The 63,221-nt window shown below is 39.1% G+C and overlaps 1 protein-coding gene across 1 annotated transcript; it reads right to left on the bottom strand.

Annotated features, from left to right (window-relative positions):
* Window positions 1-10,615: 10,615 nt before the first annotated feature.
* Window positions 10,616-20,628, bottom strand: LOC103781065 (estrogen receptor beta; the record flags this gene model as incomplete). The annotated part of the gene is made up of 3 exons (XM_008948767.1): window positions 20,195-20,628; window positions 13,518-13,693; window positions 10,616-10,732 (listed from the first exon to the last, which is right to left on the bottom strand). Coding segments are annotated over exons 1-3 (727 nt in total), but the record flags the coding sequence as incomplete, so codon positions are not given.
* Between the last annotated feature and the right edge of the window lie 42,593 nt (window positions 20,629-63,221).

The following is a 63,221-nucleotide window of genomic DNA, read 5'->3' as shown; positions in this document are numbered from 1 at the left end:
CAGGAGCCGGTAGCCGCAGCGTTCTCTCCGGGAGCCTGGCACGAGAGGCACACGCAAGGATTGTTCTCGGTGTTGCGTTATGCAAATCCAAATTTTTAGGGGTAAGGAGGAAAATCCCTTAATATTGGATGTGCTAATACAGAACATCAAGTTTCAGAATTTCTAGAGCGTCCAACATTGACCTAACTTTGTTTCCACTGACTTCATCTGAGGCTTTTGTTTATTTTACTAAACAAAAAAAAAAAGGGTTTTTTTTGTTGTGTTTTTTTTTTTGTTTTTTAAAAAAAAGTTTCTTTTTGAACTTTGATTAACTCGCTTTAAAACTCCATGGGAAAATTCCCATTGACACTAAAAAAATAAATCAGGTCTTTAAATGCAAGTAAAGATAGCTGTTTGTAAGTTCTGGGTTTAAATTCTGTTTTAGATGTAAACTGGAGGAAGAAAAGACTTCTGTAAGTCTGGGTCGTGACACAGAATGAATACCTCATCCAGAAACAGAACTGGGCCTCACTGCTATCTGGATGTTCACCTAGGGACTTACTGAGATCAACCTGTTTTCTCCCGTGGTCCCATTAAGCCAGCAGGAGTTTCCCCAAAGTGAATTCATATAGCTACGCCTGGGAGGAGCAAGCCCCCTGGGCTGGAGTTCTGCATGCAGAACACAGTTTCTGTTGCAAAGAGCAGCCCTCTACATTCCTGGCTTTAATTTATTGTTCATTCTAACAATACCAACCACTCTCCAGTTGTCTGTCAGTGTTATTAGTGGGTTCACTGTTACCTGTTCATACATAGCTGTCATGGAAAGAGTCTAACAGCATCTCCAAAAAACAGGGTATGGGGATTTGATGAGACATTCAGCCATGGCTTCTATATCCCTTCCCCCCTCCCCTCTTCAGGATATTCTATAACAAGGACTATGTATACTGATTCACAAATAAACCTTGGCAGTAAGTAACGTGCAAGATGGTACCACATTAAAAAAATCAGGATATTTTAAAATATTAAGTTACTGAAGAGATCCTTAGACTGGAGTCCTCCAGTACTTAGCATTTCTAATATCACAGCTAAATTGCCCTCTAAATCTTTTAAAGCTAAATTTTTTTTTTGTGCTAGTCATCAACAAACACTCTTATTAACATACGATACTCAAAGGTTGAATTTTCATAGATATGAAGCTGCTTGTGCTAATATAAATCTATACCAGACCAACATTTATTACTGCATACGTGGACATCTTGGAGTCTTAAAGCATAATAAGTTGCCTTATTTGGTTTCAGTCCCACAACATATTTGACAAAAGCACCCTTTCTGCTACTGCTGCTATCTTGACCTGACTACATTTGTGGAGTCTTTTTGGTATGATGCCTAAAGACTACTTGCCCTGGTCACAGACTGGTACTTCTTCATTAGGGTATCTAATTAAAGGCTTCTTGAAGTGCATGAAGACAAAGAAGGAAAGGAATGATGAAGATAGAAGAATCTCAGGAATCCCTCATCAGTGACAACAAGCACATTGACTAGGCTTCTCCCAGGGCTGTCACAGGAGAATGCTCTGCCTCTCATCTGGCCATGACACTCAGCATGTAAGCCATCAGGAAAGGCTTTTTGGTTCACCCGGAGGGACCAGGCACTCCAAGCTACCTACCAGAAAGCCCAGAGGATCTGGATGTCAGCTGCTTGTAGGGCAATAGGTTTGGACAAGCTACCACAGACCAGTTCATGTGTGTGCACACATATGCAAGAATGTTTGTGCACAAGGTACGTGCAAGAAGGGAGGATCCAGGGGCCAGCCACTGCATAACACTGACCTTCTAAAGCCAGTTACTGGAGGGATCCATAGCACAAGTGTTTCTGTGACCGTTGCGGGGGGAGAATGGCTGAGTGCCGGCAACGGGGGTGAGGCTGCAGACCCAGAGGCCACCAGCTGGGGAGGTATGAGGATCCACTGGCCAACTATTTTATAGACTGTCTAAGCCTAGCTACTGAAAGGATCCATATTGCATAAAAGTACATCTTGCACGGGCTGAGTTCGCACAAGTGCTGTATTCTCCCTCTGTGCTGATCTCTGTGGCTGGTAGTGGACACAGCTATTGTGTGTGTATGTGCTTAATAACAACACACACTCAGGCTGGCTATGTGACCTAGGGACATGGCAAGATGGTCGTTTCCCTTGTCAAGCTGCTGGATTCATCAGTTCCTACCATACTTCAGCCATAGTCATCAGAGTTATACTGGTTGGTCATGAGCTGTCTAAATTCCAACCTGGAAATGCAGTTCTGGCCCTGGGTTTTAGTTGGAAAATAGGTCCAAACATAAGCCAAACTAAAAATAAAGGCAGTGGGGGCACAAAAACTTAATTTTAGTTGTCGTTGACAAGGCTTTGTCTTGCAAAGTAAGGTGTTGGATGAATTCAGACTCTCAGTGGTGAAGGTTCCTCAGGTAAGGTGTCTTTTTAGGTCATAGTACTGTCTTGTCTTCAGCGGCTGTCAAGCACCATGTGAATCAACACGTGAGAAGGGTGAGATACAAAGGTCAGCCGGGTACAATCTGAAGGCACTGAAAAGACTGGATAAAGACTAAGAGAGTCTGTCAGGACTTTAAGGATGTGAAACTTTCTGCTGCACGTTGCTACCATCCTCACTTGCTGTATGTTCAGTAAACCACCTCAGAAGTAAAAACAAAAACCAACCAGGATGACCATCAAAAAAGTTCTCAATATTGGAAAACACCCTCTACCTGGAAAACCAAGAGATGTGAAGACAAGTAGGCAAAGTTGGTTCAACAGTCCTCTGGCATGGAGGAATACCACTGGGACAGGGCATTTGGTACTGGAAGCATTATCAGCTGGAAGTCCAGCTTAAAGCCTGCACCATTTGGGGCAAGGATGGTATTGCATCCTTAAAAGGAATATAGGTAGGATGAAATCAGTTGAGTACTAGCAGGACACTTACACAAATAATAGATTGAAGGGAAACAATCAGTGATTTGCAGAACCAAATGTTTAGTTTAATGACATCTAGCTAACAGTTGCCAGAGCAGCTGAATGCCATTTAGGAAAAGAGAATATACCAGCCAAGACAATCAGAGCTTGAGACACTATCTTAGAGTAAATTCATGAAATCAGACTTGATGATGATACACCAAAAAAAAGGTGACCTGCAGAATTACACAAGTCACAGAGCAGTTTTTCAACAATCTGAACAAATACTTTTCTTCCTCAGAAAGTGAAAGGACAGCAAGGCATAGACTAATTTCTACAAAGACACTTGGATGATGTAGTGAACTCTGTGCAATGCCTCATTTTGGACTAATGCACAAAGGTCAAGAGGAAAATCTTCAAGTGCTTTGTCAGCTGCAGAAAAACATTAGAATGGCACAGTGGGCTGCAGACTGTTCTGAAGCCATGTCGTGCACAAAAAGAATGTAAATATTTTCCATCTGAGAAGACAAAGAGGAAAGGTCGGCAGCGAGCTAAGCAACTGGAACAAAAGTACAACTGGAGATAGATGAGGAAATACCTAGGTGTCAGCTACTGTATCTACACAGGGAGCCATGGCTCTGATTTCCATATGAATGTGTCCTGGTAGAAATTGTAACCACCAGAAAAGATCTGAACTAAAGCAAGAAGCAACACCACCCATTGTTTCCACTCTTCAGAAAGCTGAAGCACATTTGATATGGGCAACTTGAAGGACAGAACAAGAAAAAGAGCACAGAGGGATTAAAAACCACAGAGAGATACAGGGTAGAGGAGAAATTTTCCTGGGCTATCAGAAAATATCAACTACTTCATGACGTGCATAGAGTTTGTTCTCTGGTACCTGGTGGACACGTGAAGCCTACAAAAAGAAGACAGATGAACAGCAATCTCAGTTAAACACATGGAAAACCTGTGCAGTTAGGGAGCATAAGTAAAGTGATAGTCAGAAAAACTACTGGTTTAAGAGGGAGCTGAGGAGAGGAGGAGATGGCTGATGACACAATGAGGAATAAATTCCAGCAGTTTGGACACCCCTGCCAGAAGCAATATGCAATCATGTGGGCACTTGCAACCAGCACATTGACCCTCATTCAGTTCCTGGCACTGAGGTGAAGCAAGTGCACTCTTGTAGGACTCCACATCCTCTGATCAGCTGTGCTCAGCTCTGTTATACTGTCACCCAGACTCCTCTGTAGCACGGCAAATATCAAGCCTTTGGTGCCCAGACCCAAGTTATACTTTCCAATGCACTGCTGTAAAGATTTTGAAATAACATTTTATTACAACATTTTGTAGCCTATCCAAAACATAAGCACACATGTAAGTGTGTTATTAATGGTGATCTAATGAAGATCAAAGAAATCAGCAAATTTTTTAAAAAAATTAAATTAAATTAAAAATAGTAGTCCAGAATCCTGTTCTAATTGATACAATTTTGTACAATTTTCATCTGTGCAGTTGCACTCCATGCTCCATCTTAAAAAAAACATCAGTCAGATTGTGACTTAGCTGCTTTAGGTTAACTAAAGCAAGTTACATATGTAAATAGTAATTATTTAAAAAAAAAAATATGCTTCACTAAAACCGTTAAAAGTTTCTATAATCACATCTCCTGTGCAAAAAGCTGAAGTGGGAGTGTTATGACATTTCAGCATAAAAACCTTGTTACTGAAAAAAAAAATAGTTGGTGCCGAATGAAGGGGGGAAATGAAACCAGATTCTGAATTATTCTTTGCATTTTTTAATCACTATATATTGCCAAACCAGGCAAAGGCTGATTTACTGATGATCTATGTGCACAGAATACATCTCAACAGGAATTAAAAGAGATACCATGTATTTCCACATTAAAATTTATTCTGCTTGTATTAGGGGGATGGGGAAGAGTGCATTTTAAGATAACACAACTAAGAAAACAACATTTAAGTTTACTAGTCAGCTGACACATCAGAAAGGAGCAGCTTTTCCAATTAACATATTTCAACAATGTGATGGAACTTCTGTACTTTCTATTCAAATCCAAAGTTTAGGCAGGATGGTGACATTTTACCTGTATGACTATTAGCATCCAACAGATGTATACGTGCTTACAAAATTATATAGAATCATAGAATCATAGAATCCTTTAGGTTGGAAGGGACCTCCAAGATCATCAAGTCCAACCATTGAGCCATTAGGGCTCTAAAGTCCTCTGCTAAAACAGATCAGAATCTGTCAGGGTTGGAAGGGACCACAAGGATCACCCAGTTCCAACCCCTCTGCCATGAGCAGGGACACCTCCCACTAGATCAGGCTGCCCAGAGCCTCATCCAGCCTGGCCTTAAAGACACCCAGGGATGGGGCCTCAACCCCCTCCCTGGGCAACCCATTCCAGGGTCTCACCACTCTCATGGTGAAGAACTTCTTCCTCACATCCAGCCTGAATCTGCCCACTGCCAGCTTTGCCCCATTCCCTCTAGTTCTGTTGTTACTCGATAGCCTAAAAAGTCCCTCCCCAGCTTTCTTGTAGGCCCCCCTAAGGTACTGGAAGGCCACAATAAGGTCACCTCGGAGCCTTCTCTTCTCCAGACTGAATTATACATAATTATAGACCAGCTTAATATTTGGTGTAATTAGACAGAGATGTGGATGAAGTTGTGCAAAGGCACAGCAATACAATACTTGGAGCTTCCCAGATAAAAGACTCTTTCCGACTCTACCACAAACTCCCTAACTATACTTAACAGCTAATACTCATTCATATAAAGGTAATTCAGGCAGCTGGAGAAGTGCACAAGATGATCGAATCCCTCATTCTTCCTACAGAATTCTCTTCATTTAGACCTACTCTTTGTGCAAGAAAATAGCTGTATTCAGCTGAGAATTCTGGACGAAGGGCAAGACCTCGAGCTATATCACCATAGACCACACGGGTAAATGATCAGAAGAATATAAGAAATAAGACACATTGGAAAAAAAGTCATTAAAATGAGCCTTTTGTTCACTGACCCACGAACAAGCCACCACAGGTATTGCTGGCAGTGACTTTTTTTTTTTTTTTTTTACAAGAAACTCTTCCTCTACAAATTCTTTGAAAACTGCAGATTCCTTTGCTGTCTGATATAGTGATATGGTGTGTTGCTCTTAACACTCATTTTGGTCCCTGGCAACTGCTTATGTAACTAACCAGTTCAGTAGCAACTGCAGACTCTGCCACTGAATATATTCTAATCAGCTTTTGTAAGTGTTTGAGCTTAAAACTCGCTCAAGTATACATTAATAAATTGTTATCAGTCCAGTCCCCTTTGAAAGCAAATGCAAATGTTCTTTTGAGCACAGCTGTACTCCCAGAGACCTACTGACAAAGAAGCTGCTGCCTGCCATACAGGTGAAAGAACATGAGCTGAAATTACAGTAATTTCTATAATAGCTAAAATACAATTAATACATCCAATGTCCAGAGAAGGCCACGAAACGTTCCCCACTTACCTTCTGTGTGAAAAGTAAATTACAGTATTTCAAAGTGCTACCCAGAAACTGCACACAGCAGCCATGCACAGGAGGAGAGCAAGATCTGGAACCACGTCAGCCCACAGAGAAGTCTGGGTTTTTCTGCAATTTATGGAATGATGACAGTATTCAAGGGCAGCACCTATCCAATTTGTAGTATGCCCCCTCAGCCTCCTCATTTGGGGCAGGGTAGGGGACAGGAAGGTTCTATATCTTTGGAACATTTTCAACACATTGAAAACTGGCATATAGGGAAAAAAAGATACAGGAGCATGGCAGAGGCAGAGAGAATACAAGGAAAGTCTAGTCCAACAAGGAAGCTGAAGATTCCTCATGGAAAAAGGCCTATTTGAGCCTCAGGAAGTGAAAAAGAAAAGCATGAGCATAGCTGCTCCCATTGTGGCTATAGCTAAGTGATTAAGCAACTACCCTCTTCTTTACTGCCTTTGTCAAACAGTCCATTTCAGCTCCCCAGGTAAACACCAGAAAGGTCTGAGAGAAGATCAGCTGTATCCTGATATGTTTTATTCAAGTTTGCTAGGCAGAGTTTACTGCAGTATTTCTGTTTTTGTTCTTCCTAGTGACAGTGCTTTGCAATTATTTTTTCTACAACAACTAGCAGTAATTTAGCAGTAGCTTTCTTGATTGGAACCATAGGCAACACAGACTTCCTATGATAAATTTGCAGATGCAGTGACTAAGACCTTCATTGTACTTTTTTTTTATTTTGCAAAAAATTGATTATCATTGTAAGAAAAAGCCATTATTACAAGACCAATGGCTTGTTGGGTTGACTTCTCAGCAATTATGAATATGATAACATCCAAGAGAATTTCCATCTAGGAAGCTCCAAAGCAACGCTTTCCTACTGCTTCCTACTCCTTTAAAGATCATAGGATCATAGAATCATAGAATGGTTTGGGTTGTAAGGGACCTTAAAGATCATCTAGTTCTAAGCCCCATGCCATGGGCAGGGACACCTCCCCTTAGATCAGGTTGCACACAGCCCCATCCAACTTGGTCTTGAACACCTTCAGTGACAGAGCATCTACAACTTAAGATGGCACGCACTGACCAGTCACATTTACATACAGAAATGTATGTGACATATATACACAGGCAGATATGTGTATTTTTTCTCAAGGTGTCTATTGATAGTATGCAAAATGAGGATTTAAAGATTTGATGCCAACAGCTCAGAGTTTTTTGAAGAGCTTTCATAAACTATGAAGTGGTAATTGAGGTTCTTTTATCACTTCTACTGGGCCCCACCGAGCAAAAATGCATTTACAAACCACTCTAACCTAACCAGGGTTTTAGCAGATGTGAACCAATGCATTCACTAAGTGACCTGGCAAAGGAGCAGAGATGGGAAAAGCCTTCATTAAAAAGAAAACATACTCTTCTATGGCTTTCTGCAGTGAAAAAGCAGTATTAACAACATGGCTCTAACAAGAAAAAAACTGAAAGATAATCACTCTGGTCTGCAGGAAATGGCATTTACATTTCATACAAGAAATACAGTCTTAAAAATCTGTCTGATTTAAATGTCTGTCACCATGTGTCCATGCATCACCATTACTCACAGATGCCACTTAACTCATCAGGCAACTCAGACAAGTCTGAGTAACTTTTATATTCCTTTTGCTGAAATTAAATTGTTAAGACTCTCAAATTCTTAACAGTCTCAAATTTCAGTGCTACTATTAAAAAACCTAATTTTAAAGAAATACAATTCCTGTTATTTTCCTGTAATAGTTTCAAAGTGTCCTTTTTGTTCTGGCAGAGTCATTAACATCCTATAAACTTTCATTATTATAGAAAAATAGGTTTATGAATATGTGACAAGATTAAGAGGAACAAAGGCTAAGACATAAGTACATATGATTATTTATTACTTGTAATGCCATAGTGCCTATGAGGTCTAATCACAGACCAGGACCTCCTGGACAATTAGAATAAAATGATTAATTTAAGGAAAGTGTTGTGGAGGACCACCTTATATTATCACAGTGGAATCAATCTTTACAAAAACTCTCCAACTCCAGAACTGGGGCTTGGTAGAAACACCTGTTGGGAAAAATTTTTGGGTAAAATTCTCAGTCATAAAGATGAATGAAAGACAGTAACACCATTCAGAAAGTAAGGTTTCCAAAGGAATCTCATTTGCAAGAGTAAACCTTTCCTTTCTGGAGTCCAGACAGCACAGGTAGCTAAGACCAAATAATTGAAAAACACCAATAATGCTGAGATGCATCATCAGCGCAGAAGAAGATAGGAACATCATATAGAAAGAACTAGCTGACTTGAGCTACAGAAGCTATATGTACTTCAGGAGTACAAAAATAATACAAGGAGCAATTGAAATTGTAGTTCTAAGCTAGGAGTTATCAGCTAGAAATGAACAGGGAGGCTGCAATCATAACAGCTCATAGAATGATTATGAACTGCCAGCACAGTGCAACCATGAAAAAGACAAATAGGATCCTGGGTTGTATGCAGAGAAAAGCCCCTGCAGAAACAGACATGTATGAATGCTACCACAGTGAGGAATGTTCACAGGAATACCGTCTGTGACTCTGGCCATCCAAGTGAAAAACAGCTTATTTCTTCCTGGAGCTGACAGAGATAAGGTACCCTGACAACCTCCACATTCTGTCTACTTTCCCATTTTGCAAGAGGAGATGTCTTGGTTTACTTAACCTAGTAGATCAAAGGATGTAGTCCGTAAATAAATCAGACTGTTAAGAATAAAAAGAGGATCCTCTAAGCTATAATACACTGTTGTCACAAGAACAAACGGGCATTAATTGTCCAGCAATAAATGCAGGCAGAAATTCTAAAGAATGTTCCTAATGGAAGAAATAATATTCTGTAAACAGCCTTCAGATCAAAGCAGTAGGTGGATGAAAACATTGCCCAGCCTTGAAATAGAAACAGGTATTGACATTAAATGGGATGAAATAAGATGCATGCCTGCAAATCACAGAGGACCACGCACAGTGACCTTCTCCCTTCCACTCTGGTGGCCCTATGTGATGTTTTCCCAGCCTATATCTATCACGTACATTGAGATATCCATAAGAAACAACAATAAACCTGGAATGTGAAAGTACATTAGGTATTGAAATACCTTTCAAGTTATTTTTTTTTTCTTAAAAGTAACCTTTAAAGTATCATCTATAAATATACAACTATATTGAAGTCATATCACTATAAGTACAAGATAGGAATAAGAGAAAAGGCTGAATAATTCCAGGTGGTGCCATGACAAACAGTGGTTGTTCACTGCTTCTTTTGATGGAAGAGCCTCTAGACATCTTCTGAAAAACAGCCTGTTCAAAAAAAAGAACACCCCAGACACCACCTTCCCCTCACTGACACACCGAAGCTCCACAAAAATGCCTGGCAACCAGAGGACTGGTTCTTCACATGACAGGAGGTCAAGCTGCTATGAGATGTAGTAGATGCTAAAACTTTACAGGATTAAAAAGAGGAACAATAGAAAAGTTGCCATTCTATTAATATATTGACCTATTAAATGCAAGAAACCTCTTCTAGACCAGAGGTCCCCAGAAACTGCTAATTTCTGGAAGCTGAGAGCTGTCAGCAGTAGCTCATCTCATTCTTACCCTCCTCCCAAGGCATTCACTCTCACCACTGCTGGAGGCAGGACACTGGCTTAATTAACTACTGCTCACATGCAGCACTGCTGTTCTTGCATGACATTCAACCATCCGAGTACACTCCAGGCTCATTTACCCCATATTAGTGGAGATTTCAGACTGGTTTGAGGCTCACGCAGCAGCAGGTTTTGAGTTCCTGTTCTGAAGACCTGAGGTATTATGGTTCTTGCATGCTTACTGTATACCTTACTCACTCCCACAGGTTTTCTTCTGAAAATGAAAAGTTGTCTTCTGGTTTAAGAATCATTACATTCCTTCCCATAAAACCAGCTTAAACCTTGCTCTAATTGCCTGTTGTGCCTTTTTAGAATTCCAAAAAAAAAAAAAAGGAAAAAAACCCACACAACAAAAACACCACACCACCACCAACAACAAAAAAAAGCTATATAGAATTGACTGAAGAGTGAAAAAACAAAAGCCAGCAAAACCCAAGGAGACACCACAGCCATGCCAAACTCACCACATTTCATCATGCCCACTTCGTAACACTTCCGCAGCCGGCACGCCTGGCAGCTCTTGCGCCTGTTCTTATCTATTGTGCACTGATTGGTGGCGGGGCAGATGTACTCATTGTGTCCTGCAGCAGAGTAAGGAGAGGAAATGGAACATCTTTGACAGTCTTTCTTGGTCATTTCCCAAATCAGGACCTTCTTGATTTTAAGTATCTCAGCTTTTTCATGTGCATATTATCTAAGCTCCATTAATTTAACTGATGCAAAATTGCATATTTATCCTATACTGGAAACGTCAATTTGTGTCCTCAAAAAAAAACAGACAACATAGACCAGCTTTTACTGGTGACTTTCAGTTAGATAACTAAGCACCTTCTAATACCAACTCATTTTTTGAATGGTTCATATGCTCTTGTGGAAATTTGCTCCCAACCTCTAACTTCTTATTGTATATTTGGACTCTACAGACAGCAGATAGTAGATTTTTCTTTTTCCTTGGCAGATTTGGAAACAACCAGTGCACAGTTTCAGTCCTGCAAAAATTTAAGTAAACTACAGCTCTATTCACTGAACTTTCTAATGTGGTGAGTTCCAGGAATGAAGAAACCTTTGGAGGACTGACCCTGGACCAAAATTAATTAAAAAAAAAATAAAAATCAGCCTAAGAGAGAAAGAAGACTGACTAACTATAAAATAATGCATACTGCATAGAACAAAGAAAACCACAAGCAGAAGGTACAACATTTAGGTATTCTGGGCAAATATTTATCTTATTTTTATCAGTTTCCACTACAGCCTTTTCTGTTCTCTCCTCCTCCTCTCGCACCTCACCTCACCCCCACTCAAATCCCTTTACATAATCATAGTTCATTAATCAATAATCTGGTCCAAAGGTTTATTACTGTAAACTGGACTTGAGTATGCTCTTGGTGTAAATACAGTCAAATCATGTCCTGCCAAATCCTGAACATCTCTCTTGCAGTAGTTACAAAAGGATGCAAAAAATATTCACTCATTTACATTTCTTAGTGTCTTTTCTCTCAGGTTGTTTTTAAGTTTTTGTTTTTTTTTTTTTTTAGAACTTTAAGATTTGATCAGGCAAAAATACAGCTACTGCAGTTTTTTTTTACTTGATGTAGAGTCCAAGAGTTCATGTCCCCAGGATAATTATTTAACCAAACCATTGTGACTATTTCCTTGCAAAATTAAAATAATTTTAACCTTGAATTTTTGAACAGACAATTTTGAATATGAGAGATCAGGTTACAGTTTGTCCTGTTTCCTACTGGCAGATATGACTGAAAAACAAATTACTGTTTATCACTCTTCACACAACATGGGAGGAAAGGAGGAGGAAGCTCTCTATTGCACTATAACCCAAGCACACAGAAGTATAAAGTGGTTTAAAACTTGTGTGGCCTTGGGATAATTTGGCTTGCAGGCAGATGTTCAGAGATGTACAACAAACACACTACCCTACAAACTCGTACAAGCAGAGAAGACCACACACAGTTGCTCAGTCATAGCATCTAATTTTAATTAGATGTCAGCCCAATGCTTTGGTCTATGGTAGGCCCAGAAGCTTTTTATTTTTATAAGCAATATCCTTCATAACAACATTTGCAACTGTGTGCTTGACAGAGTTTGATGCCAAAACTTACTTTCATTTATTTGAATTACAAACCAACGCTACCTGACAGGGTCCATTAAGGTGTACAAAATGCCACAATGAGTAACTTGTTCACAGCCAAAGCACATGTGAGCAACACAGACCAGGTGAATAATTTTCCTGACAGAAAACACTTTGAGATCAAATTCAGTCCCCATTTGCAACAAACTGGAGACAAAGTTCTCTTCAGTTATTTTAGAAAAGTACTTGCATCCATTTACAGAAATTTATTCACCCAGGCAGAACTTTCACAGTAGATTGAAAAGGCAAACAAGTTTTGAATTAAATTTGATTCTACTGGTGACACCAACTTTGCCATATTGATCCAAAAGAAAATACTCATGATTGCTAAAGGCTTTGTGTGCAGAAGAGGAAGGAACACTATGGACCAAAAAAATGTCAGGACTTTCTGTGCTAGTATCCACATGCAGTGTCCAATGTCAAACCAATTAAGCTTCCATCAAGAGGCCCCAGGTGAGGCCAAAGAACATGGAAACTAAAACTGAAGTTAAACAGATTAAGTGGTCCAAAGCTGCAATATGGTGCATAAGTCCCTGCCTATAGGCTGTGATAACAAACATGGGGACTACACTTACTTCATACTGCAGCCACTCCGCACAGCTGAACTAAATACCAAACATTTAAGAACGTAAACACCGAACTGGAAACCTTAGTTAGAGAGATCCAGCAAAGTAAGAGATACTGCAGTGTAGGTTCTGAGGGATGGAGGGCTGGGAAATAACAATAATCTGGTTTGTACCTAATACTTGCTACACTTATTTTTATATCCTACATACTGTGTAGATATTACATGCTATGATTCAATAGCTCCAGGCAATATACTCTTGTCAAGAATAGCTCCCGGCAAGCAAAATTACTAGACAATTGCCTACTTTAACTGTGACTTTTATAAAAAATTCACAATTACAATGCCTACTTTGGGACACAAACTGCAATCAGACTCACAGATCTGCAGTGCCATCCCACCGAGGCCTTTGCTGCAGTGCCTTCCTGTTCTCTGTATCTCTAAAGAAATCAATTGCTCACCTTGTAATGTTTCCAGATCTTGATAACATAAGAGCCAAAAGTTAAAGCAGTCAAATCACGTGTTGCTCTATTTTCAGCATGCACCACCATACAGCAGGATGTTAGATCAACTCATTACTACATCAACCACTGCTGCCCCTGATCATATGAAAAAAACTTATCTGAGCAAAGTTATCACAAGCTGATTCTCGTACCTTGAATACTTCTTTTAAAGAATGCTTTGCAGCCTTCACATGACCAGACCCCATAGTGGTATCCTGAAGCATAGTCACTGCAGACTGCACAGAAGTGGGCATCCCTTTTTGAGCCAGGATTATTTGCAATTGGGCTTGTACAGTCACTGCCATTAGTTTTTCTTTTTAATGGTTCTCTGATAAAAAAGAAAAAACATCCATTACAAAAGAGGAAAAAAATAATCTACATTGCAGAGAGTTTAATCATTTTCCATTGTCTTCTCTTATTTTCTCTCTATAGACTGAATACGGGATAGTGTGAAACACTGTTAAGCTTTTTTCTGATGAGGTTATTTAAAGCATATAGTCTGATCTGAGAACTTTCAATGATGACAGACTATAAAGTTTTTAAAAACTTCCAGAGTTTAAAAACTTTTAAAACTTCCAGTTTTAAAAACTGGACTGCTGATGTGTCACCCACATGAACTTTGGGAAAATCATATGGGATGCTGACGTATCTTGAAGAATTCTTGGAAATTCTTGGTAGAAGTCCAGGAATGTGTGAACCAAGTGGACTTTGCCTTTGGGAAGCTTCACATAGAAAATGCAAACTCAGAGAGCTTGGACCGACGTCATAAACACTACCACAAACAAAGCTGCAATTACTTCATGCTGTTAGCAAGGCAAAATTCTAGATGGAGCAATACACATCTAGTCTCAAGCATTTTATCCTTTAAACAAAGCTTTATTCATTCAATAAGATGCTGGAGACAAATATCTGGAGCTGTGAATCAACTCACAATGTTAGAAAAAGTTTTCTGTTCAAGGTAACAACCATTGATCAACCTAATGCTAAATAAAAAGAAGCCTGAATCCAAGAAGAGTGGAGAATCCATTAATAAAAATGCTTGCATGCATTTTAAAAAGTATTGCCCCATTCAAATTAGTAAGATATATGCATTCCTGAAACACTGCAAATAGTTCCAACTAACAGAAACTATTCTTCGTGATGGGATTAAAATTAAACCAAGATAAAACCATGAAATAACAGCCAATTCTGACAACAAGTTCCTGTAAACAAAGAGTAAGAGGAAAAGAACTTAGATTATCAGTCAAGTGAGTTTTGGGTATAGGAAGCACATCCACTGTGTGCTTTTTCTCTGGTTCTCATTTTCTTGGTGGTTTTAGCATGTCTTACCTTCATGGTCAACACAATTTCTAGACAGAGAGAATATAGTGTCACGTGCAAAATCTCAGCAGCAGTTTGACAGAAGGAAGGCTGTAGAGTCAACTCCTAGGTATAAACTTCAGCATAGAGGCCGAAGTTAGAAACTGTAGAATTATCCTCCTCTCACCATCAAGAGGATTAGGAAGGAGAAGAAATATCAGCTGAGATAAGACAGTAGGTAGCACTATTTACAATTTCTAAAGAACAAGGATACATTGCCAGGGCAGAAGAAATGTGTACAACAAGAGCAAGTTCAAACAGAACAGTAAAAACATGCTAAAAGTGCTATCAAAAAGGCTTTAAATAACCTATTAAAAGTAGACTTTGTGCTTGTTCAATTACAAGAGGTAAGGACAAACACACCTACGTGACAACTAAAAATCATTGTTTATAAGTATTTGAGGAGACTGCGCTCCAACTCCCTAGCAGAAAATTTGAAAAGAAAAAAGGTGGTTCTTTGAGCAAATTCCAAAGCAGAAGAATTAATGTATTTGTTGGACAATTTCATCACCACAAGCTTTTTTAAATTGTTAATTCATTCAGATACTGCAAGGCATAAGGGTGTTTAGATGTTTTAACAAGCCTGGTCTTTGATTACACACAAGCCACTGCTAGTGGTTGCTGGATCACCACATTACTTCTCCTTCTGCCATGCTGGGAAGACCTGTGTGGGGAACTCTCCCTTAGAATAAAGGCACTGTATCACACACATCTAATATTCTGCTAACACAAGGACCAAAAACCATTGCTATCCCTTCCTGTTTCCCTGTATTTGGTAGGAAAAGTAATTTGGCGTTTCACATTAGTAGAAGAGGTGTATTTTTAAGCTCTACCTGGGAATTACAACCCAATTGTGAAAGTCAAAAGAGAATCAAAATCAGCTAGAGAGCATCTCAGTGACCGATGGATACACTGTAGAAAGCAATGTTTATTGCCCTCAGTAAAGCACCGGGATGCTATGGATGGGAAAAAAAAAACCAAAGAAAAAGCACACACCATAACATCTCATTGAGGAGTGTTGTTTTTTTACCTTCCAGTCATGACAAGTGTTTTTAAAAACACTTTTTTTTTCCCTGCTTAAAAATTTAACAACAGTGACCCTGAAGACACACGAGCTGCGTGACTTCCGCAGACTGTGGCAAACAGCTTGCACACAGAGCAACAATCTGGAGCAAATTCCTCCTGCAGGCATCAAATCTGCTCATCTCTGACAGCTGCAGCAGTGCAGCAGGAGATTCAAGCCCAATCATTTTATTACTGTTGTCTTTAAGGACAACAGAACTAGGAAACAGTGGAGAGCTGTAAGGTGAACACTCCTCACCCCGAGAGCCTTGAGATCAGACAACGTATCCACACAAAGAGCAAACGGGAGCAGGTAGCCCCACGTGGGGTTAGAGACCACCCCCCAGCACTCTTGCGACTCGTGCAGTCCAGCTTGCTCAGCAGCTGAATGAGCTGCCAGGTCCTCCAGAAGAACTGGCAGGAGCTGGCTGGATAACCACAAAGCTCCTCCACCAAAGGGTGAAAGACAATGGAGGATGTACCCTGGCTGCTACTGAGGAACCACATGGGCAAAGACTTACTGCTTTACACCCCCTAATACACCTCCATTTTATGATCAGGATTTCTATATATGTTTCCATACCAAGAGCTAAGAATTTTTTGGAAAGTAACAAGTCAGTGACTTCCTAGTCATCACCACTGACAAGAAATTCACGCTACATAAGGAATTAGCAAGACTACTTAGGTTACTCAATATCTGTCTTGCCTGCTAGTTAACTCTAGCTTTGCCAGAGTAAGTGTTTGATGCTTATGCCACATGTGGAAAACTTGAATCTAAATTTAACTCTTTATCATAAATTAAGAAGGGGAGCAAAGATTTGACCTAGAAAGTAGCAAGATTAGCTCATGGCATTTGTTATCTGTCAGGTTTTTTTAAAAAACCTAAACTACTATACATTATAAAAAGAGAAAATAAACAAACAAAACACCACCACCAAAAAAAAAAAAAAAACACACCAAACAACTGAGAAAAGTTTAAAAATCCATTGAGTCAAAAATTAATAGTCTGAATTTTGTAGTTTCTTATAACTCCTCCATGCTTCCCATAGGCCACTGGCTTATTCAGTGCCTGAGAAATAATTCATTTCCATATGAGCCTAGGCTATAGGATGAAGAAAGCTCTTCCATTTTCTCCCAGAATGTGTGCAAGATGATGGGCAAAAATCAGCTGAAGAATACTTTTCAGTTTCCATCTTCCTGATATTCTAGAGGCTCCCTCCAGTATAACTTCTGGAATAGTTAATACCGCACAACTATCAATATTTATATCTCCAAAGCACAAGTTCTGTTATGCTCCAAACATTGATTAATATGCTGAGAATCATGTCATAGATGCCTCAAAATTAAGACACATTTTTGCTTAATCTCTGTAATTATTCCAACATAAAATGGAGATACCAAGCCATCACCTCAAAGAGGCTTCAAGATAGGCTTAAGTGGACTGCAGAATGAGCACAATAAAAAAGGCATAGGAGAATAATGCAAATAATTATGGCTTTGGAACAGAGTTTAAGCAACATATAAAATATGATATTAGTGTACACTGAACAAGATCAAGTTACTCAATAATTTCTAATAAAGCAAGCACTGCTAGCTCGTGGACCCAAACCCCTTTACTTTAACCCTCTAGCTGCAATTAGACAGAAGCAAAAGGAAAATAATAGAAATGAACAAATTACATTCTGGAAACATCACTCTAGCAACTTCATTGAAGTTTCCTAATACTTTTAGCAAAGTAATATATCTGTCCATTTTGGAAATAAACCTTTTGGTTCTGTAATTAACATCCTTTTATTTAGGGGATGAAGACAGAAAAAAATTTCAGACTACTTTCAGATATAATTACACTGTCACATTCCTTTTCTCTTCATGTCATTATAATATAAATTGAGTGATCCTATTACCACAAAATTTATAAGAATGTTTCTGTTGTCTTCACTAGGTACAGGACCTATAACACAAATGCATCTAGTGGAGTCTATCACCAAATTACTGCCATTTTGTAAAAAAACAAAACAAAACAAAACAAAAAACTCTAAACATTCACATCTCTTTTTAGATGGAATGCAATTAATTTTTGCCGATCTGTTGGTGCAAAGTAACACAACACTGCATAACATTTGCATTTAATAAAGTTAAACAAATTTCTTCTGTATTCATGCAATGCACCTATTTGGGATGAAAGGGAACACTGAGAATTCTATTTCCTTATTTTAAGTTGATATACAAGCAGATACAAATTACACAGTGATCAGCTTTAGCAAAATGGGCCACACTAGATTAGCTACATTTAATGGAAATTTAAATCCAGGGATAAAAAACTCCTCTCAAGGTGAGACCCTCACTTTATTTCAAGAAGTAAAATAAGCTGTGTTAATGCTTTCTTAGTCATCTTTCAAACAAAATCCCTTTCCTCAAACTACAATGATGTTTAAAATTACTTACACTTTACAGCATTAAGTCTCTCCTTTCCCCTCTCCCCTTTATGTTTCAACCCCAAGAACTCTTCCTTCAAGGTATAATCTACAGATCTGTAGTGTCACAGTCATTGTTCCCATGGCAATAAATATAATGTTCATGGCAGTAATTTAAGACCTCACCAAAGGATAAAGCAAAAGGAAAAACAGGACCTTTTTTGTTTTCTTTATCCAGCCTTATCTCAGGACAGATATCCACAATAAAGAAATTAGAGCTCTTGCTTTTTGTGTTTCCATGTCAATTTTTTTTCACTTTTTTACAACTTCTATACACAAAGGTGTGTTGGGGGAGTTACAATGCATCATGCTGAGACAAATGAACCACTGAGAAGGTCCAGCTACCGAGCAACACAAGAGTTACTTGCTGCTGAACAATAAAGATCACCCATAAATTTAGACTCCAGATTTCATTGATTTCTCCTCTTCAAGTTAAGTCATCATCAGCTACAAAGGAATAGTCTGTATGAATCCATACAAATGGCAGAAGACTTATTTACTTAAACTACAGTGTGGTAGGTTTGGCATCTCTTCTCTCTGTGTAGAGGGCATGCTGTAGATGGTGTACTCTTGCACTTGGGTTATTCCAACTGCTGTCCCGTAATCTGGACAGCTTCACACACTAACCTATAGCAGATTTCCAGGGCTGTCAAAGTTTTGAAACAGTAACCAAAGAAGAAAGAGTTTGAGTGTTGGTCCTATTCACATTAGACCTGCTTGGGGAATTCTTCCATGTATAAATGCTGCCTAAACGGCCTCTCCCAGTCCCCACACCTACACTTAAAGTAGATTTGCACTCCAGAACTGCCTGCTACTCTCTCCAAATAGAGACCAGTCAGGTGGCTGGGCTGAAGATTTGTGCAGCCTACAAATCTGAAGTAGACGTAGATCTTATTCCTTAGCCCTGTACAGTCAACATAAGGCCCACCCATTGCAGAAGGAACGTGGGTAGTCTCAAAAATATTACAAATCCTTTATCAACAATTGAACTGAAACTGTTGCCAGGATAGACTATTTTTCATACTGACAAAGACTGCTGGAGTTAAATAAGAAGCCCTATGAATAAACATACAGCAGCTAAAAAAGGAACAGTACCTGCAACAGCCTGAGCTTTTTTCCATCCAGCAGCTGTTGTGCCCACGAGTGGAGTAATTTCATCAGCTGATGAGCTACACACTTCTTATCGTTTATATCATGAGTAAATGTGCAGAATAGGAACATGTTTTTTTTTTCATATAAGGTTTTTTTACTACTGAAAAAAATTAGCCTGTGAATCTGCTGTTCACAACGCCTTCATAAAGTCAGCTGAGAGTAGCAACAAGAAACGTCAGGCTTTTCAGTAGCAGCATCCTTTTGAACATGATGCATGCTGCTGTGTGACTGTTAGTATTAAAACCAAAAAAACAAATATAACCTTTTCCTTGAATTCTAAGTTAATAAAAAGCCTTCACAGCTATTAGATACAGTAACCAAAAAAAAAAAAAAAAACACCACCTTCAAAAATTCCAGATAAAATGGAATTCAAACAATGTTGTATGAAGAGGAAAAAAGAACGAATCTTTACTTCTTTGACTCAGAAGACTTAACTGCCACAGCAAAATTCATTTTTTTTTAGACAAAGCAGTACCTAGCAGTCTTGAACTTTTGTTTATACAGCAAACAGTTCTCACACTGAAGGCATTTGTAGTGCTTTGTGTTGGTGTATAGTTCTATAACAAGCTACTGAAAAGAAATCCTATTTCAGAAGTTACACTAAAAAAAACTAACCTAAAACCCCAGTACTGATTCAGTGTTTAGTGAAGGTTTTTTGGTTTGGTTTTGTTTTTCAGAGAGACCAACACATAGATGTCAAATGTAACAAGAAAAGACTAAAAAGAACTCCAGAAACTGTACATCATTTTCAGTGAAGTTTTAAAGAAGTGAGTGGTACTGACCTGGTGACAGGCAGCACTGGCTCCATCGGTCTTGCCTCGCACCACGGACTCTTTGGCTGCTCTGCATACAGAAGTGATGACTGACAGTGCAGTGTCAGAGGGGAGAGGTGGCCAGGAGCAGACCATAACGCACTGGGGCTTGACGTTTGCCTCACAGATACACTCTCCGAATCACCAAAATTGCTGGTAATGTTGTAATTCATCACAGCAGGACTGCAAAATGCCATTGCAGAATATTCATGTCTGTTCTCCATGTAGGAGGAGGGGATATAGACTGGACTGTGCTCTGCTGTCAGTGTGGACTGATTACAGCTGTAGGGGACTGGAGAGACGATACCAGCGGGTGAGTTTTTAATTTCTGTTTTATTGCATCCAATATCCTGAAGTGGCAGCAACTGAGAAAAGTCCTTGTGAGAAGATGCACACAGGGACATTTTGAATCAAGACTGAAGACTGTTGTTTAAATATTCATCCTAAGATGGTAAGGTATAAAAAAAAAAAAAAGAATTAAAAAGCAAGAAAGTTCTGTATTAAGTCTTCTGCAAAAAAGGAATGAGTAAAACAGAAAACATAAAAATACCCTGTTTAAACAGATCACATACCAAATGCACTTTAAACAGTCATATACAAATATGCTACCTTTAAGAATAAAAAAATCTGTCTAAAACTTCCTTAAAAATAAAGGCTAAGACACACATTGAGTTCAGACTCTCTTAAAAAATAATAACAACAGAAAAAAAAAACCACCTGAAGTCTGAAAGAAGCTTGGATTTTAACATAAGTAACTCCTTACAGCCAGGGTAAAATGGCTCTACATCAGAGACAAGTAAACCCTGTGGTCCACAACCACAGAGTGAGTGCCCTAAGAAATCAGTTGTCTTTACAAACTTGCCACCTTCTGCTCCCACTGTCGGTGTACTACTTCAGTTGATAAAGGGAACTTTATCAACACAAACATGCAACAGCAGATATTTTTGAACACCACACACACACACCCCTTCTTTACCTTTCAAAACCAGAACTCCACTGCCCATCCCTCCTCCACACAGGAGGCAGACATTTAATGGATGTGTGTAAGGAATGCAACTTCATCACTGAGAGGCCCCTGGATCCCTGAACAGAGTCATTATAATAGTAGAAGCCACAAAGTGCAGATATTTCTGCACTAAATCTGACAACACAGAACTTGAGCAATTTCATAAGGTCCAGAAGTTTTATAATTTCTTGCCATGCTCCATCTCCATCCCAACTACTCTCCATACTTCCTTCCTCCTGAATCAACTATCAAAACCGAGACCTTAATTCTCCCACAGTATTCTCTCTTTGGCAGATTTAAGTATATCCAAATTATTTAAGAGAAAGAATTTTGAAAAGAAAAAATATAAAGGCCACCAAAGCCATCCTCCTAAGCCATAACCCCTGTCCTGGAAGCATTACTTTTACAGTAGCATTTAAAAATATTTCTTTTTTATTCTTGTATATGGGTTTCATCTCCAATTCATTCCAGCTTTGAAGACAGATATGCAGAGATGGACTTGTATAGCTTGCAAGCCAAAACAATTCTGTTCCAAAATAGCAAGTTCAAGCTCCCAGAACTGATATTGTAGTGGACTTTTACAGATGGCAATAAGATCTTAACATGAAAACTCATATGATAATTAAAAAGGCACCCAAAGCTTTGCTTTTCCAGAAGTGGCCAAAAGTATTAATGCTATTCTTACCTTTTAACACTTCATGTGACCATAAAACAAGATGAGGAAGATTCAAACATAGCTTTGCTGAAGTACCTGCAACATCCCTGTCCCAAAAAATTCTCAGCCTGATGAGATTTCTAGTATGCTATCTTGGGGTATTGACACCTTTTTCTCCACTAGGGCCAGAATAGAGGGTTGAAGCATTAACAAAAAATGTAAGAAAAAGTATTTTTTAATAAAATGGATGGTTTAGGTTCCATCTTTCCTTCTCATTTTGCACTCTGTTGATGAAACTGAACATATCTGCAGAAATAACCAGGAACTCATTTAAATCATCTCGGGCACTTTAGTTCCAGCTGCTGTTTTTTCCTTTGTGGGAAACAGGAAAATGAGATATCTCAGCAGCTGTTTATATCCAGCAGTTGTTGCACTGGAACTTGGATGCAGCCAAAACACGAGAATCTGACCTCGCTCCTCACACAACCTACATGCTTCACTTTCCCCAGCCAGATGGTTCACAGTCTCCTCTAAGAGAAACCAAAACATCATTCAATTTTCACAGCAAAAGCCATTGAAAAACTCAAAGGCATTTTCACTCCCAGATTACAAGGTGAGTAGACCAAATAATTTTTAAGCAGCAAATGATGGAACTAAGAAGTCTGCGTACTGGAACTAAGCTTCTGCATAGGTAAAGCTGTGTTCTACTTGTGATCTCAGAGGCTGCATGTGTTCAAGGTGTGTGTGAAAACTCTGCAGGAGCAGTTTGAATGTCCAGCAAGAGCTTGATTGTGCTAACTGCTTCACTTTGCTTCCCTTCAAAGGGCACATGGTGCAAGGGTATCCCCAAACCTTCCCAAGAGAGGGACCTAGAAGGCATTGCACCATCTGTGTTCCAGTCAGCTAGACACATTCTGGTATGATACTTTTTGTAGCAGGCAACTGGTTGTCTAGTTTCCTTCAGGCATTTGGAAAATACATGCGTGTGTGCTGGAGAAGCAAATAGAACAGAGCTGGTACAACTTCTTTAATCACTTGAGCTTTAAGTCACATTTTTCTGGAAGGGTAATACAACAGAATGGTTATGTGGGATAACTGCTTATTTAGCAGCAGGATATAGCCACTCCAAAGGGCAACACACTATTTAGAAACATATACAGAAGTTATGAGAAGCAAGAATGAAGCTTGTTTTAGGAGGACTGCACGCAAGTATGAAAAGTCAGTACAGCCTTCCTCAAAAACAGGATGTTCTTGACTTATTTGCAAAAGAAGGAACTCTGGATTCCTGAAAAACTCTACTCATGGTCTTCAGCAGATTGCAATATAGTGAAAAAATAAAAGTGTTGGCTTAAGATAATTAACTTGGGTTGTTGAAATAGTTTAGCTATAGTAGACTGTGGATCTACATGAAATCAAGTTGTTCACATTTCCGTACACCTAAAAGAATTTAGACAGGAAGCCCAGAGCTTCACAAATAAAGTGAGGTTGCTGAAATTATCCAGTATTTCTCAGAAGGTCCTTAAAACCAGACCGTAAAGTTCTAAGGAGGGTGAAGTTAAAGGAGGATTGCAGATTCAGGCAACCAGATCCTAAGATTTAAGGCTAGAGAAAACCAACTCCACTAACACCAATACCTCAGAAGGAAGCACAACCATGTTTAAGCCAGTGATTACAGTAGGCAGTGCAACAGGATAATAAATTTGTTCCACCCTGGTATAGTGTCCTCATATCTTAACTACCATTCACTAAACAAGAAATACACTCCTACCTAAATTGAACTCCCATTCCAACATCTCCTCCTACTCTGAAGAAAGATTTAATAAGCAAGATTCAATTTTAAAGTACCTTTATTTAGATCTAATTTAGCATCATGGCACTATATCTGTACCAGACACAGAAATTTTTATACTATAGTCTTCTGGGAGACCACAAATATTTCAGTCCATCTAAATTAGTGTAGCTTAGCAAGATACCAAACAACTGAAATACTATTATTAAGTAGCCATTTTGTCCAATTCTTTAAGTCCACTTACCATTCACAAATCTAAGTCACTAGGAGCAAGTTTCACACCTGGTGTAAGAGAAAATAGTTCCATTTGCTCCAGTACACAGAGGATGACACTGTTATCCATGAGGATGTAGGAACAAAAACGTGATGTTATCAGTGTTCCTCACCAGAAAAAAAAAAAAAAAAAAAGGAGGTTTCTGGTTATTAAACAGCTCTACATATTGAACTTACTGTATCTTGAGAGTCACCATGCAAGACACAGCAGATCACACACAAGAACTGCTTTAGATGTCATAGTCAAACAGATACATGGGTAAATAATTAAGCCATCTGACCTATTTGAACAAACTCAAAAGCCAGCAATTGCACATTGCCTATACCAAGTGTCTTTTTAAAAGCCTTGTATGAAATAAATATTATTTTTTTTAGTTTTGGAAATGGGAAAAGAGAGAGCAGGCTGCCATGTTTTAGAGCCTGCCTGGAAACACAATACAATAGCTTTTCTCAGAAAAAAAGCAATCATCTGCAAAGAGCAGCAGAGTGATGGATGTTCTCAGGCACCATTCCATTAACATACACTACAACATGCTTGGAATTTTATACTCAAGTCGTGTATTTTGAGCAAAGACTTCTTTGCAATTAAGAGAATTAAGAGGACCTTTTTCTCTGCTAGGCTTAAAGTGCAATCATCCTTCGTTTCGTTTTAGTAGAGGTGATACAGCAAGCATGCCTGCCACTACCCCACCACCTAAGCCCCTCAGTCATCTTGCAAGGCATTCTATTAACATCCTGCTAAGTTAAACTTTACACAACTCACACAACAATGAACTCAATAATTGTCTCAAAAACTGATCATTACAGGAAAGTCATTCCTAGTGCATAAAATGGCACTTGTGCTTCAAGCTTTGTGAGAAATGTATTACTCATTAAACACAGCAGTGCCAGATACTGCCAACAGAAGGCATGTAAGTAAACAAGTTTATTATTACCTGAGAAGGACTAGATGCAACAAGTAGGGGACAGACAGGGAAGCAAAGTGAAAATGAAGCTATCTGTCCAGACCTCAGATGTTGTACTCATTCCTGTAAAATTAATAGCCTGTTCTCAATGAGATCAAGAACTTCTCTAAAGAAAATATTGGAGATTAAAAGCACACAGGCAAGAATACTTCAAAACACTTAAGCAAAATGAGCACTCTCTTTGGCCTATGTATTACTGAGGACACTGACAACTTATAGCTTATTGTAAACATTCACAAATATGTTTCAGGGCCCAGTGCATATGGCATACACAGGGGCACCAAGGGAACTCTGTGTGTTCCACCAGAGGAACACGAGACTACAGGAGGGTCTGACTGCAGTCTTCTGTCCCCTGAAGTGGAGTTACAAAGATAACAAAGTCAGACTTTTCAGAAAAAGAGATTACAGTCACAAGTCACTGCAGGGGAAATTGCATAAACTGCAATGGGATTCGTTAACTAGAAGGTATGCAGACAATTGGAAAAGGTTTTCAGATCTCAGTTAGAAGTAAAATTAAGATTGACTACAGTAGCTTTTAGCTTTTCAGTTTGTAGATCCTTAAAATGTTATCAGATCTCAGAATGGATTTAATCTTTCTATGATTTGCAGTTCTTACATACATTTCATAGACTTAGGGATCCAGAGACCAGAAATAGAAAGTCATTGTCCTGTTCAACAATACAAACACAAACTGAGAGACTTAAGCTCCTTTACTCTTCATGTCATTATTCCAAAGTACAGCATGGACACTTAAGGTCTATTCCATCAAAAAGAAAATTTGATTTTCAGTATGAAAATGTTATCATGTTCTATTGGAAAAGAAATATCTATTAGAAATATCACCCTAGTAACAATTACAAGGATCCATCAGAAGATCTTGCAATCACACTTCAGTCCACAGCAGTACCATGGCAGAAGCCAAGCACACAGAATATCACCATTGTAAGTGAGATCACCAGTAAGAACTTCATTATTAAAGGAAAGTATCTCCCACTGATGCAAGGAAGGGCAGAGAAGAATGGTACAGGCTAGCCTCCACCTGGGACTCAGATTTTCATGGAACTGGGATGTCTATCTCTATCCAGCATCTCTGAAGCACACTTGGGTCTCTCAGCACATGCTAATTAATTAAGCTAATTGTTAAGAAGTTAATTCTGAGAAGTTAATTCTTGGTTTGATGATCAGAACATAGCTCTGTGCCAACAGTGGGGAGTACACCAGTTCCTTAGATCCAGGAGGAATCAATTCCTTCAGCACCCATTTCTCCCTTAATGACAGTGTCCTAGAATGAGCACATAGGAGCCTTCCTCCATCCCATTAATTTCTAGTCATTAGAAAAGCCTGTACTGAGGGACATCTTCCATTTGTATGACTCTGCTGAGAAACAAAGCCCCACGCTTAATCATCTGGCATCAAAAAGGGCAGTCATGTATGGATAAGTAGCCTCTTTTTTACACAGCTTGGAGGGCTACTGAATAACTCTCTCTTAGCTATTGGCATGGTGTAAACATGAGCTGGCACAGGGGCTGGGATTCTTTGACTCAAGTCAAGTTCTTTCTGTCTTTTAACAATTCAGCATCTCCTGTATTAGAAATAAATGAATTGGGGACTGAAAACATCATTGCATTTATTCCCTGTTCCCACAGCAGTTCCTCCATGCAAGTCTGTGAGGATACACAGCAGGCACACACAACACAGTGCCAGAAGCAATGCACTCACGCCAGACAAAATTTAAGAGAGAAAAGGGAGGGGGGGGGAAAAAGTCAATATGTGAAGAAAAACAAGTAAATCAGGCAATAGGGATATAGTAGGAATTGAAATTTCCTATTCTCTCAGGGAGAGAGACTGTCTTGCTTTCTGAGGAAAGCAAAGATGGAGATTCTTCCTGGCAGCAGCTATCCATCACCAGGCATAGAAACCTGTGATGAGATTAAAAGTCCTTTGGCCAAGAGACCACAGAGTAAGGTCATAACTGCCCCTAAAACCTAAACCCTCTGGCAGTCTATAGGCAACAAGATTAGATAGGTGGCTAGACAAAGACAGCGTATCCTCAGATGATATGAACTAATTTATTTCTGCAGCACATGCTATACTACCTGAGGATCTGACCTGCCAGAGCTCCAAAACACGGGGTGGGAGTTTCTGTTTGGCATGTATGTCAGTGAATGCAGGATTGAATTTTTCCTGGCTAAGCAGAACATGATGCATTGGCTGTTCCCTTGAGCATGGCATGCCTCAGGCTCCTCAAATGACCTCTTGCTTTATGAGGCTGAGAAGCAACAATGAAAACCATAGCTGTCCTTGGCATAAGAAAACCTGCCCTGCAAACATGCTATCAGGGAAACATTTTTTTTTTCAGATCTAGATGACCTGAAAAGTGAAGAAAAAGCACTGGTCTTTTTCCTGTCAGACCAATATGCAACATCCCTTTTTCCACTCTCTCTTCCCCTAGATAAAATTATCTTATTTACTGTGTTTTTTTTTTCCAGATGGACTCTTCACTATGCAAATTATTTACACTGTAGGATAATCTACATAGTGAAAGAGGCAGTTTCAGTCGTGGTCGTATTAAGCCATGAGCCCAAAGCCTCTTCAACTAACAGCATTTGTCTGCATTCATTTCAAGACAGCCCATTGTGTCTGCCCAAGGAAAGCATGCCACATGCAAGATGCCTTTTCCATCACTGCTACTTAGATAGCCACTAAGACTGCAGAGCTGAACTGTGCTTTGGGAGGCTTGCTTCGTGTGTGTGACTGCAACAGCAAGGAGTGTCCAGTTTGCAGCTGGCTCTACTCTGTACCCAGACACACTTCATAAATACATGGCTGCCTTACCTAATACATGGTTGTCTTACCTACCTTTTCCTACACAAACCAAACTTTTGTGGTTTTAGCCATAAAACTTGAATAAACAATATTTTCTATAATTGCATTGAAATTAAATCTATGTATGAATGCATGAAATTCAGTTCAGTTTTAGCTGCTTTTCTGGTTTTAGCTGTAAGTCTATTTGTTTCTTTATTGGAATTTATGTAAAATAGTTTTCACTTGTATTCATTAATTCAAGACTAAATACTTTTGCCCCTGAAATTTTATTCTAACTTCTTTAAAAAAAAAAATAAATTTTTACATGTAGTTATTTGATACCAAATTTGGATGACTTAAAAAGCTTAAACCTGCCTGCCAAATTAGCAATTTTGTTGTAATTTTTCCATCTTCATCACTAATTCAATGAAATAACACAGAATACTGCTTATTCTTGCCTTTCAAGCTACAGAACACTGTTATAATGATGCATAATATCCCAGATCAGGTATATTTAACATCATCCGCAAGTTTATGTATACATTCTAGTCCCTTAAACAAAAAAAAAAAAGCTGTTCTAGATTTGTCTCATCATTAACCTGGACATGAAAACCTGCCTTTTACTCTAAGTAAAATCCTGTTTCAAGTGAGTGAGTCAGAATTTTGTGGTTGATTCACACAGGTGGATATTTGTCTAATAAATTAAGACAAAACTTGAATGTCCTCTTTGTCTTATTAAAAATGAAAGCCGAGAAATTATTCTGGGATTTCTGTTCTCTGAGCTTCATATTTCCTGTCTCTGGAGGAATGGACCAGCAAACTGTTCTATGTGAATATTTCTTTCTGCTAGCAAAAGCATGTTGCAGATAACTGAAGAAGAGCACAATAACATAGTGGATATAAAATCTATTTGGCTTCCTGCCTGGATCACCATCTCTTCTCACTGTAAATTCCTTTCCTTTCCACTTGCACTTTTAGGTCCATATTCAAAAAACAGAGCTAAACCTAAGTGCATTTAAAGAGATCACATACTAACATGGTTACATAGTGGGTTTAATTAATTAATACATTTTATTCCATTCTTTATCACAATATCATCAGAGACACTCACACTGTCTGACTCTTACCGAAGGTAATCCTGTAATTAGAACATTTTAAGATCATCTCTAAATCTATGGATATTTTCTTCCTGTGATATTTTACCAGATTACCAACAAAAAAAATTCACTGGGATATAAAATAATTTTTCTGATTCTACTCTCTGCAGCAATACTTGACTCTCTGTTAACTGGTTTTCATAATTTACAGCACTTAAAAAGACGAGCTGTAAAGAAGCTTCAGATTTAGTCCATCCCTCCAGGTCTAAGATTTTTATTGTTATTTCCCCTTTGAAAGTCCAAGGATGCTGAACTGTTCACACACACACAGCTACCAGTCTGAGAATGGAGACACTACAGCTGTCTTTCTCTGACACTGTGCTACAATCAGTGTCTGCAAAATGTACATTACTTCTTAATTAAAAAAAAATATAGGAAAGTTAAGAAAGGAAATCAAAAAGGAGGGTAGCAACAGAGGGGTGATTCTATGTTTAAACTTTGTTCACAAACATAAGGAGGAATTCTGATAAACTTCTGAAACAGAAAAAGTTCTAAAGCTTTGAGTTAGAAACACAAAAGGTATTTGTTGCTTCAGTAAAGGCACCATACTTTGGGCTTAGATTTCTCTCCCTCTGGGGGGGGAGAACAGATGAGCAAGGAATTTCAAGGATACAGATGAGGAAACATTGCTGGTAATACTCAGCACATCAGAGTCAAATACTAAACGACTTTGTGTTCAAAAGCATTTTCTCATGCAACTCAAAACCATATCAAAACTTTCTCTGCCCATAAATTGTAATTGCACATCATTCTCCACATGATAAAGCTAAACACCCTCCAAAAAAAAAAAAATAGCACATATACCAGCCATTCCAGGGACCAAATTGCATAATTTGCTTTTTATTCCACCCTGTCTCCAGATTGAAATTTATTTTCTCTAATAAAACCTCACTTATAAAACCTCCAAGACAAATCTTTACCAGTGTTCAGGCAGAGGCTCTGATGGGTTTGATGAAAATTTACACATACTGCCCAACGTTTAGTTGAAGATACCTTTAAGCAGTGCCAAAAGCAAAGTTAAAACACAGGCTTGTATCTTCTTGTCTGAATAGGAATATCCTTTTCAAAATAGAAGCTGTCATTAAAAGAATGTAAACCCCTATCACCAATTTCAATATGAGAAAACTACTCAGGTAAACACTGTAAGAATATATATAACCTGTTGATCAGAAAACGAGACCTGCAATTTGAAAACCTGATCCAAAGTTCTGTCAAGTCATTGAGGAAACTTCCAGTAACTCAAATTTATTTTGGATAAGGTCCTAGAAAATACTATGATGCTAAGAAGTGGCTTTTACCTTCTATTAGCATATTCATTCATGCAGTTTTCCAAAAACCTTAAAAAAAACCCCAGAACTATATGTTCAAAAATACTCTTCCTGCTTTTAGTGCAGCAATCCTATTCTAATTAGATTCATAAGTCCAAGTCCTAAAATATAGCAAACTTCCACAATTTTCTGCAAGTCCTCAAAGAATTTTTAAAACACAAACCTGTTGAAAGATTGTTTCATCTGCATACACTGTTAGACTTCAAGAACAAATGTGCACTGGAATCAAAACAAAAACTCTCGATAATTTACCTATCCCATTTCACTCATAGAGGGTATCATTTATAAATCCAGAGGCTATCAATTGCAGAGCTTTGGCAACATTTAAAATAATAAATATTTCATTCAATATAGCACGTACCTGATTGACATTGAATAGGGTTTCTGCTCTTTATAAATGTTCTGACAGCATTACATGTCAGCAAGGTTTTCACATAGCAATTCTGGATTTGTTTTCCTCCTTTCCTTTATCTCTGATTCTAAAGCAGCTGTGCCCACCACCACTTAGTCATCAGATCTCAAATATGAATCTTTTCAAAGCAACATGATGCTCATCAGTGCAAGATTACACAGATACTATCAGTGTTTCCTTTCCCTGTGAAGGCAAGACCTAAACAGAAGTTCCTCCTCCTCCTTTCTGACATAACAAGCTTCTGAATTTGTCGTTCACTGCAGTTAAAGCTCTTACGTGACTGAATCATTTTATAAGCCAAGCATTCTCACACTTAGCACAGAAATATGAATGATTAAAAAACTAGCAATTCTGGAAGCAAATACTGAGATTATAAAAAGCTAAATTAAACTTCTTATGTCTTTGTTGCAGGAAAGCCTGAAACATAATTAACATTTGCTCTGAACTAGCACTGTACTCATGACATTTTAGGCAACAATTAATAAACCACTTTGGCATTATTTTTAAACACTAGATGTATTAACACAGACAAGGAGAGGTTTGTTTGTTTTTTTAATGTAACTACATTCTTTTTCAAATAAAGCAAATTAACTGGAAGCTATTTAAGGTAATATCTTTATTTTACTGAGTTAACATTTATTAAAAAAACCCCAATCAACTGAAGACATGCAGCAAGGGTCCATTTCTCAATTATACATTGCGATTGCTTTACAAATGCTTGATTAGTTATACAATATTAACCTCCTTTCTCCAGGGAAGCTGACATGCTTATAAATTTCCTTGGATAAAGCCTTATATTATTCATTCTTGCATTTTAGACCCCAAAACCTCCAAGTCTACACAACCTGCTGAAATCTCTTGTCTGAGTTAGGAGACTCAACTGTCATCAACAAATGCAGCTGAAATAGTCCTCCCAACATTGCTATCTACAGCTTCTCTGCAAGCACAGCCAGGACCCAACCAAGGCAGTATTACTACCTCAATCAGCCATTCCCATAATTGCTTTATGCTAATGCAATTTTTCTCAGCATCAGATTTGCCTTTTCACATTGTTTCTATGTTCTTTTCCTTGAGCCTCCTCATCTCTTCTCATTACTGTTTTGCAGGTCAAAAACCACAGCTGCTTTTAATCTGAAATTCCACTTGTTTTAACAGATAATGCCTTTTAAAAGCTACAGGGGATTCAAATTCTGACTTCCAGCATCTTTTGATGATTAGTTCTTAGATGGAGCTGGGCCTGTGTCTATCCAATCCTATTTATGGCTGGGTAACCTTTAAACACTGTTTAAAGGCAAGGTCACATTCCCTACTGTCCCCAGACCTAATGGGGTAAGAATGCAAACATTTACTGCTAAATGCTATAGAAGTGCACCTTAGTTGTTCACACAGATAAGGGCTTCCCCCTCACATCCTGGTATAGCCCCTAAACCATCTGTACCAGGTCCTGATCCTGCAAGTCCCTTTACTCTAAATACATGACTCTTGACAAAGCTCCCCTCTATTTTTAGCAACTGTTCTCCTTCCCCCTTTCTCAAGACAGCAACAGAGACACTACTGCTGAAGGGCCCCTTATTTTCCACAAATGAATGGCAAAAACTTTCAAAGCCAGGAGACAGAGGGGATGCTACACATAGCTGTCAGCAGAACTTAGGCTTGTGAGAACATCAGTGGGGTCAAGAGATCCCTATGGCTGTCTTCTCCCCTTGAAATCCAGGGGAAATCAACTAGTAAAACAGACACTTACCTTTTTTGGGGGTAAATCAACCAGAAACTACAGCAGTCCTTGTTATCAGTCACATTACAGCACACCAGGTTTCTGCAGAATAAACTTGTTCTCTATTTGACTTCCTTCAATAACTTCCACAGGCATATCTCAGAGCTAATGTACATGTCCTGCCTGACAGACAGCCTGGACTAAGATTAGAGTAATACATGTGCACCTCTGCAGAAGTGTCCTCAACATGCAGATCTAAGAGGGGAAAGGGAAATATGGACTATGGATACCAAATAAGCATTAGAAGCAGCATTAAGTATTTATCTGTGAACTGTATTTTTCATCTCCATTCAGACCTTCTTTCAGTTAGAAGCCACAGCTATTTGGGGCAATATATAAACAAAACCCTTCAGTCAAGGCAAATTAAGACTGCATTAAGGATTTTATGTGTTAGCTAACCAGATGGAATAAAAAGTAACTAGATAAACAATCAGGAACAGGTGGCAGCAGATGAACTAAAATAAGTCAAGTCCTCTTCTCTCTCTTTTATATATATAGTGTATATTAATGTTTCGTAAAAAAATATAAAACTAGAAGGTCTTGATTTAATGTATTTTCCTCATAGTTTTTTTCAGAGGTGAGCATCAAGATCAGAGTTCCCATGCATAGAAAGGGATGATGAGACTCTGAGCTACAGCCGTTTGTAACTGAAGCAGCACCCACTTAGCAGTCATGTAAGGCAGCTACGAGGAGCCTTCAGACAACACACAAGGCAAAAAATAAAGCAAATAAGATGTAGCTCAGGATGGCACATTCTACTGTGTGTACAAGTGCGTGAAGGAGAATACATTAGTGCCAAAAGATTCAAAAAACAATTCCTTCAAAGGTGAATAAAATGGGTAAATTTACCTACTTGACAACCCAGGCCCATCGCTGGTGAATGGATACATTTTGTCTTGCCCCAGACACAAAGAGTTACTTACATCTTTATCACCTAAAATTCTTTAAGCTCCTGGGACCACAGGATTCACCATGCCAGTTGTATGGTGTATACTGTCTGGTTACTCCCCTAGTGTAGCACCAACTTTTCTTCTCAGAATTCCCACTATATTAAGCACCCCAGACCTCACAGTCACGACTTGGCTTTCTAGTAAATTCATGCTATATAAGCAATTTGAAGAGTGGTTTGACTTGAGGATTCATCTAACAAAGAACCTTTTTACCACTTCCCACAAGTTTTGAAGGTGTTATAGTACGAGGATCACGCTGAAGGGGGAGTGAAGAAAGAGGCAGAGTTACTGCAGAGGCAATCTTTTTGGACAACGTTCACCAGAGGTTACATGTTCTTGCATGCCTATTATTAAATTACTGTGGCAAACTCCTAAAGGACATCTACTGATAGCTGGAAAAAAAAAAAAAGGCTACAAAATTTAATCACAGTATCTCACCTATCTGTAAAAAGAAATAAACTTTAAGGAAAAGAAGAACACAAGATTAAATTTGCAGAAACAAATACCAGAATAATGACTAAAAGAATTTGAAGGAAACTACCCATCCCTGTATTACCATGGGCAAAGGTATATTCTCATCACCTCTGAATGTCCAGTAGGTGCATACATGCTTTGGTAACACAGCTTCCACCCCAGCACCATACACTTCATTCCCTAACTATTGCCAAAAGAAATGAAAAGTCAGGAGGGAAGGCTTATTTCCACTCCATACAGCAAAGCTGATGTGAAAAATTACCAGCTTTAAATACAGCCACCTGGTTCACTGCACCTCAAAGTCTGATAAAGTTTTCAGCAACCATAGTAGCCCATTTCCTTGAGGCTCCTAGCTTCCAGCCGAGCACAGACATGTCTGGATCCTGCCATACATTCAGATTGCATCCAGTGCTAGCTGCAGGTTCTGAAGGTCCACCTTTTTGAAGCTCAGCTGTAGTGGTAAGCAGCTCTGCCACTGCACTAGGGAGAGACAAATACATATATGGAGTCCACACCACTAAGGATTCATTCTTGCTTGTGTTCCAAGGAATCTCTGTCCTTCCACTTTTATACGTCTCTTACCTAGTAGGCTGGAATTAAACAAAAACAACACCACCCAAACAAACAAAAAAAACACCACCATCAACAAAAAACCCACAGAAACATTTCTAGTAGGTTTATTCCTTAGAGAGAGAAGAAAAAAATCTGAAGCTTTAAATGTTAATTATTGCAACAAACATTCAAGATTGCTCTAATATATTACTCTCTTTTCAACTAGTTGCAGTCTTCACAGCAGACAACTGAGGTCAAAGGCTAAATGTCACTGGCTGAGCAAGTGAAACTTGTGTTTCTTGATTCTGTACCAGATTAAGATTTCTCCTACTGCCACAGCTCAAACTCCCTTCTGCCCTCATTTAAACCTTTCCCTGGCGCATGGTCTTGCAGCATGTTCCTGTAGCTTCCCTTGGACCTCTTGACACTGAATATAATGCTATAGTAAAAGGTCTGTTAGAACTCAGATGTCCTACAGGAGCAATTAAATTAGTATGAATACATATCAATTTTCTTCCAAGATCCTGGTTTACTGACTGAGGGAAGCAACCCTACTCCCCCCAAATCAAAAAAACACCAGCTTGTTTGTCCAGCTTTTCTGCTCTCAGAGAAGTCAGCCTCTAGAGATAGCAGAAGTGAAGTCCTCTCCATAGCATCAGATCTTTCTTTTCAATACACAACCATGGTCAGGTCATGGAGAAGGATTTTGTTTCTTGCTGCCCTGGACATAAATGTCTATTTCCATCTCCTCCTTTTCACCTATCTCCTGTGCTTTCCAGGGCCCCAAACAGCCACTTTTTCTTTAAAGGAATTCCTCCCTGTGTACTGTAGGGCTAAAGACAACGGATTAATTTCTCATCTACCCTAGTTATACTAGTCAAAACCTTCTTTTGTGGAGGGTCATAGCAATTCTTCTTTATTTAATCTTGTTACAATTAATCTACCAGACAAGTTCAGGAAAAAAAAACAAACACCAAACCACGATCTTAAAGGTCTCTTCCAACTTAAAGGGTTCTATGATTATAGTGTAAGAGCCCTTGGAGAAGGCTGCTTTCCACAAAGCTGCAAAGCATCAGCAGAGAGTTAGTCACTTTACATAGACTGAGCAAGTGATATAAAATGTGAACTATACAATTACAGAAGATAACAACTGCTATGAAGGATGTCACTGACATCATATATCTGTTTATTAGATCTACTCAACCTAAGCTTGCAAATGATTGCTGCCTCCTTTTTTGCTATGGTTTTATGAGAAAGTAGGCAACAGGAGGGGGAAGAATAGTCAGGCAAGATAGAGAAGGCCTACTAGCTCAAACCAATCACTAATGAAGTGGCTGTGGTACGGGGATGAAACGCAATTGGTCACACCCACTGCTCTTCAACAGTTTTTCAACAGACATCAACAACAGCTGTCCCTAATTCAGAGTCTCTCTTACAATACTACTGCTATACTCAAGCAAACTGAAATGTATTTTCTTTCCTCAGCAGACAGCCTGAATCTAATTAGCAAAGCAAAGTTCAAGATGCAGAAGATAATTCCAGCAGAAGAACAGGAGAAGAGAGAGTTACAAAGCCACCTGAAGTGGCTGAAAGATTCCCGAAGTATTTACAACAATTGAAACAACTCAGCTTTATTCTTTGACCAATGCAAACACTTAAAAACAACTTGCCCCTTAAGGAGTCTGTTTATAAAGAAATCAAACCACTACAAACACCACAGTGGTGAAAACTCCTGTTTCTCTTTTCTGTGTCACCGCAAAGAAGTAGATACAAAAAAAAAGGGGTTTTGAATCAGACCTCATTTTGCAGCAAGTTTAGTTCAACTTCCCCTTCAAAAATAATCAGTCTTCAATGGTAGCAGCTGCTGACTGGAGCCAGACAGGGTCATCTCCTCTTGTCTGACAGCTCACTGCCATCACCAGCAGCAGTGTCTCTCCCTTGCCTTCTCAGGACCACATGGTCCCTCCCTGTTCCCTTGTCTGGGGTTCAACTGCCCCAGGAGAAGTCATTTCAGCTTGGGAACTTTGCAGAAAGTTATCCCAGCAAAAGGAGAGTGAAGGAGAGAGGGAGTTTGGATATTTTGCTTCCATTTTTCATCTCACTGCTGGGCTAGTAAGATGAATCTACTCGTTGAGAGGTCAGACAAATGGCAAACCAAGAGAAAAGCAAGGCTGCACAGCCAGGAGAGGGGGAGGAAAGACTGCTCCGTTCCCTGACTGCAAACTGTTAGATAGATCAGTCCTTTCTTCCTGCAAGGTGGACTTCTCACTTCAGCTGAGGCACTGGCTGGATAAAACTAGTGGATAAAATTAGATTCAAGCCAGGCCACCCAACCTGTATGCACTCCCTCCTCTCCCATCATCCCAAGCTATGGAGGAGTCCACCTCCTGCCCAAGCTCATTAAGAACCATCAACAGAACATTTTGGAAGGGATTAAATTCCTACAGTGGGGACATGATTTCTGCACTCTCCCAGAAAAGCAGCTCCAGACTATCAGGATAACTCATAAGGGATGGAGGACGTAGTACATTACAAGACTAAACAGGTATGTTTTTCATTCAGAATCATTAGGAATTTAGCCTACTAAATGCAAATAAGCTTTAAATGTAATAGAACTTTGGAGAAAATTTGCTGCCTATGTATAAGAACAGAACATGTTTTCACCTATTGCCTTGTTAAAGCAAACGTAATGGGAGGAAGGGAAGCGCTGGAGTCTGACTTGCTTGAACAATTGAAATAAAATAAACCTTCAAGGGAAAAAAAAGCAGCTATAAACTCAAACAAGTCTGGATAGCCAGCTGAGGGCATCAACACGGATAACAAGCTGGGCAACTAGCTGTGGTTTCACACTTCCTCTGTCAAACTCTGCCCTATCTGTTGCCTGATTTCTCAAAGCAAGAAGGACTGGACTTCGATTCTCTACTAGAGGAGGATAAGCAATAGGAAAGAAGAGCAGCAGAAGATAAGCAACTGGACCACTGTATTTTAAAAAATCATGGAGTGCTACATGATACATTGGTAGAATAAAAACCACTCTTGGGAGTCATTTGTCCTTTCATCCAGAAGAAGCCTGTTTCTTATGCGTTAGCATGTTAACTCAATAACGTATGAAGCCAGACAGTCAAGGGAACTGCATCTTTCAGCTCTGTGCTGCATTCATTCCAGGAGCACAGCTCAGGTAGAGAGCTATGTGGCTCAGTACAGCATTAGAAAGTTAAATACAGAAGATACTTAGCATCTATGTGAAGTCTGTCCTGGTGAGCTCAATTGCAAGACTTTCAAACTACCACGCACATAATGTTTTTATTCTAAGTGTTCATTAAACAATTTTGTTGTGTTTATTATGGCCAGCCTCTGTTCTAAGCCAAACTTTTTATAGTATGTGTCATCTGCCACATTTCTCTTTGACTGTTTGCAGAATACATATAAAACACTGTTTCTCCAATCTAGGTAGCAATCGATCAGAAGTTTTTTTTACTCTTCCAGAAATACTCTGCAGAAAAATCTCCAAGCAATTTTTGTTTATCTCTCAAGCTCCTACTAGAAGCACTTCTCTTTATAGTTGCCTCTTCCCTTGTTTACTTTTAAACACAAACACCCACAAGCAGCCCAAAAATTCCCAGCCTGTACTTGTATTCAGAGTGGTCTCAGAAGTAGCTTCCATGTTCCAATTATTGTTAAACAAAAGGAGAGGTCATTGTTCCCACTTTCAGCCAGAATGGAAAGCAACTAGCACACCCATCAGCTTCAAGGAGATTTTTACCTATCCTTGAAGGATGTGAAAAGCACGAAGCAACAATGGTTAGTATTCAAAGGGCAGCTTCCCTCTAAAAGTCCAATAACGCAGAATGCACTTGAAAGAATCAGGGCCTGGACACACAAAATCAGCACCCAAAAAAGAGAAACCTGACATTTTAACCTTAATCTCTTTCTGTCGGTTTCCTCATCTACAAGATGAAGGGCAGAGCTCTGAGAGATCCTCGTGTGAAACCAGGAGGCAGGAAAAAAGATGGGAAAGGACATTTGCAAAATCCACAGGATCGTGACCGCTGAAACCAGCAGAGCCAGTAATCATTTACTTCTGCTGCACCAGTTGTGAATGTAATAAAAAGGGTGTTAAGAGACCAGCAACAGTGGCTCTAGCTGAGTGCAAACAGCATTCCTACCTCGTTCTCAAAGCTATTTTATATTAAATAGCCAAAAAAATAATGAACATTAGAGACATTTCACCTATTATTTTCCTATTTTGTCAATCTGCCTGGGCAGCATTATGAAGAGATGTAGGAATAGTGATGGTAGAATTTAGGAAGGAATAGAACAAGCCTCTCAATAGAGGCCCATGCCTGAACTTTATTGTTCATAAAATAATGACGCTGTTCAATTATTCCACACAGATAAAACCTTTGTAACACACTTAATAAAGACATCTTGCTAGTTCATATCATTTGAGAGATTTAAAGATAAAAGTCAGAAGTATGTGCACGAAAAGACACAGTCAAAAGAGAAGATATAAAAATGCATCCTGTCTAGGGCTAACAGGGAAATTGCCAAGAAGACAATATGAGAGTTCACTGCCTGAAGAAGAGCATAAACCATCAGAAATGAATTACGAGGAGAAATACAGGGATAAGAGGCACACATTTTCACCAGTTTTCATTTTTTGTGTGTGTGATTCTGTGTATGAACTAGAGAAGAAAACTGCCTTTACTTCTGCTGTCTCACCCTCCCCAGCCTGCAGCACCTTCAAGTTTATTCCAAAATCTCTAGCTATATATATGGAGCTAAAATTGTTTCTGGCAACATTTCATTCTGGTGTGCACTAAATACACTTAAAAGCACCCCAACCGTTAATTGTCCAAACATTTTTAGAATTTACCACATAGCCCCAGCTTGGTTTATACTAGAAAAGACCTTTATGCTTCTGCACAGCCCAACTCATTCCTTACTCCACTGAAATGATTCCATGCAATCATAGAGCCCACCACCAACTAGAAGAAACTTTTAACCAGGTCTCACAAAGGTGGTCCATGTGATATGAGAGCAAAGGAAAAATTTTCTCTTCCCAGCAAAGGCAAAAGGCTCACAAGTATCCACATTTCATGATTTCATGACCTTATTGTGGCCTTCCAGTATCTTAGGGGGGCTTACAAGAAAGCTGGGGAGGGACTTTTTAGGCTATCGGGTAATGACAGGACTAGGGGGAATGGGGCAAAGCTGGAAGTGGGCAGATTCAGGCTGGACATGAGGAAGAAGTTCTTCTCCATGAGAGTGGTGAGACCCTGGAATGGGTTGCCCAGGGAGGTGGTTGAGGCCCCATCCCTGGGGGTCTTTAAGGCCAGGCTGGATGAGGCTCTAGACAGCCTGATCTAGTGTGAAGTGTCCCTGGTCATGGCAGAGGGGTTGGAACTGGGTGATCCTTGTGGTCCCTTCCAACCCTGACAGATTCTGATCTGTTTTAGCAGAGGACTTTAGAGCGTTAGTGGCTCAATGGTTGGACTTGATGATCTTAAAGGTCTCTTCCAACCTAAAGGATTCTATGATTCTATGATCTTTCACCTCAGTTCCTCATGTCTCTCATAGGATGACACTTGAGGGGCACCATCTAGCAAGGCTGAACTAGGATCAATATCTATAAGCACTGATTCATTTTTTCGAGAAGTTTAATTTGAACACACCAGGTTTTTTAACTATTGGAAGCACATATGCTCAAAATGGCTAAACAGAGAATTTAGAAGCTGTAAAGTTTTAACAGTGGCAGCATTTAGAACTGAAATAGATTTATAGATGAGGAGGAGGTTGGAGGGAAGCTATTATTTGTTATATTCTGCAACACATTCCACGTTACAGAACTGAAATGCAGCTACCTGTATATCTTTAAGTGACTGTCATCCATCTCCCAGGACCACAAGTGAAATCTAGAAATAACAGTAGTCTACGTCCTCTTGCATCCTTACCATGCCCATTTCTGCTACAAGCAAACACTGTATCTGTTGGAAGATCATGGAATTTAGCCAGTTGCTGAGACACAAATAAGAGTGTGCTTTACTCCCTCTCCGTTTTGCCTCTGTGCTCACTGCTGAAACTTCAGCAGGTGCAAGAAATGGATCTTTCTCTGGCACTTGCTGAATTGCTGTTTTTGCTGGGTAATGCATTAGTCATGAGGCCAAACAAGAACTCACACCAGGGCTAGTGTGCCTCAAGAAGACACTCACAGGCCAAGACAGCAGACCTCTCTTCAACTGCTCTGAACTCTAATTCTAACCTGAATCTAAATTCTTCAGTCTTTGGGAGCCACCTCTCAAGGTTGATGACTATTGTAGGAGTACCAGGAGGAACTGAATGAATGCTGCTGGTTAATCTTCTCTCCTCCAAATGTTAAACTAGATCTTTTTTTTAAAGAGTGTTCAGCACTGAAAGAAGAGCCTGTAATTCTAGAGCAGACAGATTTCTATACAAGGTATTTCAGATGTTCAAATTATTCCTGGCAATATCTTTTGAAGTCTTGCAAGAAAGAGAAAGCCAGCACAACAGAGGATCCTTTTGTGCAATTTGCATAGTTAGTTTCTGGTTGATATTTAAACTATTTCTTCCACAAGCATTATATATTCTGCATCACTGACCAGCAAATTGCATTCAGCATCTAGCTTGTTAAATGGTTTCCTCTGTCAGGAGAATGTTCCCACAGTAATAGTGGTATTTTGTCCTGTCAAAAAAAATTATCAGTCTAAAACATCTTAGTAAATACATCTTAGTAACTACCCAATAACATCAAAAATTGAAGATGTACAAAGGCTATCCAATTACTCAGGAAACTTCTAAATTTTCAGGTAACAGAACTCATTTTCTGCTTGAATGAGTAATCAAGGAAATATCATTTTCTTTTATATTGATCATGGTATAAGGCACAGCCTAAGGGCAGGAGCATAAAATGGTCTATTACATTTTCTTTATTAGTGTTAGAAAATCATTTTCAAAACTATTTCACCGATTTTTTTTCTGGGAAAGGTACCTCCTTTCTAGATATATTTATGACCTGTCTCCAAATTCTTCACTGTATGAAATGGTCTCTGGTGGAAGGGCATGGTCTCTCTGAGAAGTTCTGTCCTTGCTAAAGTCAGTGGAATTCTTGCCATTAAATTCACCTGGTTAGTTTAATCCACATGGGATTAAACTACAGGAAAATTAGCATTCAAAATCCAGAATAATCCCAAAATATCATTGACTAGGCTTTACTTGTATTCTGTGCCAAAAATAACTGAAGAAGAGCAAGCACAAACAGCATATTCAAGTTCCCAGCACCTAAATGTCCTGGAGCCAGTTAGCTGAGCTCACCGAAACAAATAAGGTTTTATCCTACCATGAGAGATTTTGATTTGAAGGCTGCTCATAGACTGCTTCTGTGTGGTAAGAAACTACAACCACCTCTGTGATGCTAGAGGGCTGCTAGGAGCACTCCCAGCTGCACCAACCATCTTCTTTCCTTTGGAGGCAACCACCTGCCAAGATCCATGTGTCACAGGGTGAGTGCCTCAAGAGTCAAGCACTATTACACCAAATTCCACTCCCCCCAGTGGATTATGCCTATCTTTCAGGGCTGGGGTACACTACTAACCTATAGAGTCAGAAATATACCAGCTTGAAGGTGATCTGAAAATTGCAAAAACATTTTTCCTCAGAAGTCACAGTTCACAGCTTTAGGGAAACAGTTTTACCATGTCATAGCATCCAGTAAGACAGGATTTGCCTACTATTTCCTAAATTGTAAGTTTGGGAAGAAAAAAAATACATGCATTAGACCTACATGTAATGGACCTAATTATCTTCTGGCTCCTTTTGATTTTTACTTCATTTGAATTCCTTCCAATTTCCAATACTGTGAAAAATGGATTAGGCTACTAGGAGAATTTATATAATCTTAATTGGAAAAGGACACTATAAATATTTTCCATGTTCTGGAATATGACACTAAATCTAGATACAATTTGTATGTTTACATGACTTTCTAAACTATGAGTGTTTACTTGCTGTGTTATTTGTGATCTGCTCCCTACAACTACCTGACAGGAGGTTGTAGAGAGGTGGGTGCCAACCTCTTATCCCAAGTACCAAGTGATAGGAGAAGAGGAAATGGCCTCAAGTTGCACCAGGGAAGTTTTAAGTTGGATATTAGGATATTTCTTCAGAGAAAGGATTGTCAGTCATTGGAACAGGCTGCCCAGGGGAGTGGCATCATCACCATCCCTGGAGGTATTTAAAAGACATGTAGATGTGATGCTGAGGAACGTGGTTTAGTGGTGGACTTGGCTGTGCTGGGTTAATGGTTGGACTTGATGGTCTTAAAGGTCTCTTTCAACCAAAACAATTCTATGATTCCATGATCCTAGAATATTCCTCATAGTCTGCAATCCTAGAGTTCTCTCATGAAAAGCCTAAAGCATAATTTTTGATACAAATGCATTTCCAGTAGATAAGAAGGTAATAGTTGCCAATAATAAGTGAGAACCTGCCTATAGTCTGATATTTTCTGTTTTTTCTTTCTTCTCTTGGTAATAAATTTGAAGTTCTTTGGTACATTTACAATTACAGTAAGTGGATGTTTTTCATCCAACAGGTCATGTTCCCAGAAGCATCATGAAGAGCAGTGAGGCAGAAATAAGGGAGATACTGAACATTTTTATTTCTTATAATGAGAAAAAAAATTTTTCTCCTGAACAGTTTGAACAACTTTGCATCTCTTACAACTATCATTATCCAGCTGCACTTGAAGGTGTGCCCAACCTAGCAATAAGGCTTCTTGAAGCATAAAATTAAACATACATATGTATATACACATGCATATGTATGTTCTACTTGCTTCTACATATAGTTCAATATATAATTCAAAGTACAGTTCTCCAAGAACAAAACAAAAGACATCCACCTAGCTGTTTCTCTGAGTGTTCAAATCAGCAACTAGTCATTTGTGATAAATTCTTCTTTTTCTACCTCTTGCTCAAACAGAATAGAGTGGCAGTCACAGAAATGTGTAGACAAATATGTAAGAGAAGAACTTCTTTCTGAATACCTCACGCTTTAACATCCTGCCTCCCAAAGGAAGGATAGTAACATAAGGACTCAATTAAGGGACCACATACAATAAGCGAGTAAGCAAAAGGAGTTTACTTAAAAATAAATCTCTGCATCTACATCTAGATGAGATTAGCATTGCAATTCTAAAAGCATTTTCAAGCACACAACCGTCCCATTTAGTAATATGCTTTGAACTGGATATTTTTTCATTTGTCACACTCGGGAAGAATGCAATTATTAATGAATGCATTACACGAAGCTGGGCTACTGGACTAATGTCTACCAGGAAATGCTAGAAGTTCAAAGGCTATCCATTCATTAAATTTAAAGCATGAGAAAAATACATGCAGTTCTTGACCAGTTATACAGTGGAAAGCTTACCAAACATATGTTCTCCCATGAAATTTGGCATTCACTTGTTTCTATTATCCTGGATCAAAATAATCCAATCACAAAAATACACAAGAAGAACTAACAAACAGTTCCTATATTATGATTTATATTTAAAAACATTGCAGATATTAAAGTCATATAATCTTGAGTCCCCAGAAATACCTAATTTGGTCCAAATATTTGAGACAGAGACTACAGATCTAAAGGTAGCACAGAGGGTACCTAAAATATGCCTCTAAGGTAGGAGTGCAGCAGAACTGTAGGATTTCTGCAAGACAACTGGTCAGTGAAGGATAGTGTCAGAAAGTTCATTGGAATGTAATTAGAATTCAGAGCTCCTGATGCTAATTCCTCTTTTTAGGACTTACATATATTCTTCACCATCTCATTAATTTCATCATTTCACATGATGAAATTAAACACATAAAGAGATTTTAAGAGATTTTTTTCCACCTTGGCAGCTGTTCCTCTGGAATGCTTTTTTTCCCCTCTGTAAGTTATTCAGATTCAACAGCGAGAGGAATGAGCTGCAGTGACTCATTGGCAATTTTAAAGAAAGCAAGCAGACTTTGAGAAGACATTGATGTGGACCATAATATCACTGTTGATGGTACTTGCAGTTTGAAGGATCTCAAAAATTAGACCTTGGCAGCCAGACAGAAGGAAGAGTTTAGCAAAAGAAGGTGGCACAATTATTTTATTTATTGTTTTGAGCTCCCTTCTCTGTGTTTTATCCCCTAGAACATTTCCTTTGACCAGAGCCACAACTACACCTATTTATTTTATCTTTCCTGTAGGTTTACTTTCTTAATTATGCTCACGAGATATTTTTAACTCTACTATGCTTTGTGAGAAGGATGAATGTTATAAAGATGTCATAGCAATGGGTGTTGGTGTAGAAAAAATGTAAGACTAAACTGGAGTGGAACAGTGAGAAGAGTGTTGTTTAAAATAAATAAAAACAATTATGGGAACATTCTAATAATCCTACTCATACGGTGTATGTATTTACTGAACCTTTGGTCAGTCTTCACCTCTCTACATTCCATAGGGAAAACTTCGTCTTTACCTAACCCTAACCCACAATATTTTGAACATTTGTAGTCTTGATATAAATAAAGGCAATGGGAACAAAAGCTACTCCATGTATTGCAAATACGACCTTAGTCAGACACAGAATCCAGTCTCATTTGTTGATCACTTGAAACCAGTGCCCATATTGTCTCAATTCTGATTTTACTCAACATATTTCCTGACATCCAGGTTTTTCTTATGCTAAGAAACCCAAGAGTTTGAAAGTTCTAATTCATTCTTTAAGTAAATTCAGCAGTTACTCTACTTATTCAATGTTTACACCTGATATAACCAATGCATTTATATTAAAGCACATTATCTTTGTAACACATTCTATGAAGCCAGAAAGCCGTGGTTACTTCCACAGCAGTGTGCTAATAACAGTAGTGCTGTTATTAGAATATTTTTAATAAAATATAAAGATTAGGTTTAATTAAAACTAAAATTTTTCTTTTTCCTTTTAAAAAAGTCTGGATAAGCCAACTCCTGATTGCCTTTTAAAGGAACAATACAGTTCTTGTGATTCCTCTCTTACAAACAGTATTTTTCTTTTGCAATGTATTGTATCACTCTTTGTGACAAAAAAATTCTTTCTGGTTGTTGAAGAAGTCTTTCAAAAACTTCTTTAGCTACCATCATAGGGAGTAAAGAGTCAACTTGTATTAGCTAGAGCACCCAAAAACTATTTAATAAGCTTTTAAAGAGTCTCTTAAGACACCTTAATCATTTGCTTCAATAGCAATACAGAGTACCTGGCTCTTTTTTTCTTGTCTTGCTATTTCTTCAAGTGTTCTTTTGGCTGAGTGCAGCTCATTAGTGACTGCTCCCAGCATATGCTGTCTTCGTCTTGATTTCACAGTCTGTGGAGACTCATTCTGTTTTCAAACTGACCACCTTTCCAGATACTTTTTCTCTAGTCTTCTAAAATCCTTCTAAAATATTTCGGGTTCTGCTTTGATTTTTTCCTGCAAAATATATTTCATAAAGACAGGAAATAAAACAGAATTTGCATTCAAACATTCAAATGGTGAACAAGGAGCCAAATTCCCCGAACTGGTAGCTTTGTCCAACATATCCTTGGTGTAATTAATTCAATAAGCAGTTTCAAGCAGAAAGAATATATGGGGCAAATCATCAAGTGAGTATCTAGATTTTGAGAAATATGTAGGTGCTAGAAAAATCAGACATACCTACTGATTTGCTTGAAGCACCTACGGTCAAATGAAGACATCTCACTCCAGGTGAAATAGATTTGGGTTAAAATGTTAGAACTGCATCAGCTGATCACTCTTGCTCCATGCTGTAACTTGGGAAACGTTGTGCTCACTCATCTGACTCGAAAAGAGCTGCCTAAAATTGTCTGCTTTAGTGCTACTGTGTTAGCAATCTGCAGCAATGTCCTCTAGCTGGTCAGTAAAATAGGATTGCAGTTCTTAATGTTCAGATTGCAAATTGAGCCTGTAGCTGTTGATTTGGCATCTTCCTCTCACTGAGCTATTCCTGAAGTTTCTCAGCACTGTTGTAAGTTTTGAGGTTCTGAGAAATTTTCATCATTCAAACAAACTTGTTGCCTTTCATCCTTCTCAGGCTGCTTTAGTCTCCTCCTGTATTTGTTTATCTGCTGTCCTGCACATGTATTTCCTTGCCTTTGGAAACCTTACAGGTGTTACCAGAATTAATTTTCTACAGCATGTACTATGAAAAATTTGAATTCCTCCTGTTAACATTGGACAACTCTTCCCTAAAACAAAGATAACCTGATGAACAGTTTGAATGAAAGGGCAGGATGACACAGTTGCTTCTTAACATGCATATTATTATTCCAAAATGCTTCCATGCATTTATGAATTTACTGGTTTATTAACAGTTAATGGCTTACATGATGTTTGGGAAGTAAACTAGAATTGTTTCTAAGCACTGAAAATGTCCTAGTGCTCTAGTAGTCTCTGAGGGAGAAAAACAGCTTGTTCCTCTTGTAAAATGGTAGGAGGACCCAACTTTACTCCAAGATGGGGCTCACCAGGAAAATATTGCCAAAGACCTGTGAGAGACTCATGTGTTGTGTTCCTTCTCTACTCTCAGATAACAGTACCAAAGACAGATTCTTTTCTCAGCTCTACCGATCAAATTTTTCATCTGAAATTTGCTTCAAGAAAACTTGCCTTAATATATGGAACATATTGTTGCCTTTTTCATAGTACTTTGTGACCCAATAGTGCATCTGAAGTACTTGCAGATTAAAGATACAGATTTCTGTGCTCTGTAGGAAGGGTTTGTAGCTGAAAGGAGAATATACATTTGTGGTTTTAATTTTAACTAATCAGTATTCATTAGACTCGTAATCCAGTTCTCCATGTATTACATTTCTGCTCATCCAGTTCCTGTGTGTTTTCCCATGGAATTATAGAAACTGATATTAGACTGCCACAGCCTGGTAACACTGATTCCCTAAGACTGGAGGAATCAGTCAGACTGGGTTTTGCATGTGGAACTGAAAATTTACATTGACTTTCTCTGTAGGTTAGATATGCAATTTGTACAAGCAGAGATAGTCTGGTCTTGTTCATTGAGCTGCTACACTTTTTCCAAGAATATAATAAGAATCCAGAGCTCTGTTAAACTAAATTAACTGATTTTCAGCATCCAGCACCTTTCTTCTATTCATGTTGTGCAGAAAACGTGACAGGAAACAGCATTAAATTAACTTTACTGTTCTAGCCAAGATTACTAAAAAAATCCAGTAGTAGTCTCTATCTTTTAGAGATCTGCTCAGCATTTTCCTTCTTTTTTGAATCCCCTTGTCTTTTAGGGTTTATCATCTCAAATTTTATGCAAAGACAGTGATGATGTCTATATATCAGTAATGTTCTCAGAGCTTTAACCCCAAAGCATCACACTAGAAATGGAAATACCTTTGATTCTATTTGATTATTCAGTAAATTTAGTTAAGAGATGTACCTAGGCATAAAAAGTATAATCAGATGTTCCTTTATACTCTGTACAGCAGCATAAGGAACAGAAAAGATGGATACAGGCAGAAGGACCCCAAAATAAACAGAAGTATCATATGCTTTTACTCTTCTCTTCCCATAGACCCATTGTCCTGGTTCCGTGTAAAAAGGGGTTCAGGGCAGGACCCACACGGAACAGAACTATGTACTCCCCTTTCCCCCCCCCCTCCCCGAGAGAGAGAGAGACACTTTGGAAAAAAAAAAAGGAAGTATATTGTTCAACAAGGAACAGAAAACGAAAAAGGGAGGTAAGGAAAATAACATATACAAAGATTAGGGGAAAAATACAAAAAGTAAAATATACAAAACCCTCAGAAATGGTTCCAGGGTCCCACGGAGTGAAAGGAGAACTTTCCTCTCCGAGCTCCAAGGCAGGAGTGAAATAAGAAACCACTCCCTGCCTCTTATCAGAGTGTGTGTGGGAAGGGGAAGGAATACAATGGTTTCACCCCCACCCAGGGTCCTCCCAGTTGCTGGAAGGTCACGACCTCATTCCAAGCCTCAAACCACTACACCCATGTGTGACACCCTAGAAGAAATGGATTTATGTATTTGGATGAAGCCTCAGAGAAAGTTATAGGCAAGAAGAATGAGAAGAGTGACAAACAATAATGAAAGTACAGCACTAAAAGAAAAAATTTAGAGGAATGAAAGCACAAGAGAGTTCCCAGTTCATTCACTTACTGGGCTCCTCTTCTGCCTTGTTAAAAATACGCCACCTCTCCCTGGAAGTGCTGAATGTTTCAAAACCCCTATAAAATTTGAGAGTTGCTAGTGCCTTAAGAGCTGGTCCCCTCCTGCTTTATACCCAGCATTGCTGCCTCATCAAGGCTAAATACAGTGTAAATTAGCAGCAGGATGTTAGAGCAGCTATTGCCAATTAGACAGTGGCTTTAACAAGGTCTAGTATTCCTTCTTTTGAATCCTGTTCTCTCTGTATGCAAATTTTCCTCCTCCATCTTCTTTCCTGAATGTTTCAAATTTTTGAAGTATATCTCTAGCACTACAAGTTGTCCTCAGAGCCTTGTGGTAGAGATCCACTGCTATTCTACACAACAGGTTAGTCCCAGAAGTTTTTTTAGAATAACTGAATAATTTAGTCATCTGGTCTGACTCTACTTCTCAAAGGAGGCTCCTCTGTAGTTACATTAGATTGCTCAGGGCAATCAAATTCTGAGTATCTCCAAGGCCCAGAACCCTTCTGAGCTGCTTGTAACAGTGCTGGTTCTGTTTCAGGGTGAAGAATCTTTCTCCTTATATCTGATTGACATTTTCCTTGCTGCAATTTGTTTCTGTTGCTTCTTGTCCTTTCATTGTTCAGAGGAATTGACAGTCTGGCTGTGTTTAGTGCGTGTTTATAGAGGTTTTTGAACTAGATTAATTAATCACCCCTTTTTCTTCTTCAGGATTGAAAAACCTGCCTGATCTGCTTTTCCTTGTGTCATTTGCTCATTCCCTCTAACAATTTTGGTGGTCCTTTGCTGGGCTAAATGTAGCGTGGCTGTAGGGCTACTACAGTTCATGAGTTCTCTCTGGTAGTGGACACACTGGTTCCTTCATGGCATCTCTCTTTCAGGCTGTTCACCTCTAAGAGTATTTACAGACTATATTCCATGTAAACAAATCCATGTCAGCAAGAACTATTGTGGAAACTTTTTGCTACCACAGACAATGTTTGAACAGGGTAGTGCATAGGATGCTGTGCAGAAGTGTATGGCCACATGTGCTGCATCCAGCTTTTGCTTACAGAGCTAGACACCTCAATAAGCAAAGGACTGCAACACTTGCCAGTTAACCAGTCATTCCCCACCTGAGACCATATTTCAGCAGGTAATTCTGTAGCCATTTGATTCTGGATTCTCAACAGGAAAGACTGATGCTCTGGAAAAGCACTGGCTTTTTAGCAGAGCTGTGCTCTGCCTTTACTAATCTGCATTTGCAATGTGGGGAAGTGAATACCCAGAGTACTCCTATATTGCTCCAGAAGTCAAGGAGCTCAGGAAGAGTAGACTGCAGTAGCCAGGGAAATTAACTACCCATCTTGTTACTCACTCTGCCTCCTGTCAAAACAGTCATCAGGACATCAGATAGGATGCCTGTGCTGCAGAAATATTCCAGATAGCTTTACTAAGTGCAAGTTCCAGAAGCAGCTAACTGTGACAACTTGGTGTTTCATTTCTCTACCAAGAAGTTCTTACCTCTCCAACACAAGGAAGCTGCCATCTACAATGCAGACAGACACTGAGGAAAATAGAACCATTCATAATATTTCAGCCTAGGTGTCCAATATTAGGCAGCATTGCCAGTATTTTTCCAGTTACCAGCAATTACTATTGTGAATTCTGAAGACTGCATAATTATTTTTAATTAAGTGACAGCAGATGCCATGTTAATTTGTGTTGGAGTGAATTTTATTTTAAAACTTCACAGAAAACTGGCCATGAGTTTGTTTTTAATTTGAAATTTTGAGAACAAGAGTAAATGCAATGGATTAAATGGCAAAAATATTGCTAAATGTCTTATTCGCTTCAGTATAGTTTTATAAAAATTATATTACATAACTATCATCTGCTTCTTTTATAGTACAGTGGGGTAGAGGAGGAAAAAACCTCAAAAAAAAAAATCTTTTGAGAAAAATGTTAAGTACTTTCAGGAACAATATAACCAATTAAAGGATCTTTTCACAATATGATAGAACTAAGACAAAACTAATGACATTTCACCAACTGTGAACTTCATTATTCTAGTCACAAAGAAAAATATTTTTTTAGAATGTATTTGTCATTTATAGCAAAGTGATTCCATGACATGGTTGTGTCTGTCCCTTCCCTTATGTCAGGAATCTGAGAACTGTATCTGTACTGATCCTATGATTACATTCCACAAACTGTTTTTAGTCCAAAATTCACAAGAAAAGGGAATAAGGTACTTTTTTGAGGACACTACAGCAAAGCAACAGAAGGGGAACGACTGCTGGCGGGTAGGGAGAGAAAGGAAATTTCCTGACTTCTACGAAGAAGCAGAAGATGGAATGTTTTCCTGTGAAAGAGCAAAATGAGGAAATTCATATCATGTGTGGGACCACAAAGAAACATGTATTGTTGCCTGAGTTTGTGGTGTGTCTTGCTATACCAGCCACTGTGATGACTGTTCTTTCTCAGGAAGCAGGCCCATTGTACGTGTGGTACAAGACTGGGAAAAGGTGTAAGCCTCCTTCCAGCCAGAAAACCTATAAGTTTTAACTTGTAAGAGTAAGGACTAAGGAAATTTTCAGCCATCCACTTCCTCGCACCCCAGGAATGAGTGCCTTTGAGACTGCTCCTTGCCACCAGGACTAAGCAGCTTGTTTGTACAGCAAATTCAGGGCAGAGTTATGAGGCTTGCAAGAACCACCCATGCAAATGGTGTGCAAGGCAGAAGGGCTTGCCAAGAAGTGGTGGTGTATCTGTGTGGGACAACAGGCTTCCATGACACGCTAATATCAAAACACAGTGTGGATGTCAGAGGCAAGGAGCAGAGTGGACACAGCTGGCTTGAACTATTTGGTTCTGTGAACCCATAACCCGATCTGGGCTCAGTTATGGAAAAGAGTGGAAAGGGATTCTATAGTTCTCCAGTTTGAGCTCCTTTCAGTGCAGATCCCAAAAATACTTGTGCTTGGAAAAACACTCTCACTTCTCTGTGTGCTAGAAGTATATAACAATAAAAAGAGAACATCTTTAATACAAGAACTCTTCCCATAATACAGCTAACTTACACAAAACTATTTGGTAGAATCTATAAATGTCTGAAATTTTTGAATTAACGTTTCGCTATAAATTGCATTGTTTTGGGGTTTTTTTTGGTGCTATTCCTAAAATAGAGATAGTGGAAGCATATGACCAAATAACACTGATTTATTGTAATATTTTAGCAAGAGTTCTCAGGGAAAATGTATCCATCTTGCCATTTTTTCCTGAATCCATAAAGTTTCACTACAGATCAATTTAGCCTATTGTCAATTTGGGTTACTCCAAAACTAATGGGCCAAACATTTGGAGACCAAGCATTTTTCAACACAATCATGTATCATGCAGGACATACTGTTTGGAGATGTATCAAACAAAGTACACTTAGAATCCTTCTACCAGAAATAATTCATACTGCAGAAATGCAGCAAAGTGAGGTACTCAGTGTTAAAATGGAAGATACTAAATTCTACGTTTGAGGAATTAATATAAATTCTAAAGGAAATGGCAATTTAAATTAGATGGATCCATCTTGCACATTTCTGGAACCTTCATTGCCACAGGTTTATTATATCCCTTTTTGGCTGTTTTTGTCTCACTTGGTCATGCAGCTGTTGTTCAGGAATGCAGCCAACAGAGGTAGGCTCTGGGTAGTTTTACTCTTGTCCTTGGAGGCAAACAGTTTTAACTTAGCACAATTTTCTCCTCTTTCTGTGGACGTTTGTGGAATTAGACCTTGGCAAATATTTTGCCTGTCCCTAGGAAAATATCGTTGTTCCTCCCAGTATTTTGCATGGTCAGTGCAGGCCTCGTCCCTGTCAACAGTACCAAATTACATCAAGGCATTGCTTCTCAGGCTGTGAAGGTGGTCACAATCAACTAACACCAACTTCACTCAGAAAAGCTGCAATAATTTTCTCCTGCCTGTTGAATAGTGCATGTTACTGCTGTTTTCTAGGAGAAAGACTGTGACTTTGTTGGATTTTTTGCTAAATCTTTTTATTGATTCCTGAATACATGAGTATTCCCATAATGCAGTTTTCATAGGAAGATACTCCCTTTCCTTGCAAGTTGTACATCTCCAAAAGGGTTTATATTAAACCATCTTTTGATTTTTTGTTTTACAGGACAAAACTGTAATGTTTTGCTCATGCCTGAGGCAAGGATGACACCTGTACTCTCCTGCATCATCCAGTACCCCCATAACTTTTTAACCAGGAAGCATCTGAGCACTAAAGCCCAGCAACAAGGGAAAGTGACCTACCATTGAACTTGAAAACAGCAAGTACTATGCCCTAGGTAAGTATGTGCTTGAGCATCAACAGGTAGCAGTCAAGGCACCATAAATTAATGCTATTTTTCTCACAAGGTAAAAAGGGCATCTTGCTTCCCTTTTTTGCTAAATAACAGAGCTCTTCACAATGATGCTAGCAAACTGATAGTTATCAGGAAAGGTAAATAAGAAGAATTTCCTACATTTTCTTGGCATCACATGTTCAATGAAAACAGCTACTGCTGCTTGTTCCCTTTACTGTATCTCTCAAAGTCGAGTCACTTTTCTGTCCCTACTAATTTTAAATTTAATTTCCTGAGCATTCAATACTTTTTCAAGAGTGCAGTGCTGGCCTTTCCCAGCGTCGTGAATCACAGTTAGAAAAGGCAGATGCCCAAAGGAAGGGCAACATTTTGCTGTCACACTTATGGCTCAAGTCAGGGAATAAAGTAATATTGAGTAGTATATAATGCAATATGGGAACACCACTGTCATTCAACAGCAAACACCTTCCATTATTTACACAAACCTTTAATGTACTTTTGGTTACAAGTGAATGGCAAGTCAACAAAGGAGTTATTTTACACTCTGAGATCCCATTGATGACTCTGGCCTGGAGCAGCTGATGAGAATGTTCCTTCTAGGGACATTTCATAGAATACAAGGTTGGACACTGCTGTACAGGAACATCTTGGTTACACTGAGGAATCCAAGTACCTAAGACTTCCAGGGAACATTATCTCACCCTAGAACTTTTTTTTTTTTCAGCACAAAAATATGTACCATGGATGCTCCACCAGCACTGCTCTATGACTAACTTTTTTAGCTACAGTTCGTCTTAGGCAGGGATGGAGACAGACAAATTTCTCCAAATGTATAGAGGACATACTACTGGTTTCTCCTAGAGGTTCTGCTGACTGATATCCACCGGGGTCTTGGTTTCAGACACAGCATGTCTGCTGATATACTGCATGTACTAAAAGATTTGTTATGCTAGCCCACAGCCAAATCCACTTGTGCACTTTTAGAAAGTACCAGTCTCAGGTGAGAGCTGGTACTAAGAGTTGAGAGGTGACAGGGAGTATCTTCTTACATTTCCATTCATCTGTGGCTGACTATGGATGTGTTTATTGAGCAGTAGTACAAGCTGGAGCATAAGACTTTAAAGTCATCTGTGACCACCTGAACATCACTCACAGCTGGATATCACAACTTACCTCCTTGATAGCTAAGCCATGAGACTTCATAAGCACAGGGCAGGGAGTGTGTGCTCAGTCTTCACCGCCCTGAAGGACTGTTTCAGCTGAAAGGCAATTGCAACCAACGACACAGAAACATGCTCCATACGTGTCAGCGTGCCTGAGCTGGGCACAAAAGCTGCCTCATCATCTCCTATCAAATCAGTGCTGGTGGATCTGACCAGAGACAACAAAAGCAAGTGCCCCCTCTGGAAGCGGTTTTATAACAGACAAATGATTCCTTAGTTTGGCAGTATGGAGGAGAGCAGCCATGAAAACTGTACTGAGGCAAGTCACAACGATGATTTCCCTCATAAGCTCTGCAAATAAAGAGGGAGTTGAATACCCTCATCTTTATTAATAGGAATCCCAGCAGATCCTCTTGCCATTAACATCAAAGAAGACGACAACCTGTTGCGGGCCTCTCAGATTCTCTAGGCTGTTGCTGCCCTTCTTTCTCTCCCTCTACAGAGACATCCAGCATAAAATATGAATGAGCACTCTTCAAAACAAAATGGGCTGAAAATTGTATCTAGGGACAAGCAAATATCGAGACAGTTAAGGCTGCACAAATCTCTTGGATATTTCTTGGCATCTCAGAGGTAAGAAAGCTGGTTTAAATTGGGAAAACTTTTTGAGGAATGGCTACTTTTCTTTATTATAACCTGCAGCATAGCTTCCAGCTATATTTTCACAAAGATAATGATTGCACTTGTCTATTGGACACAGGACTATATATGACAATTCAGAATTTATTTTTTTAATTAAAATATTTGAAAATGCATGTTAAGACACAGCTTCAGTGCAGTGCCCAGATTTTAACATTGTTCAAACTGCATCTCCTTAAATGAAGCAGTGAATTACATTGTTTACACACTGTTCTCACAGTTATTCCTACTAGTAATATCCATCAATATTTTGGTAGCATCATACTTCTTAAATGCACATGATAGCAATAAATAGGAAAAATTAAGAGGTATTCATACTCTGATGGTATTTGAAAGAGTATTCTTGTCCCTGTGCTGCCTTCCACGGCTTAGCCTGACTTTAATCAGTACTACCCCATCACAAGTCTCTTCACATGTCCCACTGTTCAGAGGATGCCAGCACTATTTGTGTTGACCCACCACTCCACGAGTAGGGAAGGGGGTGAGAGAGGTTGTGATAAGGTGAAGAATTCTGTAGCACAAGGGGAATGGGAGAGTTCCAGTGACTCCAGTCCTACAGAGCAAAGTCAACAGGGAGAGTCCCCGTCTCCTATTGAAAGACACTCCTCAGTCCACTATCATCTGCTCTGAAACACCACTGAAACCTGCCTAGTGGCACTGTGACATTATCATAAAAGAATAAAAATATCACTGATTGTAATTATTACTTATGGCATTCAAGCCAGTAACCACAGGAAAAGCCTGTATGATCCAAATCTTGTAACTGCAGGAGTAACAATACTCCAGATCCCCTCACCCTGCACATCCCTTAGCCACTCTGTGCAGTCCCATAACACATGGGCTGTGCCCGAGTGATGCCTGAACTCCCTCCTAACTCCTGACAGAGATGCACCAGGGCTGTGCTGCATCCAGACAGGCTATCATGGTTCCCTTTCATTTAGAGCATTACGTGTCACCACTCTTACAGCCAAATTGTTAACAACCATGATAGCTGTAAAACTGACACTTTTCAAAAGGATTTGGGATTCCTACTCCAGACACTTTTTCAACTCTCAGACTCTTTCACTTAGTTCTCCCTGCTGAGTATATAAATACTGATATTTGACTGCAGCTCTACAGTGGTTACACAGGCAGCAATTTCTTTCAGCTACTTGAAATGAGTTTCAAGGACTGAATGTGAGATGACTGCTAAGAGTGATCTTCTTTTCATAGATTCCCAATTCTTTGCCTTGCAAAGGTAACTCTTCAGTTACTGGCTAGCTTTGGAGAAGCCCCACCACAGAAACAAAATGATAGAAAAGAAGTACCTGTACTTGCAAGAGACAGAATCACAGAATGGTTAAGTCTGGAAGGGACCTCTGAAGGTCATCTAATCCAGCCCCACTGCTCAAAGCAAGATGAGTTAAAGCAGGTTGCTCAGAGCAGTGGCCAGCTGGGTTTTGAATATCTCTGGGGATGGTAACTCCACAACCTCTCTGAACAGCTTTTTCCAGTATTTGACCACTTTCACAGTAAAAAAGGTTCTTCTTATGTCTACGTGGAATTTCCTGTATTACCATTTGTGCTAATTGCCTCTTGTCTTTTCACTGGACACTGCTGAGAAGAGTCTGGCTCTGCTTTCGCACCCTCCCATCAGGTATGTACCTACATTGGTAAGATCCCCCCTTGACAATGCTAAACAACCACAGCTCTCCCAGCCTCTCCTCACATGGCAGACGGTCCAGTCCTTCCAGTGAACTCATTCCAGTATCTCCATGTCTCTTCCGTGCTATGGTGCCCAGCACTGTCACAGCACTCCTGATGTTGTCTCAGCAGTGCTGAGAAGGGAAGGATCACCTTCCTTGACCTGCACTAGTCTTCCTAAGGCAGCTCAGAGTGCTGTTGGCCGCCTCTGTTGCAGAAGCACACTTCTGGCTCATGGGCAGCTTGCTGTCCATCAAGACTCCTGGGGCTTTTCCTGCAAAGCTGCTTTCCAGCCAGTTGGCCCCAAATTTAACACATTCAATGCAAAGTCCCATACCTGGTGAGGAAGAAGCCCCACACCAGTCACAACTTTATGCGTCCTTTCCATGTTTGAGTTTACTCAGGAGCAACTTGTTCACCTGTGCTGGCCTCCCGCCACCTCTTGATTCCCTGCATATGTGGATCAACCATTTTTGGTGATCTTTGAAAATCAGCTTGCTCTCTTTGGACCTTTTTCTTTCCAAGATCATATGCTATGGGAGTTTTCCAATCTGGAAAGAAAAGGCAGCTCAGAAATTATAAACTTTTTCTGTTGGATACTGCTAAGTTTACATGATGCTAACTGAAAGAACAGCAGCAAAATTACACCCCAATTATATGCAACAGCTACAAAACTCAGTAACTTTTAAAATAACATTTATAGTGGCCTGAAAGGACTTGTAAATGAACCTGAGAGTTCAGTACTAACACTACAGCACTATTAAAATGCAGCAATCTTCAAATCTCCAAATGTAAGTAACAACTACTTTAGAGCACATGGCAAATATAAGTTAATCAATTGTTTAGCTCTCTACACAATCACTGCCCAGGTTCTGGTTCAAGTAAAAGAATTTATGTTTGGAATAAAGCTGTTTTATCTTGCTCACAACTATCTTCTCCTTTTGATGCAAGGAGTCCACAAGAGACATACCACAGTCAAAGCCAAAAAGCAGGATCCTCTGATAAAACTTATCAATCTTTTGTTTTCCCAGGTGGAAAAGGAGCAGAGTAGAAAAGATCTCTACCCTAGAGTACTCTGTCCTTCTTGCTCCTCTGACCTCTACCCCCTTCTAAGCACTATTCTACTAGAACTGAGGACTTTGTCCCTGGGTTTGTAACTTGAAAAGCTATGATGTGCTTAACCAATTGATTTTGCATCCCCAGGTGCCAATATGCTGAATAAAGTACTTAATTGTTGCTGTGGAAGGATCATTTCTTGCCAGGGCCACTAGTGTTTGTCGTGGCATCTGCCTGTCTGTTAACATAAGGAATTGGCTGTGATCCATTTCCTATGTCCTCATTTCGCAAAAATCTCCCTGCATTAGAATGTTACATTCTTCATGTCATGCTGACAGCTCCCTTGCTCTCACACACGTACACACGTGTTCTAATTTCTTGTATATATGAAAAATACAGAAACAGGAAAACTAAGGTAGCTGTTTTGTGGCCATGAACATCCTCAAATGGAACATTCTGTTATAATCTACTTAGTTCGAATTTCTTATTAAGTGGCCTAGTATATAAGACCATCCTTGAGAGGCAGCAGGAGAGGAATAGGAGAGATATTTGATTTTACCTGACATAATAAAAGTACATTTGCTTTGTGATCAACAAAAGGTCAGGAACATTTTGTTACTGCAAGAAATTGCATCCATTACAAGCTGCCCAATCTCCCCCTGCAAAAGGAACATGCACGTGAGTTACCTGCAGCCTCCAGGCTTTCTTCTTGTTTTCCTGTGATTTTTGTCTTTGGGAAAAAAAGCTGCCTTTAGATAGGTTCAACACAATTGACTAAATACTGTTGAACATGGTATGCACCAGCTTATTGGAGAAAAAGCTTATGAAAATAGATTGCACAATTTAGTACCTGCAACCAGGCACAGGGAAAAGGTTTTATAGCTTCACAGAAAAACTAAACTGAGATTACTGATGGCCAGGAGTAATTTTATCAAGGAAGGATCTCCACATACATGAGCTTTCCCTTATAGACTTCCACAGACATCAATTATTGACCAGTTTTAGAAACAAGATATTGTTCTAAGTAGAATTTGTTCTAAACTATGTATTAATTCATAGGTGTTATGAATCATAAATTATGTTTTTCATACACTTTCTGGATGAAGGAACAGTCTGCATTTCTTAGGAGAAAGAGTCCATTTGTGGAAGAAGCAGGAAGCTGCCATACTTAGTCCAGGGCTACTCAGCTCTGCAATTTAGCAAATATTCAGATATTTTGCAGTTCATGAAGTTGAAATCAGGTGAGTTTTGATGGTTTGATGTGGCACCTGTACTTGTAGTTGAAGTCACTGAGGTTCTACCTGGTTCTACCTGCACCTTAGGGTTATGCTCTTCTCTACCCATGAATGAAATAATAATTTTCTTAAATGACTACACAAATGGCCACACCCCAATTCTACAGGAAAGACATCTCAACAACAGCTTTCTCAGAAGTATAATACTCCATCATGCTGGTTATGTTCCTTTCCAGATTTTACAGTATTACCTAAGTTGGAATTCATGCCTGAATTTTTCATTACAAAACACTTCTGATTCAAGAAAATATTTAGGAATATCTCATATAAAACTAAGACTGTTCTTTGTAACTCACTCCAAGTAAATATATGATTCAGCAATACAGAAAAAGACATTTTGCTAGCACATATTAAAATTAGAAGCAGTGAGTTCCCACTAAGGAAAGGATGTGGCATAAGGCAAATATAAGTGCTTATCAGGTGCAGAATAATAAATTAATAATAATAAAATAAATAATAAATGAAATAATTAATGTCATTATACTTAGTTGCTCTTTTTGAAGTCTCATGTTACTAGATGCTTGAGGTGCAGTTTTACAAAGCAAAATTTACTTCTTAATAATAGTTTTTGCTTTAAATTGAAAATTGCTTTTAAAAATGTTTTGTTTGAAAGTAACAGTACTATTAACTGTTAGGAGTCGCTGTAAGCATATTAATTTAACCATAAAACCTTCCTCCTCTCCTGACAACACCATGCTGACTGGTCCTAATCCTTGTGTATGCGATATCTGCAGTTTCTTATGTGTGTGCAGCCAACAAGAACTCCAGTGACGTGATTTCTAGCTGCTTCTCCTGTTCTCATGGAAACAGGTGTCAGAAGTAGGTGTTTTAAACTATTCTCAGTTTCATTTTAAAAAAGTCCTTTGAGAAACCATGATTAGGTTTTTAATAGGCATGAGTGTCCCCCTCTTTTTTTAAATATGACCTTTGGTAGATGTTTTCCCTATCATCAATTATTTGCTATTCTTTTAGTGCAATCACTGTTGTGAAAGCTAATGAGTTCCAGTCTGTGAATGTCTGTGGTGCTTGGTACAGGCTCCACGTAACAAAGTGCCAGTTCTTATCGTATCTATTTTATAATAGACTACTGAGGTAGTAGCACTACTGCAATTGTTTTGGTATTTTAACCTATGTCAGCACATAACTGAATTAAAAATCCAATCAGTTGATCCCAGTTACTTCCAGGCTGCTTTTTTGGATAAATTTGACCAGTGTCACACTGTAACAGAGTGGCTTTCATCATTTACTAAGTACCAAAAGTCATTACTATTTCTGTGTCAGGTCTGGCCAAGTCACACCAGCCTTAGCCAGCCTGGTAACATCTTTCAGGAAGCACTTATCAGTGGAAAGGCAAGCAGCTGCAGATGATCCATGATCCTTCTTGCCCAAAAAGCCATATTGGTCTCTCAGCTTACAAAAGCTTTCAGTTTCAAACCCAAATCTGCTACTCTGTGGGATCTTTTGAAATAATTTGATCTAACAGGGGAGCCAACCACCTAGCAAGGAAGAAAACCAGTGAAATTCTGACATAAGCAATGATACGCAAATTTCATCTGGGAGACTCAGGGTTTGAAGTTGTCCATCTGATCCTAACATAGCTGTGTACCAATCAAGAGTGTGACTAGGTTGCAGAAGAGCCAAAACCATAAGGTGAAATGAAGCACCTGACTAAGTAGGAAAGTGCAATACATGTAAAATGACCAAGCCATCACAGCTTAGCATCAGAAACAAGAGGCATTGCTGGAAATGCAGATCTAAACCAGAGATGGCACAAACAACGTTATCCAAAGGTAAAATTCTTATTTGCCAGAAGAACTAACCATGTTTTCATGCAGATACTGTTATCTCCTTACCTGTCTGATGACACAAGTGTCCACCTGACAAAATATGAGGATTCTAAGACCCACAGGAAAATGGGAGAGACCTAGCTGTGATGAAGACAATACTAACTAAACAAGAAACCAGCACTGCTTGTTGATTATAGGCTCTAGACTTGTCTTTCACAGATATAAAAGGTGACATCAAAGCTGGTGATAATCTTACACTGAGCAGCATCTTCCTAAACAACCTGAACAGTCAGAGGAGAGAAGTACTACTGGGCTAACTGGGGTACCATAATATAAACTATAACAGAAATTGTTCAGGTTTGCAGCCAAAATTCAAAGTGAGCTGCTTACCAGTTTTGGTTAGAAAATGCAGCCAGAACAAGAAGAGTTTTCATTTTATTCTTGAGATTGAGCCAGTTCATCATGCAAACGTACAGCAAGTGAGACCCAGCAAATGATCTGTCATACCAAGGGGTAAAACAGTTAATATCTTGCTCAGGCAAACTTTTCCAGATGCTGGAGGAAGGGTGCAGTTCAAATAAAAAGCCTTCTGTAAAATAATTAAGTTTTTTTTTCAAAAAGCATACGAGTTTGTTTCTCATGAGTTGTGATACTCAGGTTAAAAGCAAATCGGAAGCTATCTTAATAACTAGCTTTTCATTTACTAGTTAACAACTTAACTTGTAAATGAAGAAACCATCCCTGCCATTCATTTTGAGCCTTAGTGGCCCTGACCAGACCCTTCAGGGACTCCAGTCCCTACCTGAGCTATGTTATATGCAAATCTGTCTTCAGTCCTGTCTCAGGCCTTGCCTCCTGGATGGGCCTCAGAGCTGTGCCCATCCTCCTGGATGGACCCCATGGATGTACACTGTAGCTTGTCTTCAGCCTGTCTTTGCCCTTTTCTCCTGGATGGACTTTGGACATATACAGTAGCCTTTTCTATGGCCCTGTCTCCATTTGCTCCTGGTTCCTCAGCTGCTCCTCATAAGACTTATTCACTAGACCCTTCACAATTTAAGCTAGTCTTAACTTTTCTTGTGCCTTTATCCTACCCATAAGGAAACAGAAAAGAATTAATAAAATTATAGTATTTCATTTCCATTGCTAATAATAATGGGGGCAAAACATATGATATCATCTAACAACAGAGGATTTTACCTTCAGGTAAAGCATGTTCCCTGTTTTTTAGACTAGGGACAAGCCAAGGGGTCATAGGGAATGAACTAATTTGTAGCCAGTAGAACTGTAGCTGAAACCTAAAAGATTAGAAAGACACAGACCAAGCTTTCATCTTTAGTCAGACAAGCAGGAGCTCAGTAGCACACAGACATGTGTGATTATTTCACTAGATGCACGAGTTGTAGCTGCCTGCATAAAAAGAGCTATTGTTTAACAGATGAGATAAATACACTTAGCTCTTGCAAATTAAATCCATAAGACTGGCCCAACGCAAGAAGCAGCCTTACACCATTTTTTCCTGTTCAGTGTCCACAAAGGCTGCCTGGCACGTTCCTCTTCTCTGTTACAGGAGCTCCCCTTAGTGTCCAATGTGTAAAGAACAGCTTTAGCTGCAGCATTTATTTGCCGTCTACGTTGAGTCCAGGCTTCCACATTCTGGCACGCAAGAGCTGTATGGTCACTAAACAGAGTGTACAGTGGAGCATATTTACTATGTGCTGGAGTGAAAATGCAATACCAAAATAGATGGAAATGTGTGTAATCTATTAGAGTTTTACAACTAGAGGAAAAGTCCTGAGGAGAAAACCAAAGGCAAGTGACTTCACAAAAAAAAAAAAAAAAAAAGCCTCTACCATCTGTTCTCAGTCTACTGATCTCACACCAGGCACTGGGAAACTGCTTTGGCTTTTAATATTTCCAATTTTACCAGATTTATCCAGGGAACGGTTTTGATACTTGGACAAAAAGCAGAATACAGAGTTAGACCCACAAAGTTCTCGTTCAAGTTAATGAAAACTGTAAATATTCATAAAAGATGCTTGAGTGGTGGGTCTGTGCTTAATTCATAGGTTGTTGAATTCAGCCTAATATGTTTCCCATTTGTTTGAATGGTACAGAGAACTCTTTAACAAACCTGCAGGGTACATTGACTCTTCCAAGAGAGACCTCTGACTATATTACTACTTGCAGGACATGACACTGCCAAAAAATTTCTTGAAAAACCAATGGTTTGTAGGGAAGAGACTGATATAGGAGAACCCACATGGCTCTCTATAGATAACCAGCTCAAACCAAGTAGACCTGGGAGCATGGAAAGGCTTTGGGCAGAATTCTGGCTGGCCTAGCCAGCTCCACTCCTGAAGCTGGGGGGGCATGAGCTTCGCTGGGAACATTGCCACTGTCTGAATGGGTTCAGCATTCACTGTCACTGCTGCTTGTCAGATGTGGGGGAAAAGGTTCAGTTCACATCCATCGCTCCCTCACAACTGGAAGAGACAGCACTGCTTTTGACCAGGGGAGTCCTGCAGGATCATTTAAATACAGCTGTTGGGGTTTTGTAGGAAAACACTGAGAGATAATTT

The sequence above is a fragment of the Merops nubicus genome, unplaced genomic scaffold (genome assembly GCF_000691845.1).
Source record: "Merops nubicus isolate BGI_N331 unplaced genomic scaffold, ASM69184v1 scaffold35391, whole genome shotgun sequence".
Classification (NCBI taxonomy): Eukaryota; Metazoa; Chordata; class Aves; order Coraciiformes; family Meropidae; genus Merops; species Merops nubicus.
Note: the sequence above shows the minus strand (reverse complement) of the source record. Positions and strands in the feature narration are given on the sequence as shown.